Below are 72,089 nucleotides of genomic sequence, written 5' to 3' on the forward strand. Positions count from 1 at the left end.
CCCCTCTTTTAGTGGTTCTTTTCTCCCTGTTTTTATCTGATTTTGAATATGTGGGCTTTCTTTCCTTTTTCATGATTAGATGAGTTCACAGTTTTATTTGTATTGTTTTAAAATACTGCTTTATTCCTAAGAAATCTCTCTTTATTGTGTTCTAATTCATTGATATCTGCTTTAAAATGTATTATCTTTTTTCTCTTTTTATTCTGCTTACTTTGTTATTCTTAACTTTTTTCATATATGTAATATAATATATAAATATAAGTTAATGTACATAAACCATATATAATACATATTATATTTATATTAAGCGTTTAAGGCTTTAAATATATTCTTGGGTACTGAGTTATCTCTGTCACACATGCTTCAATATTATTATTTAAGAAAAATTATATAATTTGTTTTTACCCAAGGTTTATTTGACAGGGTTTCTGTTTTGTTTCGTCCTGTGCGTGTGTGTGTGTGTGTTCTGTTCTTAACCCAAGGTAGTCATAGAATGCTGTTCATATTTTTTTTCTAATTTAATAAGCTTAGTAAATCGCTCTTTTTTTCCTTTTTAATATATGGAAAATCCCCATGATTTTCCACTGCTACTTGCCAAAAATGTTTATTATTTAATGAGGATTACAAGTTTTAATACATGTATTTTTCAGATCTATTTCTTTTACCTCACTGTTTAGATTGCCCATTTTTCATCACTTCATTTCCCTTGAATTTAGAAAACGTTTTAAAAATTAGCATATACTAGGTCATATTTTCTTATATATCCTATTGATGTCATTATATTCAAAATATTAATGATATTTGGTGCATAGATATCTCTAAATTTCAAAGTGTTTTTGTAAATTGTATCCATGAGCCATAATTTTTCTTTGTCATAGGCACCAGTAAAATTGATAAAATCTTTTTTTTTTCCTTTGGTAAAATTTTGGAAGACTGATTAAATGAAATATATGAGAAAAGAGAAAAAAAACACACAGATATTGGAAACAAAAAAGAATCCTAAGATAATAATTCAAGCAACTCTATGGAAAAATCAGAAATCCTGGAAGCAATGGTAAATTTTGACCAAAATAGAAATATTGATAAATAAAAACCCAAGATTATAATTTTTCTTAAAGAAACAGTTTCAAGTTTTATAAAGTCAGGTTAGTTATTTCTCCCATCCAATCCTCCCTGTTTTTTATTTGAAAAATAATGAGGACATCTGGGTGGCTCAGTCTGTTAAGCGTCTGCCTTCAGCTCAGGTCATGATCCCAGAGTCCTGGGATCAAGTCCCGCATCGGGCTCCCTGCTCGGCGGGGAGCCTGCTTCTCCCTCTGCCTCTGCCTCTCTCTCTGTCTCTCATGAATAAATAAATAAATAAATCTTTAAAAAAAATAATGATTATTATGGCATTAACTTCACAGGATTTTTGTAATAATTAAATGAGCTAGTATATGGAACTTCTTAAAACAGATTAGCATATTTTAAGTGGCATATACACATATGCTATTATTATTATTACATTTATTAATACCAAATAGCTACTGTATTTTGAACATAGAAACCACTGACAGTATATATGGACTATATTATATTTTCCAATATTTTATTTCTATTTACTTATTTGTTCTTATTTATGACCTTGTAAATCCAGAAAATGATTCAAATCTGCATTATTTTTTATCTTTATGAGACCAGAAAAGAATTTTTCTTAAAATCTACTGTGGTTAGTGTCAAGAGGGAAACATTTTTCTTTTTTTAATGAGCATTTATGCAAAAATTAAATAAAATATTTGTAAATTAAATGCATTATAATATACAATAATGTACTGTATTTTAACATAATTAAAATATAATTATACACTGTATGAAAAAATAAACACAACTCTCTAAGTAGATTCCAGTCCAACTATACAAAGATAGCTCAATACAAAGTCAAATTTTTTTTTAATTCCTAAAAAATGGAATGGGAATACTTAATTGCACAAAATTTATTATTCATGAATTGGAAGCCTCTAATTGGATTAAATAATTTAGAATGCCAAAGGGATAGAAATGATTTGAGGATAGATAGCCTAGAGACTTCTGAAAATCAGCACCATAGTAGAATGGTTAGGATGACAAATTCTGGAATCAACATTCTGGGTTTAAATTCTGAAAACATAACCTGGCACTATTTCCCTTATCTACAAAATAGAGATGATGATAATCATATGATGATGATGACAGTGGTGGTGGTGGTGATGACATAAAATGGGATCTTATGAAAATTAGTTGGGTAAATGAATTGCAAAAGTCTCAGAACAGTGCTTGGCACATAGTAAGTACAGACTGCTGAGTAAATAAAAATTTAAAACTTGTGTCATGTAGGCCCTGGACTTAAAATGTATTAGTATGATTAAACAATGATTTTAATGGCATAGAAGCCAACAAAATTATTGGTGAAAGAGATCAGAAACACTCCAAAGTAGTTCACTTCATATGCCAGTAAATCAGTAAATCACTTGCTTATATTTAGACCTATCCTCCCCCATCGCCATTCCTACTCCTCATGACTTCTTTGGCTAGTGACCACCCAAGGATCTTTCTCCCACTCGTGTTCAACAACACTACTTTTTGAACTATTATTTGATAATATGTTAAATTAGCATTTGATACTATACCATATGATTGAGAAATATTATAGTCTACTACCATTCCTATCCATTGTGAATGAAATTATTGGTATTACATGTATATATTAATTTTTATTAATGAACAATGGCAAAAATTATCTTACTCCCTGGTCTTAATTATTAGTTATTATTTTGAAAGAAAATGAAAATTTTATTCCCACATCCTACAGTTCAGTACAGGAAGAACATCTATATGCTACAAAAATTACTCCATTTTAAGGATTAATAAATTGGTATTACTATTATTGGTATTGCTGTCAAAAACAATTACTATTCTTCTCTTTAGAAAGATCCAGCTCTTTGTATCAAAAAAAAAAAAAGCTTGAAACACACAAAATAAAATGTAATAAAATTCTCTAGGGGCTTGTGATAAGGCAGTGGCAAGGTAGCAGAAAAAATGATATTCCTCAACTCCATTTTGGTTAGATTAGGATCCTTTGACTGAATTCTAGCTAATAGAGATAAGAGTAGAAGAGATGTATAGAACTCTTCAGGCCATGAAACCATGATACCATCTTAAACCATTATACCACCACCACACTCTCTTTCCCCATTCTTCAATGACTATAGTGGCTGTGTACCTACCATAAGATAGAAGAGTCCATAATTATCTAAATAATTTTGGAGAAGTTAAATACACTAACTGGAGGAGTGCCACCAAGGATAGTGGTTCAACTTGCCCTGGAAAGGGATGTGAAGCAGAAATAAAATTTTTCTGAGATATATTACCGAGGCTGAGGGGTATATGCTACAAAGAGCTACTGTTAATTATGCTACGCAATACCAAGACATCTAACTTAATATGATGGACACAAGTTTTTGTTTTTAAGATTTTATTTATTTGAGAGAGAGACAGAGAAAGCATGAGCAGGGGGAAGGTCAGATGGAGAGAGAGAAGCAGACTTCCTGCTGAGTGCAGTGCCCATGAGCTGGATTCCAGGACCCTGACGTCAGGACCTGAGCCAAAGTCAGATACCAGGTGCCCCGATGGACACAAGTATTTATCAGTATCCACCAAAAATGTTTAAAGAGAAAAAACATTTAAAAATTGAATTATTTTACATTAACTAAAACATAAATAAATGTATCTATTTATTGGAAGATATAGGCCCAGCTTCTTTTCTTAAAAAATGGGCATTTTAGTTAGAATTCCTTTTTTTCTTGCATAGATTACCTTGACAGTGTAAAACTGACACTTAAAATTTGACATCTTTAAAGTGAAACAAGAAATCAAAGATAAAAAGGAATGGTTTGAGTACATAGGCAGGTTTATATGAACTGTTTTCTTTTATTTTTATATTGTCTCACTCTAACCTAAACAGGTACCATTTTTTTAGCATCTTGTTTTCAAAGAGACTTTCCATAAATAAATCTTTTCACACACATTTCATTAGATTACCTAATGTTTAAAAATGAACAACTTTCTATATACAGTTCCTTCTACTACACTGCTTTTCTTAAACGGGAATTTGCTCCAACAGGATTGATGGTATTAGGCAATATTTTGAGCACAAGGCTAATTTCAAATTTGTTTATGTGTGATTTTATCTGCAAGAATCACTAGGTGATCAGATAAAATTCCACCCAGAAGAATCGAGCCTTCTAGGAATATAAAAGCATACACACAAACAAGCGCACATACACAAACATCTACTAGTTACCACAGTTCATTACATACAATGTATAAGCACATAACGCTTATAAGCCCTACCCATGGGCACTGGGTGCTACAACTTTCTTCTGATTTCAGATAACCCTTCCATCACCTCTTCAGAACAACTAACAAGTTGCAACTCTTCTGATCCTTATAAATTTCAAGGGCCTTTTCAAGGTGAAGTGCCATATCTATCATATTTATGCAATTAACTAACATGTATAAATCTGCGCTATCATTTTTATTAGGTTACTCTCAATTTTGTATCACTGAAAATGTTTCTGATGGTTTTGCCCCTAACCCTATTTTCCCCTATGCACAATTGTGCATAGTGGGATAACCTTTAGGAGCACATATATGATAATATAGTATAATTGATTATAAATATAACTGATTCCATCTGTCTTAATATCAAGGAGAAAATGGAAAGCATCAGTTAGCCTGGCAAGACAGATAACTGGGTTTTGGTTAAGAGAATTCTAATGTAAAACAAAACACGATGATAAGAATAAGATACCACTCCTTACTTTGTAATATTTATCCATAATATCTGTGGTTCCAAATCTGTGTTGTCATGTATTTTTCCTCAGCTATTCTCAAATCCTGAAATTTTTGATCATTTCAAGAAGCCATAGAAAACCTTTTTCAGATGTTCCTGTTTTAAGAAGGTGGCCTGGGGCGCCTGGGTGGCTCAGTAGGTCAAGCATCTGCCTTTGGCTCAGGTCATGATCCTAGGGTCCTGGGATTAAGCCACACATCGGGCTCCCTGCTCAGCCAGAAGCCTGCCCTTCCCTCTCCCTCTGCTGCTCCCTCTGCTTGTGCTCTCTCCCTCTCTCTCTGCTGTCAAACAAATAAATAAAATCTTTAAAAAAAAAAAAAGCTTTTAAAAATTACATCTTAAACTACTTTTATATATTATGTAACGTTATTCTATTTTTTTAGGAATACCAATTATGCTTATGTGGAATGCCCATTTGTCTGAATTCAATTATTTTCTAATAATTTTCATCATTTTGTTCCTTTTTCATTTTATGTCAAGTTGTGGAACATATTCTTTCTGTCCATGAATTTTTTTCTAGCCAAGTCTGTTCTCTTTCTTTCTATAACATGTGGCTTTAATTTTGTTAAACTTCCATTCCTTTTATGAATCCTTTCAGTGCATTTTTTAACTTTTCTTTATTAATTAATTATTCCTCCTTATATATTTTATTTAGATACTTCTAAAATTATTCCATTTTCTTTATAATGAGTTGTTATGTGCTTGAAATTTTGTTCAGAATTATGAAAATTTTCTTTTGTTATATATTCTTCATCTAGCATTTTTTATAAAATTTTGTAGTTTATTCCATTTTCTTTGTAACATCTATGTATGGATGTACTTTTTGCTTAATAGTAATATTAGTACGGGTACAGATTTGTCTACATCTCTACTTACTCAATGAAAATATTTGTATTTGAGGCAGTACCTGGGAGGTAGGAGAGAAGGTAGATGGCAGGTTTAATTTTTGTACATTTTTTAGAATAGATTATCTCTCATCATTCAGCTCTTCCTTCATTGGAGCCATATGATGTCTCTGCACTTTAAGAACTCCTTTTGGGATGAACATATGCTCTAGGTGGGAGATCATCATGATGACAAACTGTAGTCAGAGTGCTCTCTTCGGTGATGTAGAGTGCATTCATTACTCTTCAACTGACTTGAGGAAGTAAATAAAGAGGCCACTGAAACTGATCTCTTTTCTCCCATGATCTCATCTCCAGGCTATTTTTCTTGGTTACTCTTGTCCATGATGTGGTAATGGGTCAAACTGGAAGAGTTTCTCCTGTTTTCCATGTCCCAACCACATCTTTGAACCTAGAGAGCATCACTGTCATTTTCTTTTTTTTCCCTTTTCAGGACCATTGCCCTGGGATTTATTCTAATTCTATCCAAATTTTAGTTATTTGATAGCTATCATTAAGTTTTGTTCTTTACAGTTGTTATCACTTATAATTTAACTTAATATGGAAGATTTTTCCAATTTTGTAATTCTGTTTTCAGAAAAATACAGAAAAAGAATAAAAATGGCTATATTTTGCTATCTTTATTAAAATATTGCATATTTTAATTTCAAGGTCTTATTTTATTTTATTTATTTATTTTTTTAAAGATTTTATTTATTTATTTGACAGAGAGATAGAGAGCACAAGTAGGCAGAGTGGCAGGCAGAGGGAGAGGGAGAAGCAGGCTCTCTGCTGAGCAGGGAGCCGGACATGGGGCTCGATCCCAGGACCCTGGGATCATGACCTGAGCCGAAGGCAGCCGCTTAACCGACTGAGCCACCCAGGCGCCCCACAAGGTCTTATTTTAAATAACTATGAACTGTATTTGTATTCATACCCATCAGTTACATTTTATGAATATGACTGTATCTATCTTTGTAAAATATAAAGGAAGAAGTATGTAATATTAATCCACATGTATAAGAAAAATCTACATATTTTTTCATAAATGTCTTCTAATCTTCCCATTTACTCTTTAAAATGCAATAGAGTTGTGTGCATATTTTTTTAAAGAAAGATTTCCAAGTCACTTTATTTCTGACAGGCCATATATTCCACCTAACTTCTTCCCTCCTGTACTTTGTTATGGTGAAAAGAAACTATGAAAGTTAGCTCTTTAGAAATTAAGACTGCGCAGAAATGCTTTCCTTTATTATATCCAGTAATATAAGTAAGCAAGCTCTAAAATAATAATTTTCAATAGTGCCAGAAACCAATAACTTAGTTAATTCAAGATGTTTTTATTTACTTAATTATAGGATATTACTGAGATATATAGCAACCGTTTGATTAATAAGCACACATTCTCCTGGGTCCTCGATTCCTTGAAACATTATTTATGTAATCAGGGAAAGACAATTATCTGAAAGTTTTACAAGTCTGAATCTTACAAACTGAAAGTTGCTGTAACTGTGGTTGGAAAATCCGCTCACTCTCAATTCCTCCTAGCTTTCTTCCTCTGAGGAGCAACCCCCCCCCCCCCGCCCCCACTATAGGCAGCAGAGTCACCTCAGCAGCTTTCCTTCCTGCCTTCAGGCCCACTGCAGGCCATGTTCCCTTTGAAAGCTGGCATACTCAGTTACGAAGTGTGCAGAGAAACCCGAGTAATTGTGCTGTCATTACATGGCAGAAAAATCATTCTTTCTACATATTGCTGCTATTACTACCAAGACATGACATAAATACCCTCACTTTTTTTCTATACATTTATAGTTTTGGGGGTGTTTTCCCCACTGTTTTTAATGTTTTAAATAGAAATTTAAAAGCACAGAGAAAAATGGAGAGATAGTTTACTGACCATCTATATGCTTGCCATTCAATCAAGAATTATCAACATTTTGACCATCTTGTTTGTTCTACTTTCTGTGGTTTGTAATTGTGCGGGCATATTTTAAAGCAAGCCCATGACTTTTTTTTTTCATATAAATGCCTCAGTATGAGTTATCTACCTGATAAGGAATTTATCATGTACCAATGGCTAAATCATGTAATTTCTCCCACAGTGTTCTCTCTGACTTCTATTTTTCACCAAGTTTGGACCACCATTATTCTACCAATTTCCTTGAACAGATGTCTAGCTAATTTTTTTTTTTTCTCTAGCAATGTTTTTCTGTAATCTCCTACTTAAAGGGCACCTGCTGTGGTCTTTTGAAAAGCAAATCAGATCATGTCACTCCCAAGTTTAATAATTTTTAAGAGCTATTACTTTCTGAATAGTCTAGATTCCTTAATATGCCTCATACTGGTGCCTGATAACTTCACCAGCCTTATAACGGATTCATTTTAATGCAGTATAATCAGTATTTTCTCTGTTAGCCACCAGGTGTTTATATATACTATTTGTTGGCTGAAATAACTGATGCCCACTATTGTTAGCCTTTTTGGTGTAGCTCAGATGCCCCTTCCTTCAGGATGTATTAATTGGTCTCTCAATTCCTGGTTATCTGTCCTTTCCAAATGCTCACATAGCACACTATAATTACCTCATCACTTATTATACTGCAAAGCAAGGTCCTAAGCCCTTGTCTCTATCATTCTTGATTTATCTTTTAACCCTATAGCTATTGTTAGTAAACTTGCTTGATCTTAACTGCAAACAATTTCAACGTTTTCACTTTTCCACATATCCACTGCTTCTAACTTAACCAAGTCACCACATGATATTACTTAATTACTTGTCTCTCTACTCCATTTCTTACTTTAATTCTACAAATATTATCTACAATTTTTTTAAAAACTTTATTTTATTTATCTATCTATCTATCTATCGAGAGAGAGAGAGAGAGAGAGAGAGAGAGCCCACACAAGCAGCAGGAGTGGCAGGCAGAGGGAGGAGCAGGCTCCCCGCTGAGCAGGGAGCCTGATGCGGGGCTCAATCCCAGGACCCTGGGATCATGACCTGAGCCGAAGGCAGACACTTAACTGACTGAGCCCCCAGGCGTCCCTATGATTTTTTTTAAATATCAAGGGAATCTTGCTATCAGATCATTAAAAAAATTCCCAAGATAATAATTAATCTTGGAATAATTTATTTTCCAATATTATCTTTATAGTATGGCCCTTGCTGAATCCTCCTACATTATCATTCTATATCATTGTCTCTTTTTTCATACTTTTCAAGCCACACAATCTTTCTTTGTTACTGGAAAAAGTTGAGATTTTCTTTCTCTCAAAAGAAGTTTTAATTCTACTTCTTCTCTAGAGTGTTTTTCCAACAACTTTTACAAAGATGGCTCCTTCCTATTCTTCGTGTAAACGTTGTAATGAGAGAAACCTTTGAATTCCCCCATTTTCTCAATATCACTTTATATGTATGGCCTATTAAATTTGTGGACTAAAGCATAACCAGTTTCTCTTTGTCGTTTGTGAGCATTCTGCAGATCCTTAGAAAGAAGGAGTATTCTCCTTTACTGGAGGTCAGCATCAGTCAGAGTTCTTCAGAGAAACAGAAGAGGATGTGTATAAATACAGAAATCTACTTATTATAAGGAATTGACTAACAGTTACAGAAGCTGGCCTATACAAAATCTGCTGTGTGGTCCAGCAAACTGGTGACCCAGAATGGCTGATGTTCCAATCCAAACATAAAGGTTGTCTGCTAAAGAACCCTCTCTTAATCAGGGGAGGGTCAATCATTTTATTCTCTTAGGCCTTCAAGTGATTGGATGAAACCTACTGACATTCGGAGAACAATCTGTGTTACTCAAAATCCACCAATTTAAATGTTAATCTCATTCATAAATACCCTCACAAAAACACCTGAAATAATGTTTGACCAACTATTTGGGTACCATGGTCCAACCAGGTTGACATGTAAAATTAACTAACCATCACAGAGTCCGTGTGCCATAGTTATACGTAAGATCTCCCTTAACAATTACGATTTTGTGGTGCAGGTCTACTAGACCCATACAGTTTTTCCCTTACTTTTCATATTCAGATTGGGAGAGGTGTAACGGAAGTTGTCTATTGTTACTGTGTAATTTTTTTTCCCTTGCATCTCCTATAGTTTCAGATTTATGACAACTGGGAATGTACTGGTTTTTAGATGAATAATTATTAATATTCTCTGTATAAACTTCACTGTGTGTAGCTTATACTATAAAAAAAGTCCTCTCTTATCTCATGTAATGATACTTTAACTCTGTTGTGTCAAATATGAAGAGTATAATCGCTATTTTTTGCATTTTCCTGGTATACCTTTGACTTAGTTTAGTTTTCAGCTTTTAAACATCTCTACATGTGTTACTTCTGTACAGAACGGTTTTAGAATTCTTTGACAGTCAATGTGAAATCTTTTTTTTTTTGGATCAATAAGTACTATGTTCTTGTTTGTGCTATCTTTTTAATTTTTTTTGAAAGATTTATTTATTTATTTTGGGGGGAGGGGCAAAGGGAGAGGGAGAGAATCATAAGCAGACTCCATGCCAAGTGCAGAGCCAGACCACAGGGCTCAATCTCCCAACCCTGAGATCACGACCTGAGCTGAAACCAAGAGTCAGACGCTCAACCAACTGCACCACCCGGGTGCCCCGATGCGGGTTTTTTTTTGGGGGGGTTTTTTTAGTATATTTTGTTTTTAGGGAAGCTTTGTATATTTTCCTGCTATGTTTATACTAACACTTCTATAAAATATCTTTAGTCCCTCTTGTTTGGTGTTTTTGGTTTGTTTTTCTACTCTAAGCAATGTTTATCTAGTAACTGTTTCCCTACCCCCTCTTGTTTATACTGAGTTAATATTAATTATAAGGTTTTCAGAAAGAATAATCCATCTTTTATATACTCTATCCAGTCTCCTCACACAGGTTTTAATAGTTGTACAGGGTCTACCTTTGTCAGACAAAGCATCTATTGCATATAATCTTTTAATTATACTGAACAAGGCACTGATAAAAATATTTCCTGACAACTTATTTTATTACTCCTGACAACTTTTCTTCTTGTCCTGGGATGGGGTTCAACTCTGATCCACTAAAGCCTCTAAGTCTTCAAATATTTCTTTTTCCAATATTCCTTTCAAACCCTTGCACTTACTTTCATACTTTGAAGCAACATTGCAGAGCTCACTGAGAGTAAGTTTTTCTTACTGAATGCTTACAAGGGAGATGTCCATTCATTTCTCCAACTTACACACAATCCAACCAAATATGTGTGTGTGTGTGTGTGTATAGATATGCAAATATACCCGTGTGTATATGTGGTTGTGTGCGTATGAATATGAGAGAGAGAAACTCCCTACCTGTTAACCAATAAAAATGTCATTGTTTCTCTTTGGCTTACAATGAACGATGCATCTTATAAGAGAAGTGTCCTTGTATGTAAATGAGGTATGCACTACAAAAGTTTGAAGTATCATCAGGGAATCTACCAGAAAAAGATGAAAATGCTGCAATTAGCCAATGAAGAGAAAACTCTGGCATTTATACTTAGGCAACAGAAAGGAGAGTAATCAAGTAAGTCAAGACATAGGGAGGCAGAGGAGAACCAGTACATTACAGCACACTAGAAGCCATGGCAAATTTTCCAAGGCCATCTTGTGTAAGAGTTTTCCATATGACAGAGAGTTTTGCCTCTTCTCCTCACTAACTTATTTTACACACAAGACCGAGAGGGTTCCTTTCATAATTTATGTCAGATTAGAGGTCTATTGTGTTTAACCTACAAATGACTTATCTCACTCAAAATAGAATCAAAAATTCTTCCTTTGTTCTCTTCTTCCCTTGAGTCCAAGTAATCTGGCTTCATCCCCTAACACTCTCCTCTTAACACTTTAATTCTCTGAAAAGTCCTTGAACAGACCAAGCTTGCTTGTGCCTTAGACACATCGTCTCCAACTTCCTTTGGTAGAACTTTCTCCTTTCCCACAGATTTTGGCTGAAAAGTTGCCACAAGAGAAGGGCCTTCCTGATCTACTTCCAAGAGCACCATCCATTCTTCTACTCACTGGCCAGGTTTTATTTATCTATAGGGCTTATTATCAGCTGAAAGATAGTTTCTTTCTATTTGTTGAAGTTCTACCCAGCTTATTTGAATGTAAATTTTCTAAGGTCAGAACAATCAACAAATATTTACTGAATGCATGAAAGAATAATGGTGCCATTCTGGTGCCTTTCGTCTATATAATAATAACATTTAGAATTACTTTAATATAGTGATATGCAATAAGACATTCTGAATAGTTTGTGTAAGTGGTTGACTTGAATCAATACTACCTGTTTCATAACTATAACTCATTAGCAAGAAGGAGGAATGTTAATTAGCAAATAATCATATATAAAAGCCTGTTTACATTCAAGTCAGGAAGAGTCTGATTCACTGCAAATTAAAATTTGATGGGTCAAGAACAAGATATCAATGACTAATTGGTCAAATAAGATACTTATGAAGGCTAGAAAAGAAAGTGAGTGAAATAAGAGGACTTAATATAGGCAAAAAATACAGGTATTTTGCAGTGGAGAGACAAGAGCTGAGGGAAGATCCTCAAATAACCTAAAAATTCTCAGTAAGGTAAGTAAAGTTTCTTCTACTGACATACAGAAAGAACACATTTAGAACTGACACCTATGGGGAACATTAAGAAAAGACTGTAGACAAGAAAAGCTTATCTATAAACAATAAACATGCCTTAAGACCAATCATATTTTGCTAACCACTGCAGGAAAATGGAAAGCAGCCTGGCAGGAGAGCCAGACAAAGTGGATAGTGTAATTTAATTGTTAAATGTTGGCCTGGTGGCACCAATGGAAGGGTGAAAGATAAGCACCTTGACTGAAAGTTTTTGATGGGAATAGAAGGATTAATTATACCAAGACCACATACATTATCTGACCCATTATTAGGAGACCTAATTTTGAATTAATCAATCATAAACAGTTCTTACATTTTTACAGAAGTGAAATAAACTAGGAAGTGCCTCTCAAAAAAACTTTTGAATTACCTTTTATTTTTTTTATTTTTAAAGATTTTATTTATTTATTTGACAGAGAGAGACACAGTGAGAGGGAACACAAGCAGGGGGAGTGGGAAAGGGAGAAGCAGGCTTCCCGCTGAGCAGGGAGCCCGATGCAGGGCTCGATCCCAGGACCCTGGGATCATGACCTGAGCCGAAGGCAGTCGCTTAACCAACTGAGCCACCCAGGCGCCCCGAATTACCTTTTATATTTATCATGAGGATTTCACATTGTCTGGAATTAACTTTCTTCTCTTGTACTGACTGTTAGGCTGAGAGTGTTCTGCAACTTTTTCCTCCCCACACACAGAGCTTCACAAGCACACACACACCATAATCTATCTCCAACATTTTTTACTGTTTGCTTCTCAGAAACTTAACTTGCTTCAGCCTTTGTGCACCCAAGCTCCCTCTCATTCTCATACATGTGTGTAAATGTTAATTAACCCACAATGTTTTCATATTAAAGGCTGAATTTGACACTGGTTGTGTTAGGATATGCTGAGATGATATCATGAGATGGAGTTAGATGACAGAAAATGAACACAGGATCAATTCACTTATCCGTTCTGATCCCCCTTGTTAACAGCCTATTGCTTAAAAGGCGGAAGAAGAGAGGTCAGTTTCACATGAACTATCGAAATATCTGTTTTTGAATACATATAAGTCTTATGCCCTAAGAACTCTTGGCTTCTCTCAGTAAAGTCTTTACCGTTTTAAGAAAAATAATGCTAAAATTAATGAAAAATCACAGATGGTTCTAGAAACATTTGATACACTAATAGGGTAGAACTCTCCTAAACCAAAGATTATTCTTTATTTACAGTGAGAATTATAACTAATAGAGTCCATTACATTCTATTAATTTGTCCTGAAAATGAGTAATTAAGTTGATCTGTAAAATCAATCTGAAACAGTTTTTCACCTTTATTCTTATTCTTTTGAAAATATTATGATTATTTAGCTCGTATTTAGTCGAACATCAAATATACGTTCATGAGCTGTATTTCCTAAAAAAAAAATTCTTCTAGTGCCCTATTTTTAATATTTGAACTAACATAGTTTCTAAAGGTTCCATTTTTTTAAGCGTGGGTGTTACCTAAAATGGGATAATCAATGATGATATTATCATCCATGCAGTTCCAATTGTAATTTATTAACAAGTTCTGGAAATTAGACATTATTCTCTCAAACAAGTAAGAAACACCGATAATATGTAAGACAAAGTGTTGTTTGTTTTCAGAGAATAAATGCTAAATAAAAATATTCTCAGGTATGGCAGAGAATTAGCAATGGATAACGAATGAACAAACCAACAAACTGCGAAAGTAACAGACATGCTGTATTTAAAAGTTGAAGATTTTTAGTGATTTTCCATGTCTGGATATATCTTAGAGTTATTACAAATAATAAGAGCATGCAATCATATTTGAGCAGCTTAGATAAGAACATGAAATGTATTGACCAGAGTAATTCCTGTGAAACTCCACACCCTGTCACTTCACGTGTATCAAGCCTGATCCCGAGGCTCACCGGCAAAGATGTCTGAGAAAACAGCTTGGGGGTAGTATAGCAACAAAGCTACACCAGTCTATATCTTCAAGAACTTTCGAGCATTCCTATCATCTTCACTTGAGTGTGTTCCTGCTTAGACTCCACTAATAATGTCTAAGAAGCTCAAGTCCACTCAAGTATAGTATGGTTTGTGGTTTCCTTGCTAAATGTCAGACCAGTGGAAGTCAGGTCACACATGTTTTCTCATTTCAGGAGAGAACTCAGTTCTTTTTACAATGACACAACATTCCAAAAGACTTTTGCAGGGCTTCACACAGGGTATGGATCATATTATACATATGTAGGCATGGCTTTACATGACAAGTATACAATAAATGTGTTGTATTAATATATTATCTTTTCATGAATTTGTATCAATTTAGTGCATGCTGTAAAAGTTACATTACATGTTCAAAAGCTTTCTCAACTTCTAATATGCTAGTCTACGCTCTCAGGACAAATAGAAAGGATCAAGGTCCTCAAAGTAGTTTTTGTATTCAATTGGGGGATTATTTTTCTTAAGTATCATATGACTAAAATTATTTTTAGAAAATTACCATATGCCTTTAGGTTTCAAAAGAACTCATGTATTTCTGTTTTCAGTTCATTTTTTTTAACCTCTAAGTTTTTCAAGTTAGAGGGTATTTTTTAAAGTATATTTATTTTCTAGAGACTCAGCCATTTTCTTAATCCCCCCAATACTACATGGATTCACAGGCATTTTTACATAATTTGCTAGTTTCTTCTGTGTTGATTAGTCCTTATTATTCCCTATTGTGGTAATTAAATTTTGGCGAGTATGTTAGCTATCTACAATTTTAAAATTATGTGGGTTTTTATATTAGTTTCATAATAGATTTGCTTATTTATAGCCTAAAGATATAATCTACTCTTGTGATTGGCATTCAGCTAAATTTGTTTCTGATAACCTTCACCTGTCTATCAAGTTTTTTTCATTTCTTTTTTCATTGTACCTGTTTTATTAGTTTTATGTTTTTCCTTGCAAATGCCTCATCAATTTTTGAAAACACTTTCTTTATAAGTTAAAGAAAATTGCCAATTTTAGAGAATCTCTTAACCCAGTATAACCCACTTGACCAATTATCCTTTTATATGTTTTTGACTATAATCTTCTTGTGATCATTACACACTGCCATAGAGAACATTTTTTGAGTTCCTTCTTCAAAAAACAACAAAAGAGCAATGACAAGCATAAGGCAATAACTTCAAACATACAGCAAAGTGAAATAAAGACACTGGAGTTTAAAAGCAAAGTCAGAGAAAACAGAATATAAAAAAATGAATATATGGAGATTAAAGATGATGAAAAGGTACTTTTAAACTCCTCAAAGGGAAATATCAAAATATTCATACTTGCTATCTTACTAATCAGTGTGTGCCTGCCTATGGAAGAGACTAATGTATTCAGAGCTGAAGTTATTTGAAAGTTTAGTTTTTATCTTATTATTTGTAGGCAATTATAAAAAACTCTACAGAATTAGTTATTTACAAAAAGAAACTGTACACACAAATACACACACACAATGATGGACCTAAAAATAATAGAGCAAATCGTAAATATTTTTCTCTTATTCTCAGGGAAGAGCTACTGGTAATGAAACTAAGAATGTCAACACCTACTTCTACTCTCCTAGAATTAAATTTTACCTCAATTGAGTATCTTCAACATATTACTTAAGGCTATTCACATTTACTTCTATACTTAATCTACAGCAATACATTGGTTAAATTCTTATATAAAAGGCACATATATTGCATGATATTTGAGTCCATTTCTTTACCTTGAAATCCATACGCTGATTTATCCCCATTTATATGAGTCTAAAAATTATATTTGACAGAAAAATTAAACACCATTAAATACTGTCCTCATATTCTAGGAAAAGCCTGACTAAGCTAATGTGAGGTCATGTTAAATTATAAATGCATGTTGTATTTCAGGATTATCAAGAAAAGAAAGGCACTTCTCAGCCAATGATGCAACATCAGTGATGAATACTGTCAGCTAATTACTAGGGAAATATATTAAAATCCCTACAGAATATACAGTGAAAGCAAAGATAAGCATATTATAATAATGAAGTGTGTACAGTCTTACTCACTCTATAAAATAGAGTGATCCAGAAAAGCAGCTTCTCTGCTATTTCCCTTTAGTGATTTGGCCTTATTTTCCCCCAGGTGATTCTCCCACTGATTATCTCTTCCACTAGATGTCAGGCAAGAGGAGGGAGTGGTAGTGAATCTGGAACCATGACCACAATTACCTTCTAAGGTGTTAAAATTGATGACTAAACGCAACCAAACTGAATAGTGATCAGGCATATGGAAGATAAAATGCTCTGATAATTAGTTTGAACTAGATATTAATAATAGCAGCTACAGGAGGAACCATATTCTCTTATGGCTACATCAGTCTTTATTTTACCTTTCTCTGCGAAATATTCCCTATTTAGAAAGCTTAGCTTCACTTACGTTTTCCTAAAACAAAATGTACATCCCCTTGTAGTACTCAACACAATTTTAACTGAATAATTTTTCAAGGTTGATTTAACGCACGCCTCCCTACCAGCTCCCAAATATAAATCCTGTAAGATAAAACTAAGTTGGTTTTGTTAATTTCTTCATCCACTGACTCAGCATAAAGCACTGGGAGATAGTATACTTCTAAAAATTATGTACTGAACACTGAGTAATGTATAGAATTATTGAATCACCATACTGTACACCTGAAACTAATATACTACTGTGTGTTAAGTGTACTGGAATTAAAATTAAACATATGTATGTGTGTGTGTTTAAGGAGTAATTTTTTAAAAAGGAATATAATTAATGGCATTATAGAGCTATCCATATCCATTTCAAATAGGAACACAGTCTAGATTCATTGTTTGGGCTCAATTTATACATTTCTCTTAACCAGTAAGACTCATGAGAATGAAAGCTATATGGAGACTTTATGGTCTCTTTATTAGACCAGTTATAACATTTTGGTAAGGTATCCTCAGAAGGATGCACTAATGATAACATTGATACCTAATGGAAGATACCCACCAAAAGAAGATAGGAATTAGGAAGATGTACTCTACCTCAGAACACAGATATATAGGCTCTCTGAGCATATGTTTCATATTTTACATGTTACAGTTCATTATGTAGCATGCCGATTTCTCTGATGAGAATTTTAAAATTGCATATTAAATGATAATTCTGCCCTTGCTGCTCCTTGCTCGGTTCATTCAGCCTCTATTCGGTCTCTGTTCCCACTGCACATTTTGTAACCTCTTCAATTACATTTAACAAATTTTATTGCAGCTTAGCAGTTTACATGCATGTTTCCTCCTCGCTATTGGATCTCCACATAAAATGGGCTTTTTATCTACAGTACTTTTCAGAGTTCTTGACATGTTAGACTCTTAGCAAATTTGTCAAATAAAGTAGTAAAGCACATTTAGGTTGAGGGAGAGCTAAAGAGCTTCATCATTGAGAGTAGGTGCTGAAACAGTATAATCAATTAAAGATTTAGTTCCATTAAATAATATAAGACAAAAACCAGGTTTTAAAAGTTATATCCTTGTTTTACTTCTACGATCTGATATTTAGCTATTTACCTTCATTACATATCTTAGTTTGCTGGTTTCCAGGAATAATGTTCCTTCACTTTACAACCTTCTATTCCATTTTCCTTCAATGCCTTTACCACTCTACACCTAACATTTCTTCTTTAGGACTTTTTAATTCTTCTTTAGAGTTCCCAACATTTAGATTGTAATAAACATGGTTGTCAATCATCAACAATGAACTCAACATTAATGAACTATTTTCATCACACTGCATTTCATATACAAAAAAAGAGGGCTATAATTCATTATAAAATATGAGGTTTATTTGTTTTTCAAAATATGAAGTTTAAAGTGATTATTTCTGCTTACAATAATCTAGCATTTCCTACTCTGAGAAAATTCTACTATGGTATCAACTGTATGAAAGCAGAATCAAGAATGGAAGAACCAACTTCTGTGCAGAAAAAAGTAATAATTTTGTACAGTTTTTCTCAGTGAACTGATTAAATGAGACTGTAACTCTCCATAGAATGAGCATATGTTATAGAGTCAGCCATACCTACTATCTCTCTGAAATGTCTTTTCAACATCTTGCTTTCACAGTTCAACTACATCCACATACTGAAGTGGATGCTAGTCCTTCCCATTAAATAAACAAAACAAAACACACACACACAGAGCAATAACAAAGTATCTCTTTTGCCACATACTTCTCTATTCTGCTCCTAGTCCATTTCTTTCCTCTAAAGTTCTATATTCACAATTTCTCTTTCATAACACTTAACAACCTATCATAATACATCACTGAACCTAAATTTCACCCCCAAAGTCACTGACTTTCACACTGATAAATTCAAAGGGCATATCAGTTTTCATGTTTATATTATTTCAACATTGTTCTCTTGCTTTTGATGGTTCTGCATTGTGTGTGTATGTGTACACATAAAAGTTTTTAGGAACTGTCTGTTCTGTTTTTAACTCTATACAAAAAGCATAACTTTTGCCTTAAAAACTGCTCAATAAATGCTTATTGAGTGAATAAATAAAACTGTAAATTAATAAGTTAATGAACTGGAGTTAAAAAGTTGCCTAGAGGAATAATCTTAGGTAAATTAATCTCAAATTTATATTCTCAAATGTAGTAAAGGGACAGATGTCTTCTATATTGAAGAATTTTTATAAAAATTACATTTGACTATTAAAGTAATACTTAAAATATACAATTATTTCAATCTGCAGACCTTAAGGTACTTACAAAAGATTAAAGTGAAAGTCCAAAAATATTTGTAAATTATTCAAGAGAAAGCATTACTTAAATAATCAGAGAGAGAAGTTTGTATATTCACTGTCTTAGACAGCCGTTCCCCATTGTATAGTGGCGGGGAGGGGAGGTATGCAGTGTGCACATGCATGTTTTGGGTATGTTTCAATTACTGAGGCTATATATTATTTAAAGTAAAAATGCTTATGCATAGTCCTGGATGTAGTTTTTGCTTACCTACATCAGAGAATCTCAATGAACTTAAGTGGCTAAAAAGAAAAAAACCCTATGAATTATTAGCACCATACTCTATCCTAATGAGCTTACTGACCCAAAACATTCTGTTCTTATTCTTGCACAGAAAATGGGGAAAAGAGATTAGAGATAGCCAACATTCCATGACTATTCAAATTTTACTTTAACTTTTATGGGAAAACTTTAGGGTGTTTGAAACAGAAAAGTAAGTTGAATTCATTTATACTTTACAAAACATCCAGGAAGATTTTTCTCTAAGATTGGCATTATTCACCACTGCACCATTGGCTTTAGCCAGTACAATAGGTAAATAAGAAAAAAAAGATGGTATAAGAAATTTTAAAAGGAATTATTACCCGAAGATAGTATGTTCTATTCTCTGTAATAAAAAAAAAAAAGTCCTGAAGTGTCATTCAATTTAAATGAATCCAAAAACTTTCCTGTTTGCAAGGCCACTGACTATAATCAATGCATTTCAATATTTCAATGATACAAAACATTTTTAGAAATGATATAATGCATATGAATGAAAAATATCAAATGTCTGGGTAAAAATTCTAAAAGCAGATATGGCAGACTCTGTGCAGAAAATTATAGGACATTATTGCAAGACATTAATGAAAACCTAAATCAGTGGATGGTTGCTAAAAGTATTATAAGTCTTATCATTGTAAAGATGTAAGTTTTTCTCAAATCTGTCTATTGATTCAACTGCATCCCAAACATAACCTCATCAAAAATACTTGGTAGATTTTGAACATCTGGTTCTAAAATTTATACGGACTACATTCCTCCCAGAAAAGCCAAAATATTCTTGAAAATGAAAAAAAAACTGGGAATTTACTCTGCAAGATTTTATAAACGCTATAACAATGAAATAATGTGGGTTTGTCATAAGGATATACTTATAGCCCAACACATAAAGAGACCAAAAGGACACCAATATTTATAAAAATGTCATTTCAGAGCAGAATAAGAAAGCCAGTCTTTTTAATAAATGGTAATTATTAAATTGGAACATCCATATAAAAATATAAATAAAACACTTGATGCATACCTTAACTGTTCACAGTAATCAGATATAGGGAAAATTTATATGTAAAAGAGAATGTTAAAAAAATGAAGATAACATCAGATGATATATGAGAATGTTTTCACTAATTTGATGAAGTATACTTTATTATTAACCCAATCTTTTGGCATATGATTTTGCATTTCTCCCCTAAAGACATGAAGTAGATTGACCTCCTGTCCCCTCTTAACTTTGGATTTGATAATTTGACTTGTTTTGTTAATTAAAATAAACTAGAGAAGTGCCTAGAGGTGGCTCAGTCAGTTGAGTGTCTGCCTTCAGCTGGGGTCATGATCCCAGAGTCCTGGATCCAGTCCTGTGTCAGGCTCCCTGCTCAGCGGGGAGTCTGCTTCTCTGCCCCTCCCCTGGTTCATTCCCTCTGTCTCTCTGTCTACGCACCCCCTCTTGCTCACTGTCTCTCTCAAATAATAAATAAAATTTTAAAACATAAAATAAACTCGAAATAACGGTACCGTTTGCAAGCTCTGGACTCAGGAGGCTTTGAGTGTTTCCTCTTCCACTTTGCTCTTGCCTAGAGAAGAAGGTGCACCAGCAAGCCCTCTGGTCCTGGGAGGAAGATGAGAGGCACTTGGAGGGCCATTCCATCTGAGCTGAAGCCTGAAGCAGAGGCAACACAGCTGTACCGCGTATGTTTGGTGAGAAAGAGAGTCACCCTACCAACACTAACCCTCCTGCATACTTGTTAGGAAAAACTTTGTCGTTTGAGGCCATTAAATACTGGGATGCTTTCATATGGAGCACTACTTTCAGAATAGCTAACCTATGAATTTGGGGGAAAAACTCTTTTTAAACAGAAATCAACACTAACATGAAAAATATTAGTAACTGAGCTACATTAAAATTAACAACTTTCGTTATCAAAAATCATCTTTAGGAGAGTAAAATTTAAAGGGATCTTGTTTTCCAGGAAACATGAAGAACTTCCATAAATCAACAGAAAAAAGACATTAAAATAGAAAAATATGTAAGAAATTTTCAGACACTTCATTAAACACTATATCCGAATGACCAATAAACATTTTAAAAGATGCCTCATTTTATTATCAATTGCACTTATATAAATTAAAAACAAATTCATGGAAATTCATGATTCATGAATGAAAATTAAAAGAAACACAAGATACCATTACACACCCAATAGTAACAAAATATAAAGGCCCAAAAACAACAGATGTTGGATGTGAAGCAACTTAAACTCTCCTATGTTGCTTGTGGTACTATAGATCAGTAGGGCAACTTTGAAAAACCATCTGACACTTCCTAGTAAATTTATGAATACATGAACTCACTCACAACTGATCATTCTACTCAAAGGTATACGTGAGTGTTCATGGATACTGAGAAATCACAAGGACATTCAGGGCAGCATGATTTATAAAGACAGATAGCTGGAAACAGACCGAATGTTTACCAAAGTGTAATGATAGAAAATAAAAGAAATATACTCAGCAAGGATGACTCTTATGAGTTAATATTGGAGAAAAAAGCCACACAAAGTATACATATTTTATAATTCATTTTATACTAATTTAAAACCAGACAAAAGTACTGTAGTGTTAGAAGGCAAGATGGTAGCTATCATTGGTAGGGAATATACAGTTCATTGAAAAACAAGAATAGCTTCTGCAATATGGGTAACAGTCTATTTCTTGACTTGCAATATGATAATAGAGGTCCACAAACTGTGAAGTTTGTTCAACTGCTCATTTAAAAACCATATATTTTTGAGATAATTATGCTTTGGTGAAAACTGACTTGTAACGCTCTGTAGAGGAGAGACTATAGTCAGTCTCAGGTAGAGTCAGAAATGCCAGTCAAGTGCTGGTTGGGATTAGGTTATTAGTAGTGAGGATGTTGAGTAAGCCACGAGCTGCAGTAGGAAGCTTTGGATGCAATTAACCCTAGGTTGGCTTATGATTATGGAAAACATGAACCTTATTTAATGATTTTGTTGCAGCCCATGAAAACTCCATCAAAATGCCTTTTTTCCTCCTATATTTGGGACCATTTTTGGTTTAAGATTTAACAGAAAATACTTGTTCTGAGCATTGTAAGTACAGACACTGCTACAAAACAAGAGTTCTTTTGATTTTAGAAATATTCACTTTATAGCCATTGATTATGGAATTGATTAGCTGGCTTTTTGACTACTCCACATTTTTTTGGATAATCTGGCACACTATAAACCCATAAAAAATAAATTTATTTATAATAGGCTACCTTGACAGACCATGTATATACTGCTAAAAGCTTTTCATAAATCAAGACCCTCCATTAACATTCCACTAGTAAAAACCATTAGACTGTTTTATCAGGAATTCTGATATATTACATTTTTCCCCAAGATTTGACTTAAATTTCTTCTTCTGAGACATCTGTGGTAGAGTACAAATAAAAATCAATCAATAGAAAATTCCACCCACTTGGAACAGAACACTTCTATGTAACCTATGATTTATAAGAAGTAGTAAAACAAAATTAAATGAAGGATAATGAAGAAACAACATATGAAACTTGTAAGATGCAGTTATACTTAGCTCAGAGGATACTTCATAGCCTTTAGTGCATACATTTATATCAAAACACAGTAGAAATTCATTGACTAAATATACCATCTCAAGATGCCAGAAAAAAATAACAAAATGTAAAAATTGAGAATGGAGGAAATAAAAAAGAACATAACTTAATAAGAACAAACCGCATAATATAGTAAAACTGAAACAAAGATAATAGTTCTTTGAAAATATTATTAATTTTGGTAATTCTTCCATAAAAATGATGAATTAATTTAAAAAATATAAAGTACAGGGATGCCTGGGTGGCTCAGTCATTAAGCATCTGCCTTCGGTTCAGGGCATGATCCCAGGGTCCTGGGATCCAGCCCCACATCAGGCTCCCTGCTCAGTAGGGAGCCTGCTTCTCCCTCTCCCACTCCCCCTGCTTGTGTTCCTGCTCTCGCTATCTTTCTCTGTCAAATAAATAAATAAAATATTTAAAAAAAATATTGACTCAAGACATCTGATTCTGACAAGGTAATGCACATATCCTAGAAAACTTTCTTTTTTGGAAATGTGTAAAAATACTTATAAACAATATAAAACAGGGACACCTGGGTGGTTCAGTCAGTCAAGTATCTGTCTTTGGCTCAGGTCACGATCCCAGGGTCCTGGGATCAAGCCCCGCATCGGGGTCCCTGCTCGGCGGGAAGCCTGCTTCTCCCTCTCCCACCCCCCTGCTTGTGTTCCCTCTCTCGCTGTGTCTCTATCAAATAAATAAAATCTTTAAAAAAATTTTTTTTTAAATAAAAAATATAAGGTACCAGTAAGAGCAATTAAAAAGGAAACTTCCTCATGCATTTAATAAGAGACTACTTAAACAATTTACAGTCGATAAAGTTGATGATTCTTAGTAAATGGAAAATTATTTTAATAAAATTATAAAATTATTAAAAAATAAAATTATAAAAACCGATAGAGCTATGGAAATCTAAGTGGAACAATGTTGCACTTTCAACATACATATATGTGGAAGAAAGATAGCAATAAAGAGATCTGTAAAAAGAGCACAGCAATACATAAACTTTTTCTACCAGAAATGTTATGAAATGATTGTTTCAATCTGGTTGAAATGATTAAGTTTAATATCTTTTAAAATGGAAATGAAAGAGATTTTAAAGATGTGATAGTTTTTTCTGGAAGAAAAAACAAAAAACAAAAACCTATCCTCTCTCATGGCTTAGTATAACTTCTGTTTCTATATTAAGAAATGCAAAAGTTCTTAAGTGACACACACTCATTTTTAATACATTTTTATGAACCTCCACAAGGTGCTCAGCCTCCAATTACTATTTTTATTGCTATACAGGGAAAGTGTTATTTTCCGAAATACACAGGCCTGTATTAAACTGCATTTTGTGTTTTGCAAGGGAAATTAATCCCCAAGTAGTACAAGATGATTATTATGACTTAAATGACACCGATTTTGAGAAACACAGCTTTGTCACTGTGCACAGAAGGACACTCTTTTTACCAGCTAAGATACAAAAGATAATAAAATTAAATAATATCTTGGTGGCAAATTCTTTTCCAAACATTAATATATTACTTCAAAACTTTGAATCCGGCCACACAGAGTTGGCCAAGTCCAACAATTACCATTCAAAATAATTCTAGCTCTACTAATTTTGAAGTAGTTAAATATAGGATTTTTTTTAGTACTTACAGAAAAGTCAACACTATCTTGACCAAATAAATTCACAAGATATATAATTTATACCATGTAGGAGATATTATTTGAAATGTACCTTATCATTATATGGTATGTGTTTTACATCAGACACTAGAAAAAATAAAATATTACAAAACTTTTTCATTGTAAAGCTCGGTTTCAAAATAGAAAAAGAATATATCTAGAAACAAAATTTATGTTTTTCAAAATAATTTAATGACAAATATGCCATCTATTTCTGTATAGTGATCAAAGAAAAGATGCTTAACTTTATATTAATATATTGTAGACACTTATCATTTCCTAGTACACATGTTTAGATTAATTATCAAACACTGCTAAAATAGAGAAAAGTTCTAACAAATTACAAAAGTAATTCTGTGTCTCCCAAACATTAATATCAAGTAGAAAAACATCAAGCAATGATTAGCTATGTTCATACACTATTTTAATAACCCAAGAGGTAACTTTGAATACAACTATTTGATTTTTTTTCACATGACTTTGCTAATGACATTATCTGAACATCATTTTAAAGTATGAATTTTATCATGTCTCTATGAAGGTTTCTGCATGGTTACATTCTGATTGATCCCACAGTGTATTTTTGTAATTGGCAAAACAAAACAAAAAAAAAATCAGAAATAAGAGTCAATAGGCTGGGTTGTGAAAACAGTAAGTGGAATTATATGTATATGTGCGTGTACACACCCAAGCACAGTTATGGCTAATGAATTAAAATGAACGACATTGGTTTGGGTATCAAAATGAAGTTGTAGGTGTTCATTCATTTTTCCCCCTCAATTAAATTTTAGTTGATTTTTCTACCTACTTATTTCCTTTAAGGCTTTGGTAGCTACTTGACCCTTGTACTTTATCACAATGAATTTTCTTCCCCACCATGAGCTCTCGGCAAACATCCAATAATGACAGGAAAGTTGGATAAATGTGTATGAACCAGTGAAAGCACAGGCTGTGGAACTAGTCAGAACATAGGTCTCTCCTCCTTGCCTAGATACCCACTTTAATAACAGGAACCATCTGTTATTAATTATGTTTGTTTTTCTTTTATTAAACATATTTCCTGATATTTTTAAAAGCATTTGTTGAATATATATTCATACATGAAGGAGAAAGTAGAACAAAAATGTGTATGTTCACTAACACAGACTTTTACAACTTACTTATATTTTTGTTTTTGTTGATGCTAATGCTGTTTAAAAATAACTGCATGTATTCACTGACCCTATCTTAATATTTAATGATTTATTTATTTTTCAGGGCCTGTTTGAGAGGATGCAGGTGATGCCTTACAATAATAGCAATGATGATAATAATGAAATAAGATCACATATTACCTTTCTATTCAATGAAATTATTACTACACAACTTAAAACAAAGAAAGAAAAGACTGATGTGCAGTATAGCCTGAGAAATGTCATGGTAATATACAGGAGTAGTTGTATTCCCTCTCTCTCCTGGTATCAGCAAATGTTAGGAAAGTCTGCGGAAATGAAGTAATTAACCATCTTACTCTTAAAAACAAGTAGTATTTAGTTCTTCAGTGGTTGGGGGATGAGTAATGAGTAGGAGATGAAACTGAAAAAGGAGACAAGAGTCAGTCGTGGAAGGTTTTATGTCAAATTAATTAGCTTAGATTGTACTTCATTGCTGGTGATTGATTTTAAATAGAGCAGTGGCAGTGGAGATGAATATTTTTGACTGACAAATTACTTGACTAACATTGATAAAATTAAAGAATATATTAATTTTAGTTGATCAACATTCCATGGTAATTTTAAAAACTAACCAGTGATATAATACATAAATACAAAAGTGAAGCTATATTTACCCTAAGTTTGCCATTGTTATACCATGCTGTTATACCTAAATTGTCTTTAAAGAAAGGTAATTCTTCCTTCCTTGAGTTTCTTTTTTCCCAGCTTATTAAGATATAACTGATATATAACACTGTATAAGTTTAATGTGTACAGCATGAAATGACTTGACGTGCATATATACTGCAAAATAATTACAGGAAGTTTAGTTACCATCCATCACCTCATAGAGTTGCAGTTTTTTTTTTCTTTGTGATGAAAACTTTTAGGATCTACCCTTCTTTTCTTAAAGATTTTATTTATTTGACAGAGAGAGACACAGCAAGAGAGGGAACACAAGCAAGGGGGATGGGAGAGGGAAAAGCAGGCTCCCCGCCCAGCAGGGAACCCGATGCGGGGCTTGATCCCAGGACCCTGGGATCATGACCTGAGCCGAAGGCAGACACTTAAAGACTGAGCCACCCAGGCACCTGAGGATCTACTCTTTTACCAACTTTCAAATATACCATACGGCACTGTTAGCTATAATCATCATGTTGTACATTACGTCCCATTATATCTTATAACTGGAAGTTTGTACTCTTTGACCACTTTTACCTAATTCTCCCATCTCCAACATCTGGCAACAACAAATCTGATACCTTTTTCCATAAGTTTGGTTTCATTTTAGATTCCACATATAACTGAAATCATACAATATTTGTCTCACTTACTTCACTTAGCATAATGCCCTCAAGATCCACCCGTGTTTTCCCAAACGGCAAGATTTCTTTCTTTTTTATGGCTTAATGGTATTCCTATACATTGCTATATATGTGATAGATAGACAGGTAGATAGGTAGACAGACAGACAGACGAATAGTACATTGTCTTCATCCACTCATCTGTTGATTCACACTTAGGTTGTTTCCATGTCCTGGCTATTACAAATAATGCTGCAAGGAACATCGGGGTGCAGATACCTCTTCAATATAGTGATTTCATTCCCTTTGGATAAATTCCAAAAAGTGAAATTGCTGGATCATATGGTATTTCTCTTTCAATTTTTTGAGGAATCTCCATACTGTTTTCCATAGTGGCCGCATCAATTTACATTCCCACCAACAGTGCAAAAACCATCCTCACCAGCATGTGTTATCTCTTGTCTTTTTGATGGTAGCCACTCTAACAGGTGTGAGGTGCTATCTCATGGTGGTTTTGATCTGCATTCTCCTAATTATTAGTGACGTTGAGCACCTTTTCCTATACTTTTTGGCCATTTAAATATCTTCTTTAGAAAAATGACTATTCAGGTCCTTTGCCCATTTTTTAAATTGCTTTATTGAGGTTTTTTTGCAATTGACTTTTATGGGTTCTTTATATATTTTGGATATTAACCCTTTATCAGATATATAGGATCTACAAATATTTTCTCCCATTCTATAGATGTCTTTTCACCTTGCTGATTATTTCTTTTGCTGTACATGAACTTTTTAGTTTGTTTTAATCCTTGACTTCAGATTTTGTTGCTGTGTCTTAGGTGTTATTTCTAAAAAATCATTGCCAAGACCCATGTCATGAGGCTTTTTCCCTATGTTTTTTTCTCTGAGTTTCACAGTGTAAGGCCTTACATTTATGCCTTTAATCGATTTGGAGTGAATTTTTATGAGTGATGTAAGATAGGGGTCTGGTTTCATTCTTTACATGTAAATATACACTTTCCCCAGCACCATTTATTGAAGAGACTGGCTTTTTTTCAATGAATATTTTAGGCTCCCTTTTCAAATATTAGTTGACCATATATACATGGGTTTATTGAGTTTGTTTTCTAAAATTTTACATGGTAAAAAAACTAGATAAAAGAAAACTCAGATAATAGAAATTGGGACAAATACATGTATGGCTTATAGCTGATGATAATATTTCTTGTGTGAATTAGAAAATTGCTGCTTTTTTTGGATTATGATGTGGCAAACTAATTTTATACCTATGAACAATGGACAATAAGCAATATATTATCAAAAAAATGGTATCTCTAGGGGCGCCTGGATGGCTCAGTCATTAACTGTCTGCCTTCAGCTCAGGTCATGGTCCCCGAGTCCTGGGATCAAGCCCCGCATAGGGCTCTCTTTTCAGCGGGAAGCCTGCTTCTCCCTCTCCTACTCCCCCTGCTTGTGTTCCCTCTCTCGCTGTGTCTCTCTCTGTCAAATAAATAAATAAAAATCTTTAATAAAAAATTTTAAAAAATGGTATCTCTTTTAATTCCCATAAGAGATACCCACCTCTTTTTCACATAGGTATGTATTTGCTGAATGAATGAAAAACTGCCATTAATAATTCTACTGATAATCTAAATCTTCTGAATTGAGGGAGGCATTGACCTCAATTGTCTGTTTTTAGGAGGTAAGGAACACCATTTACTGATACCAAAAGGGGATTTCACTATCGCAGATTTATTTCAGAAAGACCTTTGGCAACACTCCTCTTTAGAAACTGCATTTGATTATGTGATGAAATTATATTTTTCTGTAAATTCATGAAGACCTTATCTTATACTTTTATAATCTATTCTTAAAATATACTGTCTTTCTTTAAAACAGTTAAAGATATTTTAAAAATTGGGTTATAGTCTCAAATTTATTTTTCCAAAGATGCTGAGAAGAGCACATTATAATTTACCATTGTTTTATCTAAAATCAAGGAATTATGGTAACAAAGGTAGCAGGAACTTATAAATCTCCCCAAGGAATCAAAACATTTTAACATTATATTATATTCAATTTTACAGATTTTGTCTGAATTCCTAAAGCAAGTAATGTTTCTTTTTATTTTTACAAAATCCTCTAACTATATAGATCTACCCAAAACATTATAAATTTGTTTCAAACTATGTTGTTACTGTCTTAAGAACCAGATACTTATATAAGCCACGATGATGATTTAGAACTGGAAAGGTAGAAAGGTTAAGATACAGAATTGTGACATTACTAATTTAAGTCTTTAAAAAAATCTATTTATGGTAGCATATAAATTGAAGAAATGCTAATCTCAAGATAATAATTCTATAACAAATTTGTTCAATATCCGTTTTGGACTGGTTGAGTAGAAAATAAAATTGAAGAAGGTATTTTCTCTGACCTTCAAAGACACATGAATTAATATTAACATAAATTTTAGCAGTTAAATTAGGAGTGCCCACAGAAAAGCCTTGTGGTATCTATTATAAAGTTGTGTTTCCATTAAGTTTGAGGATTTCAGTGGGTCCTTGTCTTATTTAGAAAAAATAAAATAAATTATATATGAGTAATGAACATATTACAAGATAATTTGTACAGCTATATCATCATAATAAAATACATGAAAATGCAATTTCTTCTCTAAAGTCCATAACTGAAGTAAATTACCATAACTTGTGTATGCTTATCTGTGTTATGATATGCATGTAGGAAAAGTATTATCTACTGGATAAATTACCATTACTACGAATAGGTGATGATTTCTATATATTTTCAAGCACAAAAATATCATGTTAAATTTAAATTTATTGCATTTTTTAGCACCTAAAAATAATGTTTCTGTTTTATTAAATCTTGCCAAGGGTAAAATTTTTTTAAAAATCCAGTACTGAAGACTGTGATTTGGGATTTCAATGAAGACAGAAAAGAAGTGATGTTTTTGCCCATTCCCCCAGGCTAAAATACACTGTGAATAAAGGAATGAAGGCTAATATATCTAATATTAAATAAAGCTAATATATCCTATAAAGCAAGAAAACACACAATTCTAACAGATTATATATGAAGAAGAACTGTTAAGAGATGTAAAATAAAAAACCAGAAACAGGGAGATCATGCAGTGAGGAAGTATGTATGTGGAAATCTGGGCAAAAACAAAAACAGTAAAAGACGGATACAAATTAAAACCCACAAAAATTATACTATGAAACGGCTTTATGATGGTTATAGATATTAATGATTTATATTACATATTATATATAAATATGGTATATATGATTATTATCTGTCATATTCTATAACAGATATAAATTATAAACAATTTGGTGGAGTAGGAAGCTCTAAGAATCAGTTCCTCCACTGAAATAACTATTGAGCTAGCAAGAGCTGTCAGTATAAACTATTTCAGAAATTTGTTGTCTTGTCAGACACTTGCAGTGTCTAGGGGAGTGCTTATTGAAAAAAGAAACTGGTATATTTTGAATTTTGGTGTTTCACATAGCACCTACCATGCCCTAATTCCTAGCCTATGGCACACCGTACTGGGGAGGGTAGTTTGCATTCTTCATGTGGTATGCTCGTGCCACAGTGAATATAAAGACCTTGTCCTCCAAAAATTTGGGTTGTGTGTTTTGGCCAGTCTGAAGGTTCACAGGTAAAAAGGCTGGACATTGTTTCAACCACACTGGGCTGAAATGACTTCTTGGAAGGCATCTATCAAAATAACTTAAAAAGGAAGAACACTTTTTTATTTAGCTTTTCTTATTGAATCCAGACATTTAAGGAGATCTCTCTGAGGTCACTGAATGACCACCAAGTTAATGAAACAGAGATTTGAGTGACCACACAGAACAAGGAATACAGTCATTGCAAAAAATAGTTTGGAAAGGTCGCTAAACCAAGATGAGCTGGATGACTGTAACTCTCAAAAAAAAAACAACAGCAAACACTAGGGACAGAGAAAATCTGATTTCTAACATTACCAAATATAATTTTCAGTATGTTCAGTTATCAACAAAAATAAAAAATTACAAAGCACACAAAGAAATGCAAAAGAAAAAAAGAATGAAGAAAAATGACCAGAGCTGGGACCCATTGGACACCATCAAAGGTACCAACATACACATTATGTGAATTTCAGAAGAAGGCGGGGGAGAGGGGCAAGACATTTGAAACTCTCTGTTGACCATCAAAGCCAAAGAGTGTGTCTTGAAAGTAGCAAGAGAGAAGTGATTCAATAAACACAGGATATTTTAGTCAAGTTTATCCAGAAATAATAAAAAAAAAAAATTGGGATACAGGAGATGATATAGATATGGATATAGATATATGGTATCTATCTCTCTATATATATTGAGACCTTCTGGACATTTTTTTGCAAGATGGGGGTGGGGGGTGCTGGCACATATGCAGGGCATGCTGGCAGGCTGGAAATTCAGGTAGAAGTTGATACTGCAGTCTTGAGTCACAATTCCAGAATGTAAAGATAAGATAAACAAGTATAGTCAACTGAATTTTTCAAAGGGGACCAAGTTATTCAATGGGAAAGAATAGTCTCTTAAATAAATAGTGCCAAAACTTGGTAACTACATGCAAAATAATGAAATTAGATTCCTACCTAAATGCATATACAAAGATTAACTCAAAACTGATTAACAGCCTAAATATAAGTTGTAAAACTATAAAACTCTTAGAAGAATACATAGGGGTAAATCTTCATGACCTCTGATTTGGCAATGGATTCTTATATTTGACACCAAATTACAAAAAAAAAAAAAATAGATAAGTTGGATGGCATAAAAATTTCCAGTTTTTGTACATCAAAGAGTATTATCAAGGAACAGAAAAGATAACATAGGGAATGGGAAAATACTTATAAATTATATATCTCATAAAAGTTTAACATAAAGATATAAAGTATTATAAATTAACAAAAAGACAACCCAAATTAAAAAGGTGCAAAAGACCTGAATAGACATTTCTTGAAGAAGATATACAAAAGACCAACAAGTACATGAAAAGATGTTCAACGTCACTGGTCAAAAAGAAAATGCAAATCAAAACCACAATGAGATGCCACTTCACACCCACTGGAATGGCTAAAATACGAATAAAGAAAAATAGCAAATGGTGGTTTGTCTCCTCCCTTCAACCTCTCATTTGATTAATTAGACCAATCGTTTTCAATCCTCATTCTGTTCCTATCCAGTTCTTACTCAAACCACAGATTTTCAGGCTCCAGTGAACTCCACAGTCACCTGGTTGAAAAATGATGGGTCTAACTTTGGCCTTTATGGTCCTTGGATCTATGACCTCCATATCTGCTCAAGGCAACCTGTAGTCTGTATATAATCCAGCCACCCAACCACAAGAACTGTTAGCTCTCACTAATGTGCCCTCTCAAAAACATTAATCCCCCACTGACAAAGTACCCATTTCATTACTGGCTTTTCTGAACAAATATTTCATCATCATGGGAGCCCATTCAATTCCTTCAATCATACAATGGCATAGAAACCTACTTCATATGAGCAGCCACTGAGTGTTTCCTATGAATACCATCAAGTATCTCATGAAAGAATTAGGCTGTTACTCAGCAGCAGAAGAGTTAGCAGGTACATGGACACCATTCTCAACATCCTGTGAATATGCTTTGACTTCACAAGTGTGTGTACTATGGTTCTAGAGTCCAGAAGAGAACCATCTCTTTGTGGCTCTTTCACTTTATAAACATGCTTGAGAGACGGTAGTCAGGTTGTGAGAGATACTTGTTTGGGGTAAACACATCAAACAGTCTAAGCTTGGGAATGGCATGTTTAGGGAGTTCTTAGAAGTACCCAGGAAAAGCAAATTTAATTTTGGTGCCATAGGAAGTTGAGTCTAGGTAGGAATTGTGAGGAATTGGAAGATTTTGTTATCAGGCAAAGAAAAGGATGCAGCAATCATATTTTTCTTCAAAACATTCCACAGTAGTATGTGAATTTGATTTATCATTATTGTATATAAACAAATGTGTATTTTAAAAATTAGAATAAATCAAAATTTTAGTTATTTTTTAAACTTAAAACTTTTTATAGAGTTTGAGTTGCCTCTAAATTGTATTAAATATCTACAATCATTTGATAATTCAGTAAAGGATTATAGACACTAGGAAGGTACATTTAAAATAAGGGAGAGTGTATACTTTTTGGATACTAAACTTAGAGTATAATTGAATGCACTTACGTATTACCAACTTAGTTCTGAGGCCTGATTGTTCACAGGGCCTCCAACTTTCCACTTTATTTCAGGCAGTGAATGGAAAAACAGCATGGAAACGCATGACTCTACGTTCTTTCATGTGGAACCATTTAAATAAGTGAAGGGATATTTACTCTAGCTATTTCTAGTACTGTATAAGGCAGTGCTTTTGACAGGGCATTGCAATTCACTCAACTTAACTATAGAAACCATAAAATAAAGCTACCTTAGAAGCCAGGAGGAAAAGAACTAAATCCTCTTCAAACTATCCTCCAGAGACAATGTTGAAAAGAGACCTAAGTTTAAACTGTGACACTAACACTTACTTTTTTTAGAAAAATTTCCTACATCTCTAAATTTTGTCTTTAAACTGGCAGTAGGACTCTGCTGTACTGTATTATTCAGAGTTCTCCAGAGAAACAGAACCAACAGGATATGTATACATACAGAGAGAAAAATGTATTTTAAGGAATTGGCTAACATGACTGTAAAGGCTAACAAGTCCAAAATCTGCCAGGTGGGCTGGCAGGTTAGCGATGCAGGGAAAAGTTGATGCTGTAGTTTGATTACAAGGGCAGTCTGGAAGCAGAAGTCTCTCTTCTTTGGGGAATCTCAATCTGTTTTCTGTTAAGGCTTTCAACTGATTGGATGAGGCCCACTCACATTACAGAGGGTAATCTGCTTTACTCAAAGTTGGCTGATTTAAACGCTAATCTCATGTAAAAAATACCTTCACAGAAACATCCAGACTGTATCTGACCAAATGTCTGGAATGCCATGACCCAATCAAGCTGACACATAAAATTAACTGTCACATATACCTAATAATAAAGTAAGGTGGACTAATGAATAACTGATTTTCTTCTCTGGACCTTTAGTTTGCAGAGCTTAAGGGATATACACAAACCTACAGGTGAACCAGCTAGTGTTGAGAGTGCCTTCAGTTGTATATGCTAAAAATAAGTCAGAGAACAACACAAGACACCAATGGCAAGCATTTCTGTTGTAAAGCTAAAGAAAAAGGGGAAAAATAAATTACTGGAAAGAAAGAATTTCAAAGTATGGGAGGAAATATACCTATATTAGCGAATCAAATTAAGTCAAAAACTTTTGGTCTTGTTAGAGAAAGTATGCATTATCAGCTTCTATCTATCTTCCTTTTCATACTTTTATGTTATTTACATTTTCAAAGCATACAAATAACTTTCAAGCATTTTTTTCTATATATATGAAGGATTGATATCAACTGAATTAAAACTTCAGTGGTTAAGTACTTCTCTACTTTAATAACCATATCAGCTGTAAGCAGATGCTACCATCTGTTTTAAAGCCTCTAGGAAAATTTTAACTAAGTTTAAACTATAAACAGAGGACGACTTATTTCTCATTAAAGAGAGGGAGAAGCTGATGATGTAGGTAAAATCATTTAGAACAATTTGCAATGTTCCTCCAATTAAAATACTGTCAATCAAAATTGGTTACAGAGATTCCACAATGTGAAAAATTTTACTTCATTTTATGCTCACTCATTTGCAACCCTTTGCCTTTAGATCTGAATGTTCTCAAAATCTTTCCTTTCCACATATTTATGTGCTATACAAAAGTGGGGCAGGGGGAAAGAGATAAAGATATGATATCCAATAAAAAGGAAATACAATCTGGAAAAGAAATGAGGGAAATAGCTTAGAAAAATGTTAAGAGTATCTGGGAGAAATACATAGAGATCAACCCATGCAGATAGACACAGAAATCTAGTAGAAACCAAAAAATTGAATATTTGATATAGACTATTTCATAGATGTTTCAAAATTCTGTCAAAGAACTAGAGATAAATTAGTGGAAAAATATATGTATATGATGACATAGGGGAATGATTCATCCAAATCATTGTACAAGAAAATGAATGTGGTATTACTTCAGTTGGCAGTAAATAATGTTTAAACTTAAAATAAATAATAAATACTTAAAATAAATAATAAACAACCAAAAGCTGTTACTAAATTATATTGTGAAGATAGGAGAAAGTAAAATGTTTTTGTTTTTATTGAAACATGTAGAAGAGAGTAAAATTCAAATTGACTATTGGAGAGATTCAACATATAATGTATATAATAAAAGAAAAAATCAAGAAATAATTGTGTTAGTTAAAAGGTAAATAGCAGAAGAGAAAGAGGTAGTGATATTAAAGGAAATGGACATCTCCATTTCCTAAGTTTAGTATAAGAGCTGTGAATTTCCTCTAATAAGTTCTAATATTTAATTTTAGTGGGAGGGACCCAGCAGTTCCTGTTTGGAATGACAAATGGTGACTGCTCTTCACTGAAGTCTTTTATTACCTGCAAATCTATCTAACCTGGCTTTGTTCTTCACGTTTATCCCACAATCTTAATGGCTATGATTATATAAATTCTCCAGAATTTTGTCTGTATGTTACAGATAGATCATGGTCTTACAGGTGAGTTACAATTGAAGCTTTTCCAGTAATTTGTCTTTTAATTAGGTTTTTGGTAATTAGAGGAACAGCCTGAGATTATTTCCAGAGGGGCTGCAAATCATTCTTCTTTACAGCAGATGTCCAGAGAAGAGGAAAGGAGGAACTTCAGATTGGAAAATTGTAGCCTTCCCTTCTCTATCTTATCTGGTAATTTTATCTGGCTTCTTGTACTGAAAATTGATGATCTCTTCATATCGGATTTTGAACTCTATATTTTTCTGCAAATATATGTATTAAATATAAAAACTATTATAAATTTATACACATAAATATTAACTTATTTATATATAACATATAAAATACCCTTGAGTTATTATTGTAGAAGTTCATCTTTTTGAAGATATGACATTTCTTTTTAAAATGTTTAACATTTAATAATCAATCCTTCCCTGAAAATTATATAGAAGTTTTTTCTACAACAAAAGGTAAGGTACTCAACATTAGTCATCATCAGGGAAATACAAATCAAAACTACAATGAGGTATGACCTCACACCTGTCAGAATGGCTGAAATTAACACAGGAAACAGGTGTTGGTGAGGATGTGGAGAAAGGGAAACCCTCGTGCATTGTAGGTGGGAATGCAAACTGGTGCAGCCACTGTGGAAAATCGTATAGAGGTTTCTCAGAAAGTTAAAAGTAGAGCTACCCTATAACCCAGCAGTTGCACTTCTAGGTACTTACCCAAAGAATACAAAAATATTGATTTAAAGGCACACATGTACGCCAATATTTATAGCAGCATTATCAACAATAGCCAAATTATGGAAAGAACCCAAATGTCCACCGACTGATGAATGGATAAAGAAGTGGTACATATGTATGTATACACAATGGAATAGTACTTGGCCATAAAAAAAGAATGAAATCTTACTATTTGCAATGACATGGATAGAGCTAGGGAGTATTATGCTAAATGAAATAAGTCAGTCAGTGAAGGATAAATACCATATGATTTCACTCATAGGTAGAATTTAAGAAACAAATGAACATGGGGGTAAAAAAAAAAAAGTGAGAGAGAGGCAAACCAAGAAACAGACTCTTAACTATAGAGAACAAACTGATGGTTACCAGAGGGGAAGTAGGCAGGGGGATCGATTAAATGGGTGATGGGTATTAAGGAGAGCACTTGCTGTGATAAGCACTGGTTATTATATGTAAGTGATGAATCACTAAATTCTACACCTGAAACTAATATTACACTGTATGTTAATGAACCGGAATTTAAATAAAAACTTGGAAAGAGAAAAACAAGTAAGGTAGTTACTGATTTAAAACAACTTTAAGAATGGTAGCCAACAATCAACTGTTGGCAGCATGTCCATTTCACTATGATGAATTTGAGCCATTGCCTTCCTTAGGGTTAGTATTATTTTTATACAATTTAAGTTAAGAACGATAGACTATTTTCAACTTGACAAGTATCAGATTTTATTACCTGATACAATGGTTGTCTCCTGGATGGAGACAGAATTTTATCTTATTTATTTTAATGGAAACTCTTGGCTCATCCTATTTGGAACGCAAAATTTCTTTTTTCTTCAAATTTCAGTGTGCCATAATAAACCACAGCATATTTCAAAATTACATATAGGTCAGCAAGTGTAACAAGGGAAAATGGGAATGGGAAGAATGACCAAATGTTTTGCCCACCATGTTTCAATAAAATAATTATGTTCTCAAAAAGGAAGCCTCACATTTTTACGTAATAACCTATTAGAGTGCTGAATTTACTCACAATCTTATCAGGCTGACCATGCTAGAATTTTTATAAAATTCTTGGCTAAACAGCAGAAGAGAGTTCTTTCTCCATGCCAGGCACTATATTCAATGATTCATTTTATGATTCAAAGATTCAGACATCAACAAGACAGACACAATTTTTATGATTTGTATTAGAAATTATTTTCCCTTTTATTGTTTTACTCAAGATAGTGCTTCCTGGGATTTCTGGTCATTATATTTCCTTCAATTCTTTACATATCTGAGCAGTGATGATCCCTCCCATTAAGAGTTGCAGACAAACAGGGATTCATTCCTTGTGATATTCCATGGACAAGTCCTCTCTACTTTGGTTGGTAAAAGCAAAACAACCACTGAGATTAATATTTTTAAGAAAAAAAAATGGGTTTATTAGATTGACATAAAATGGTAACATTCAATTAGAATACCATGTATGTAGTAGGTATTAAATAGTGTATTTTCCCATCTAGCTATTTTTTCCTCCTATTCTTGTCTGACACTCATTTGTTCAGTCTGCTTCTGCTTTCCAGTATGTCTCTCTCTCTGAAAACAGGCTGAGTCAAAAGAAAACTAGTTAATCTAAGCAACCCCTAACATAGCCTTTTTGTAACTCAGTGTTGAAATAAATGCAAATTACAGTGAAATAAATGTGAATCATTTAACTAAAAATTATTATAAACCTGTAGGAAGTATCTTCTTGATTGGCAAGAAAGACATGTTAAGAACTGTCAAGGGTATATGGAATACATATAGAAAAAATATATAATGATATAATTTATAGATAAATATATACTTAACCAGAACAGGCCTGCACAAGCCATGTCTTAAGTAAATGAAGTTTGGACTCCATAAAGGACATCTCAATGACATAGGCATATATGCTGAGAGTAATGAAAGAAGTATAGCCCTATTTTTGCTAAGTGTATATATAAAAACACTCTATGTATTAATCAAGGACTTGCTTCTAGCTGCTTGATATATGCCTAGACCAGTTTGACTGGATAATGGAGATAGCATCATGAAAAACTCTTGGTAGAACTATATTCCAGAACTCTTAACATATCCCAATAAGTACTAGTATGTTTGAAAATACATCTTACTGCTTGCAGTTTAATCACTGTACAGATATCTGGCTTACTACTTTGGACACTCACAGTTTTTATCCACGGACACATTCTTCAAGAATTTCTTCCTTCCATAAAACTGGAAACTCAAACATTCTTGAGCTAACTACCAGAAACATTTAACCGAGAATTGTAAGCTCTTATGAAAAGGCACACTATCGGGCTTTTACATTTTTCAGGTTTATTGAGATATAATGTAAGTTTAAGGTGTAAAATGAGTTGATTTGATGTGTTTTATATTATCAACTGCTTTTTAAAAATTGGTTTTGGAACACTTCTGGATTTTAAAAATTTAGGCAGTGTTAAATGCACAAAACATGCATAATTCAGTGAAAGTAACACAGCTGAGTCATGAGATTTTTCTTTTTTGGCTTAAAAGTAAAATTTTCATTGGGAAGTGGTCACATAAAGATAAGAAATATTGGAGTAAAAACTGCCAAATAAGAACTATAAACTCTATCACCACTAACAAACTATTCTGAAAATTGAGCAGTATCTGGAAAATCAAATTGTAATTAGGTTAAGGTTAGCTTGATACATGAGTACTGCATATTCCTAATTATTCAATATATAAGAATTTATTAATTCCTAAGTAACTGATTAATCAAACCTTAATTAATCAATTTATTTTTTTAAGATTTTTATTTATATATTTGAGAAAGAGAGAGAGAAATCACGAGCAGGGGGAGGGGCAGAGGGAGAAGGAGAAGCAGGTTCCCTGTTCAGCAGGGAGCCCAACATGGGGCTCCATCCCAGGACCCAGGGATCATGACCTGAGCTGAAGGTAGACGCTTAACTGACTGAGCCACGCAGGCACCCCTAATTAATCAATTTATTGATATGGCATCAATAAATTAAACTTTAAACTTTCTCAACTCTTTCTTGTTTTAGAGAGGTGGGAGGAGAGAGAATCCCAAGCAGGCTCCATGCCCAGTACAGTGCCCCACATGGGGCTCTATCTCACAACCCTAAGATCATGACCTGAGCTGAAATAGAGTTGGACACTTAACTGACTGAGCCACCCAGGAGCCCTGAAAGTTTCTGAACTCTTGAATTCTTTTTTTCCTTGCAGTCATGTAATTTAAGAAATTTTAAAATGTGATGTTGAATTTAAGTATCTTGAATTACAATTGATAATTGACTTCCTAACTGTCATGCAAGATAAGTCCATTCTACGTCACTACTTATATGCGGTTGCACTATTGGTAAATTCCACATTGTCGCATATCATATGTTAAGAAACTGGTTCACTTAGGGAAGGAGAAAAATCACAGAGCCAGTTCAGAAAGTAAAAGACGCAGATTCCCAACTTTCCCATTGTTTGCATAAAGATAAGTCACGGTTGAGGTAATTTGTTATATAGTAAGCGTATACACATGATTTAGTAAATGAACTGTCTTCCACATTGCTACAATTGTATATTCTACTAGCACAAGTATAAAAGTGACTTTATCCATGAAAGGTTCTCCTAGATGACCTAGTACCAGCTTCTTCTAGATTCAGGTACCAGCAATTCACAAGAGTTATCTGGCATCAGCTGTTGCCCACATCCTGGAAGTCTTGGGGGCCATTGGATATTGTAGCACCCCTACCAAAATGTGGAAGGCACATGACACAGGGGAAACAGAGGTTACAGCCATGCTCTTTGACTGCGAGAAGTGAAAGGCAAGTTCCCTTCAACTAATATTGGCCAGACAACCCAGAGCAAGCGCACAGAGCTACTTTTGGAGAACCTGCTTTCTGAAATCAAGTAACATCACTGTTAATGGTGACATATCTAAAATACAACGTTCTGTTAGGAAAGCACTCCAGTTACTGGTACATGTAACAAACCACCCCAAACTTAGCATCATAAACTGACATTTGATTATTCATGAATTCTATGGCCAGGAATTTAGAGTAATGTGTTTCTACACTATGATTTATCACCATGGCACTAGAATCATCTGAAATTGCCTTTAATCAAATGTCTGAAATCGTCTATGTGTTGGAATCTGCAACCTAAATTAAGCTGTCAACCCTAAGAACCACCTAGCTATTCCACGTGAGCTCTGTGCACAGGATAGTTTAAGTTTTCTCACACAACTGCATCTAGGTTCAAAGAATACGCATCCTAAGAAAGAAAGGTGAAAATTTCATGACATTTTTATAATATAGTCTCAGAATTCAAAAACATCACTTTTGCCATATTCTATTGATCAAAACAGACCCACCTGGCTCGTGGGAGGGTGAAATCAAGGTGATTTTCATGACAGAAGAATGTGGAAGTTCTAGAAGAGCTAAAGGATTTGGGGATATTGTTTTGGCATCTTTGGGAAATATAATATGCCACAGAGAGTTAGATGCCTTTATATCATACAATTATGCTCAAATTATCATAAAGACATTTGGGAATTTACCAGCTCCATTTCCAACCCTTAATCAAGTTTATTTTGTTTTTGCCCGGAAAGCATTACTGTCACACAGGTAATAGAAACTTAAAAGAGACCACTGCAGTAAAGCAAAATGACTGGATTCTGAAAGTGCTAAGCAGAGTATATTTTTTATTTGTCCATTGACCAACAAATACTGAAACAAACCTAAAACAGATATTAACCCCAGGTTAAGAGAAACTTCCTTCCCTTCCTAATTTTCTTTTTTTTTTTTTTTTTTCTGTTTCATTTTGTGCATATATATTCATCAGCCTTTGACTTTGGAGTTGTTTTTGGACCTCTAGAAAAACTCACAAGAAACTTTATAAGGAACAGATATTCTACCATCTGGGATTTTGTGTTATGTGTGTTTTTTTCTTAGCACTTAATCTTTAGTTCTTCAGTTATGAAGGAAACAAAGCCATCAGAATCTTTCTTATGGGAGTTAATTACGTAAGATTTGTTCTATTTAGTAAGAAGTTAACAAATAAATATGTGTCTGATGAATGTGTTCTCTAGATTTTCTTTCATATTGTTTGACACAAATCAATTGGGAGGAGGGCAGACAATGATTGATTCTATTTGTCCAGATCACAGAATTTAGTACATAAAGGTAGAGAAGCATAACAAAGTCTAATAATATTTAAACATAATATGTAAACATTATTAAATATTATTATTGAATTTATTAACAGATCACTTTACATGATAGTTATACTGTAGAGGTTTGGTGTAGCATTCTAAATGTTGTTTATACTTTTAATCAAAATAAATTATCAGATTTTAGTTGTTTGAGTCAACAATATAATTCCACTTTACAGATTCTTGGTATTTAAAATTGAAAAGAATTGAGGATTGAATGGCAAATGATCAAGTGCATCAAAATAGGAGTAGCAAAAAATGAAGATTTGAAAAGGTGTTATTTTTACTTCTAAATAATCTGTATAGTTTATCCTCCAGTTGTTTAAATTTCCTTTAACATAAATGGTAATATGTAACCTCTGTAATCCATATATATTTTAAGAGAAAGGGGAACCCTCTTACACTGTTGGTGGGAATGCAAGTTGGTACAACCACTTTGGAAAACAGTGTGGAGGTGCCTCAAAAAATTAAAAATAGAGCTACACTATGACCCAGCAATTGCACTACTAGGTATTTACCCCAAAGACACAGATGTAGTGACAAGAAGCGCTATATGCACCCCGATGTTCATAGCAGCAATGTCCGCAATAGCCAAACTGTGGAAAGAGCTGAGATGCCCTTCAACAGACAAATGGATAAAGAAGATGTGGTCCATATATACAATGGAGTATTACTCAGCCATCAGGAAGGATGAATACCCAACTTTTACATCAACATGGATGGGGCTGGAGGGGATTATGCTAAGGGAAATAAGACAAGCACAGAGAGTCAATTATCATATGGTTTCACTTATTTGTGGAACATAAGGAATAGCACGGAGGACATTAGGAGAAGGAAGGGAAAAAAAATGAAGGGGGGGAATCGGAGGGAGAGATGAACCATGAGAGACTATGGACTCTGAGAAACAAACAGGGATTTAGAGGGGAGGGGGGTGGGGGGATGGGTCAGCCCGGTGATGGGTATCAAGGAGGGCACTTGCTACATGGAGCACTGGGTGTTATATGCAAACAATAAATCATGGATCACTACATCAAAAACTAATGACGTATTATATGGTGACTAACATAACATAATAAAATTAAATTAAATTAAAAAAAAAAAAAAGACCTAAACCCATGCCAATGGATGCAACCTGACCTCCTGGTTTTAACTTCCTGTTGTTATGCCAGAGTCTACTTTCAGATGGCATGCATCCATTATTGTGTAATTGTAGCTTAATTAAGATTGATTTATGACTCTACTGCTCTAATTAGATATTTTGATATCACTGTTATCTCACTATGGATTATGACAGAGATATATCTTATTAATAAAGTATGCTCTATTTTGATCCCAATTTAGCCCACAGTTAACTCTGGTTTGAATCAAAATATATTTTGAACACCCTAATAGTACATATAATTCCATATGAAAAAGGCTCTTCCATTTAGCAAAAAAAAATTCTCTCACTATTTCGATTCCCCCAATATCTTTCAAGGAATAGGTATAATTCCTATAAGGGCTTTGGGAAATGAGGCATTCCTATGTGCCAAGATTTGACTACTGTTCACCAAAATTAAAAGAAATACACAAAACTAACTAGGAAGAAATGAAATACTGAATAGATTTTATAATGTTGCCTAAAGTTACCAAAGAATAATAACTATTTTGTGTAAACTTGTAGTTGTAATGTGGTACATAGCTTACCTAGATTATGAAAGATAAAGCCAAACTATTCGGTTAGAAAATTTAAATCATCATCAGAAAAAAGAAATGTAGTTTAAACAAGACATTATTATTACAACCTTCTGAAGCTCTTTTATTAAAAGCAAGATTCCATAAGCTGTCTGACATCTACACAACCCCAAAGGATTTAACTATATAACCCATTGCTGAAATGAATGAATAAACCAACATAAGGGTCAACATTTTTCAGATATGTGAATTTAAGTGTTCTCATTCATATTCATAGTTACTCATGGTGATATGGAAGAACACATAGACAATGCAGCTCTGATCCTTAAATCATTCCTATTAAGTATTGATTTTTTTCCTGTTTCTAAATCAAACCTTTTATTGTACCATAATCCTAGTCCATTAATATACTGACATATGTTTAGATTACATGACATATCTCACCCTAATTGCTATAAACTGTATCACTTACCTCTTATTTCCCTTCCATGTCCAATGGAACCATGTAGTTTACGTTTTACCTTATGCTAACTCCCTCTTGCTGATTTCTCAGGATCCCATCTTCCCTAACTTCAACCAATTCTGTTGTCTCCAGTGATCATTTCTAAGGACTTAATGATTGTATTGAATTATTTCACCTCTCAGAAACATTTAGTGGGCTTTTTATACTATGTTAAAGAAAAAAATCCTACTCTCCTCACCAACTCAGTGCAAAACAGAGTCGCATATAAAAGATACAGCCTTTGTATTACCTACGCCTCCATAATCCTTTCAGCCAAATCTGCTTCTCAAAAACCAACAGGCACATGAAAAAGTGCTCAACATCGCTCGGCATCAGGGAAATCCAAATCAAAACCTCCATGAGATACCACCTCACACCCGTTAGAATGGCTAAAATTAACAAGTCAGGGAACGAAGATGTTGGCGGGGATGTGGAGAAAGGGGAACCCTCCTACACTGTTGGTGGGAATGCAAGCTGGTGCAACCCCTCTGGAAAACAGTATGGAGGTTCCTCAAACAGTTGAAATTAGAGCTACCCTTCGATCCAGCAATTGCACTACTGGGTATTTACCACAAAGACACAAATGTAGGGACCCGAAGGGGTACGTGTACCCCAATGTTTATAGCGGCAATGTCCACAATAGCCAAACTATGGAAAGAGCCAAGATGCCCATCGACAGACGAATGGATAAAGAAGATGTGGTATATATACACAATGGAATATTATGTAGCCATCAAAAGGAATGAGATCTTGCCATTTGCAACGACGTGGATGGAACTGGAGGGTGTTATGCTGAGTGAAATAAGTCAATCAGAGAAAGACATGTATCACATGACCTCACTGATATGAGGAATTCTTAATCTCAGGAAACAAACTGAGTGTTACTGGAGTGGTTGGGGGTGGGAGGGATGGGGTGGCTGAGTGATAGACATTGGGGAGGGTATGTGCTACGGTGAGCGCTGTGAATTGTGCAAGACTGTTGAATCACAGTTCTGTACTTCTGAAACAAATAACGCAACATATTTTAAGAAAAAAGAAAAAGAAGAAGATAACAGGAGAGGAAGAAAAGGGGAGTATGTCAGAGGGGGAGACGAACCATGAGAGATGATGGACTCTGAAAAACAAACTGAGGGTTCTAGAGGGGAGGGGGGTAGGGGGATGGGTTAGCCTGGTGATGGGTATTGAGGGGGGCACGTTCTGCATGGAGCACTGGGTGCTATGAACAAACAATGAATCATGGAACACTGCACCAAAAACTAATGATGTAATATATGGTGATTAACATAACAATAAAAAATTAAAAAATAAATAAAAAAAATTTATAGATAGGAAAACTTAAGAATTTGGAACCATTTCTTCCTTGCTCTATAATTTTTTTCTCAATCTTTGTTGTTTTGTTTAAGATACTGTTTGTTGTTTAACATTTCTGAATTTTTTGCAGTCAAAATACAAAGCTTTCCTCCCGATGACAAACACACACTCTCATGCACATGGGCACGTGCACACGCACACACCCCATGATGCAGAATCTAGAGTATTGGAGTTGTTTTGTGAGTACCTGAAAATGTAAAACTAGAGTTGAAAATTTTAAAAATTGCATATAAATAAATTACTGAAAGGAAAAAAAAAAAAAAAAAACCTACTCAGACTTATGTTATTGAGTGAACACTGAACAAAGGGATTCCTACAGGGCTAGTGTTTCTCTACCAGTGATTAGTAATTTGGTCACAGCAATCCGAGTCTGTCTCATGAATATTCAACCTCAGAAGACATATAGAAACCTGGAGTAAGCACTTTCCATTTTTTTGTGTAGAGAAACACTGGACCATTAAACTATATTTACTGAGCAGCCAATATGTGCCAAACACCATATTAAATGGTATTAATACAGTAGTACCGTCAAAACAGTCTCTCCCTTTTTAATCTTGTGTCAACACCCAATCCTCAGTGAAAAGAATGTAGTAACCACTAAGAGAGAAGGAAGAATGACAATTTTGCAAAGCAGGTGAAAAATCGTAACTGGTTCTTTAGTTTCTGGTTGCTTTCCAGTTTCAGGTTCCAATCTGTCACTGAGTCTGACTAAGCTGTTTCCTTCATTTTTTTGGTGAAATGCCAGAATTCCACTTCACAGATGAGCCAACTGTCCAGTTATACGATACAGGATATGCAAGATGCTCCCAGTTTATCTTACAGTGATGTTTCCCTGCTGCTGTATACCAGTATTGCTATAGCCAGTGATGGGATATAACTGAATAGCTTTTTGACTTTGGGGCATTTGGATATCCACTCTATTATGATTATGTTATCTTGTAGCCAGATCTGATTTATGTCTCACAATGTGCTACCTAACCAGCCAGGCTCATGCCATAAACTCCAAGGCTTAAGAGCTACATTTTCCTCTTAAAATATTGGTTTTTTGGCAACCTGCCTCTTTTCAGATGCAAACATTTAAATGTAACTAATTAGTCACAAGAGAATGTTAGAGAGTTACAGTGATGAGACATAGAGACATGTAGGATGGAAGAGGGGAACACAGGGATACTGGACTTCGTGAAATTAAATACATCTTCATTAAAAGTGAGTAAAGCTTAGTCACCAGAGATCATCACCCTAACAAAAGATACTACTTTATTCAATTTTTTAAAATTTTCCTGTAACCAAGTGGCCCCTGACTACAATATTATTCAATATTATCAGATTACTGTTATAAATATATGCTTTCCATAAAACAAGTTAAGAACACCATACTACTTAGCTCCCTGACACTGTATCCCACAGAGACCCTCACTTACCACCTGTCCCTTTTCACTAGTGTGAATCCCACCTATGCTGAAATTAGCTCATCTTTCTAATCATTGATTTCACCTACAATACATATTTTGTCTGTTTCTTGACTAGCGCTTTAATGGGCTAACTTCTACTCTTCCTTCTTGTAAACTATGGGTCTTATGTTCTCTAGCTGATCTTTAACTGACCTTTTTTGACTACACACTCCTCCCCAATTTGCATTATAAATTTTTCTTAAATGTCTCTCTTATGTACAGCTATAACACCCTCTCCATACTGATACCAGAACAGTGATAAAATGCTATATACATTCCTTATTTTTTTGCCTATTTATGTCACTAAACTGAGATGGTATGAAAAATGAATGATACTAATTCTTACATTATCTGTGTAAAGCACCTTTGGCAGATAGGCATTTGGTAATTATTTGTTGAATGACAGAATATTCTGCCTCAATCACATTGGTCTAGACAAGTCATTGCACCCTTTTATCCCTAAATTCTATATTGCTACCTTTGGATTAACACTGCCTTGAATCTGAATTTCAGCATAGTAACTAACTGTAGGTCTTTGAGCATGGCTTTTACACCAATGAATCCTAGTTTCATCATCTATAAAAATAGACAGCCAGTTTTGATTCTTTCATATTTGAGGTGATCAAGCCACCAAAGATGAATGGAGAGTAGAGAGAAGGAACAATAAATATAAAGTATATAATGCAAAGCTGCAATGTAATTGAAGCATACCCTAACTTCTAAGCTATGTGAAAAGTCTTCATTTTATAAGGTATGTAGTTATAATGCAGTGATGTAGAAGATAAAGAATAATGATGGATGGAAAGAGATAATATAAGACAATGAACAACAGAACAATATCATCCTTACCTTTTTTCCCATCCCTATTCCACACTATCCTTATTACTGTCTTACATAACCTCTTATTCTTTATTGTATTCTTCATTTTACTAACTTCCTCTGAGTGTGACTAGTACTAGGTCTTTGTATAAAATGTTTTTCTTTTCATTTTCCTTTGTTGTATTGCATATTCAACTTCTTCTCAATTCCTTTCCTATTTTTCATGTAATTGAGAATCAACTTACGAGCTTTAGCATGCATAGTAATTTAAAAAGGAAAAGAATATTATGGTAAAACCATCTGTTTGTATACTGCAATTCCTCAAAGAATTTTCTTGTGTCCCTATGTATATGAAAAATCAAGTACTGCATTTGATCAGATTGGAATGATTTATAATTTATTAGCCTTATTTATACTAGAAGTATTTCAAAATAAAATCGACAAGAATATTTAACATCTTATGGTAGTATAAAATCTGGTTACACAAAAGTTGTTACAGCATTTTTTCTTATTTCCAAGAGTGAGAAGACCAAGAGTCCACAACGAAATAGTTTTGCTTATTTGCTATTAAAGAGTAAACATCATTTTACATGATTATTTAACATACAAGAGGACATTTAACTTTATTAATAATCAGGAAAACCAAATTAAATTCACAATGAGAGTCTGCAGTACTGATCCTGCCTGAAAATATGCCAGCACTAAATATATGGTAGCTAAGCTTTCATTTGGAGTCCATACTGTTTTCTAGTTCTTCACCGCCAAAGAAGCCATACCATTAACTGCTATTTCTATGAGGCCTCCAGATTACCCTCACATTTATATTCATACCTTTCACTATTAATTAATTTTAGATGATTATGTCATATTGCCCTCCCTAGCTTGTAAAAGACTCAGATATTTAGTAGAAGCTAGCTTATTTCCTTATACTAAACAAATATTGGTTGAACAACTAACTATCCATCTATTTTAGTTAGCATGATTAAAATATTCAGTTAATTATTCCTCTTTCCTCAAGAGCTAATCTCCATTCCTGTCTATGGCATTCCCAGCCTACCATACATTATTTAATTTCCTCCAAAGTTACATAAATAAACCTTTAATAAACCTTTTGGGTTCCACTTCTCACTCCCCCACTAACATGCACTGTAGCTAAGCAATACGGGAGATACTTCCAGGCAGACAATCCAAAGGTCATATCATTCTTACCTTACAGCTTTCAACCTTCTTTTCACATTATCATTTTGTTTAATCTTCACAGAAATGAAAATTATTGCTAACTATTCTGCAAAAGAAAAAAAAAAACTTACTTTTTTAAAGTACCTACTTCAAAACACATACTTATTTTTAAGGCATTCCTTTACTCCTATAGTATATGTGACCCTACCTAATACATTAACTCATGTATTCCTTTGAATATTGTGGTCACCTATTTAGCTAAATCTTCTTGTCAAGATAGTAAGTACGAATAATGGCTTCTCTGTTTTCTTTTAAATGATAACTATTTTTGGTAATCTCTGTCAACATGAAAAGTATAACTAGGTTTAAAGTCCAATTCAAGTAATTAAGAGACATCACTTCGGACAAGATAACTCATGCTAATTCTGAAACCAAACTACTGAAGTCTGTAACTTAATAACAGTGTCTACCTTTTAGCTAGATAAGGTGCTAATTATTTAGAGATTTAACAAACTCGTCATGTCAAATTCCTCAATGGTTACAGAATCTTATAAATAACTAGTTAAATCCTTTCACTTTAGTATACAGTATGTGCTCTAAATAAATATACCAAGAGTCAAATTGGAGTCTAGAAACCAATGAGTTAGTGTAATGCCAAATGCACATAAAGATAGGTTCTATAAATTTTCCATGAGAGATGATTCATTACTTTGAAGATGTCGATCAGACAGATGTTATATTTAGTTATTTCCTCTATTTTCTCTCATTTATCCCTCACTTGCCAGTATGTGAGAAATAAGTTTTTCTAGACTGATATTCCTCCCTAATGTTCATCTTTTGCTCTCAGTTCCTGGGCTTTGAACATGCATGCATCTATTTTTGCAAGGAAATGATGGCATAATTAATCTTTAAATAGTAATATACTCTGAATAATTATTCAGTAAATAATCATCTAACATTATTCACAACTGTATATATTTGCAAGAGAAAGAGTTATAGTTTGAAATCTTGTCTGAGGTACATCAACATATTAAAAGTGAATTATTTTATGTGTTAAGTCTGTATTTGTTTACAATTTCAGTTTTTATTTCATTGTTTTAAGGATATTTATTGTGTTCATTATCATCCCTGCCTAGGATTTTTTTTTTCTGTTTCTGTCAAAAATACCTTTGGGTTTTTGATAGGGATAGCACTGAATCTGTAGATAATTTTTGGTAGTATGGATGTTTTAACAATATTAAGGCCTCCAATCTATGAACATGGATATCCTATTTATTTGTGTCCTCTTCAATTTCTTTCATCAAAATTTTGCAGTTTTCAGTGTACAAGTCTTTCAGTTCCTTGATTAAGTTTATTCCTGAGTATTTTATTTTTTTGGATGCTATTGTAATGGGATTATTTACTTAATGATTTTTAGGTTAGTTCATAGTGTATGGAAATGCAACTGATTTCTATATGTTGATTTTTGCATCTTGCAACTTTCCTGAATTTATTAGTTCAAGCTATTTTTGTGGAATCTTTAGGGTTTTCTACATGTAATGTTATCTGCAAACATGTAATTTTACTTCTTCCTTCCTAATATGGATGCTTTTTATTTCTTTTTCTTATCTAGTTGCTCTGGCCAAGACTTCCAGGACTCCACTGAATAGAAGTGGTGAGAGTGGGCATTCCTGCCTTGTTCTTGATCTTAGAGAACAAGCTTTCAGTTTTCCAGCAATTGAGTATGATGTCAGGTATGGACTTTTCACATATGGTTATGTTGACAGTTTTTCTCACAAACAGGTGCTAAATTTTGTCAAATGCTTTTTCTACATCTATTGAGATGACTGTGTCACTTTTATCCTACATTCTATTGATGTGGTATATTGCATTATTTGATTTGCCTATGTTGAACCATCCTTGCATCCCAGGGATAAATCCCACTTTGTCATGATGTGTGATGATCCTTTAATGTGCTGGTGAATTTGATTTGCTAATTTGGAACCACAAAAGATACCAAAGTCAAAGCAATCTTGAGTAAAAAAGAGCAAAGCTGGAGGCATCACATTTTCTGATTTCAAAATATATTACAAAGCTACAGTAATTAAAACAGTATGGCACTGGAATAAAAACAGACATATAAACTAAAGGAACAGAACAGAATATAGAAATGAACTCATGAATATGTGGCCTACTAACTGTTGACAAGAGTACCAAGAATACACAATGCGGAAAAGGAGTGTCTTCTACAATGGTGTTGGGAAAACTGCATATCCACATGCAAAAGAATGAAATTGGGTCCTTATCTTTCACCATACACAGAAATCAACTGAAAATGGATTAAGGGTTAAGACCTGAAACTATAAAATTCCTATAAGAAAACAAAGAGGAAAACTTCATGACATGGGTCCTGGCAATGATTTCTTGGATACAACATCAAAAGCACAAGACCAAAAGCAAAAATATACAACTGAAAGTACATCAAACTAAATAGCTTCTGCAAAGCATAAAAAACAATCAAGAGGAAAAAAAAAAACCTACAAAATGGGAGAAAATATTAGCGAACTAGATATCTGACTAGAGAATCTCCAAAATATATAAGTAACTTCTACAATTTAATATCATAAAAAACAAATATCCCTATTTTAAAAATGTGCTAAGGACATGAAGAGACATTTAACCAAAGAATACATAAAAATGACCATAGTGTGTAAAAGATACTAAATGTGACTAGTCATCAGGGAAATGCAAATCAAAACAATGAAATAAATACCACTTCTCATCTGTTAAAATGGCAAGAGAAAGAAGAAAGAAAGAGAAGCAAGCAAGCATTGGTGAGGATGTGAAGAAAATGGGAACTTTTTACACTGTTGGTGGGAACGAAAAATGGTACAGCTACTGTGAAAATTACTATGGAGGTTCCTCAAAAATTAAAAATAGAACTATCATATTCCCTAGCAATCCCATTTCTGGGTATATATTCAAAAGAATTGCAATCAGAATCTCTAACAGTTATCTACATTCCCACATCATTGCAGTATTATTCACAGTAGCCAAAATACTGAAATACTAAATGTCCATCAGCAGATGAATGGATAAAGTAACTGTGGTACATACATAACATGGACTATAACTCAAACTTTAAAAAAGAACGAAATCCTGCCATATGTGATAACATGAATGAATCTGGAAACTATTATGCCAAGTGAAATAAGCCAGTCACAGGACAAATGCTGAAGAACTGCTCTTATATAAGTAATCTAAAATATTCAAAGTCACAAAAACAGAGAATAACGGTTTATGAGGGGTGGGGAAGGAGGAAATGGGCAGTTGCTGTTCAATGGGTATCTAGATACAGTTTACTGAAGACGAGTAAGTTCTAGGTATCTTCTGTACAACACTGTGTTTATAGTTAACAATACCGTATTGTACAGTTAAAAATTTGTCAAGAGAGTATATCTCATGTAAAGTGTTCTCTTCCTAATAATAATAAAAGTCATCCATGCCTAGCGCAGAACAAAGACAGAATGTTATCCATTAAAATGTATGAATGAATATGGTTTTAGCAGAAAGTTAGCGGTCTTTGATACCATCAAACATAAGTACACATCCTAAATTTCACATTTGCTCAAATATAAATCACACTGAAATACCAGTTAATCAATTAAGGTGTGTTTCAGAAAGGAGCAACAGCGTGGAAATTAGGCCAATCCTGAGGTAGCTAAAGTTAAAGAATAAAAATTGAACTGTGAATCAAGGACACCTGTGTCCCAGAAATAGCTGAAGCTAATTTCTGAAGAAGGAGTGCCCCATGTTCTCACTTATACTTTTATATTTGAGGCTGTTGACCCAACTTATCTCCAGTAATCTTACCCATGTGATGGTTTTAGTTTTCTGGAAAACTGTTTGTATAATTCACCCTCATGTATTTTTCATCAGTATAAAAGTCATTTTTAAAAAATATATACTGAATTGAGTATGCTGAACTGCACACTGATCATATGAGCAGATCTCTGTCATAATGGAATGTATTCAGAAACTTTTAAATATTTCTTTTCAACAAGTCCCCACTGAAAGGGCATGCACCTGGGATCATGGAAATGTGTGTTTAAACCATGGCTTTGCTACACGTCTGTCACTAAATTACACTTAACAACTTACCCTTCTGAGACTTAGGATTTTAACTCTAAACTAGATTTAAAAAAGGAATACATTTTGGAGGTACTGGGAAGACTAGCAGTATTGCATATGAAATATCATAATAGAATTTATGATGTTATAAATGATTACAAAAATTAATAATCAGGGGTGAATGTATAGAGGTGCCTTGAAGATTGAACCCTTATAAAACAAAATTGGCTTGGATTAAGAAACTCTATCTTAATAATCTTAATAGCTATAAGAATATCCATGCCAAAAAAAAAGAATATCCATGCCAGATAATTTTATCTATGTTAGTCATACTATCTTATGGGTAGCTATTTGGAGTAAAATCCGGAAAAACAACAAATCACCAAATACAGCTCATCTCCTCACAGCATGCACTCCCCACTAGAATCTGTGTTTATTCACTATCCAGTGCCTTGAGGGAGCTTGCTTTTTATGCTATGTTTGGAATTTATAGTTGTTATCTGCAAGGTCTGTCTGGTAAGACCTTACGCAGCCCTCACTGGGAGTAGAAGTTCCACAGATCTCTTCTGAAGATGTAAATGTGATCATTCGTAAAAGACACATCGTTCTTAGACTAAAGCTCCAAGTATTAGATTTGCCTGATTCTTAATAATTCTACTACAGCAGAGGCTTCTGCTTTCCCCCCTGAATTTCTCAACATGATTCATTTATGCTGGCCTTCTATCATCTTGTAATCTCCTTTTGTCTCTCTGTCTAAGGCTTTTGTTTATGTAGTTCCCCTTATGCCTTCCCCTTTCTTCTCCACCTAACTGCTTTGCTGAAATGTGTTTTCCTCAGAAAAGTCAACATTATTCTCCCATCAAAATTAGGATCCACTCAAAACTTCTCATAGCATTTTCAATTTTTCCTCAGTCTTGTATGGTTACTTAGGTAATCCCTTATTTACAAGTTCAGGTATTAAGGTTAATCACTGCAAGGAATGTACTTATTATATGCACTTTTTCTCACATAGTAAAAGCATAATAAATATTTGTAAAATGAAATGAACAAATGATTGAATCCTAAATGAGACCACATGATTTTACCTCATGCGTTTGTTTGCTTCATCATTAGGTATGGTCTGGTTTTCTATTTCAACATTACTTTCAATGCATTAACACACTCAAAGAACTTTGGATAAAATGACTTATCAAAGCTATCCTTCTGGCTACCTTCCCCCTGCAAGTGACTGAAAAAAAAAAGGGTTTGGGTGTTCTATAATCTCACATTTTAACATTCTACTTGTGTGGAAACTTAGGGCAAAATTAAATAATTATTATTAATATAATTTAAGTAAAATAATGTTGGTTTAATTAACTTTATCAGTAAATTGGGGGAATAAGATCATTTTTATTTCAGTATCACATTTTTTTTAAAAGTTACCAAATTTTCCAGTATGCTACAGGAAATTAATTTTCAATTCATTAATTCCACTTAAGACTAGAGAAGATTTATCCAAAAGAAATGAAAATATAAGGGGTGCCTGGGTGGCTCAGTCTTTAAGCATCTGCCTTCAGCTCAGGTCATGATCCCGCATTGGGCTCCCTTACTCAGCAGGAAGCCTGCTTCTCCCTCTCCCACTCCCCCTGCTTGTGTTCCCTCTCTCGCTGTCTCTGTCAAATAAATAAATAAAATCTTTAAAAAAACGAAAATATAGTATGTAAATAGTATATTACCTTGTTATAAACTTCTGAAATACTAATAAAATCTTGTTTTCAGATTTATTAATTGATCTTTATATGTATTTCCTACAAAGTAGCTTAGATAGATCTTAGCAACAGCTTCTCTGTGTATCAACATAGAGTATACATAAAATATATAAAGTGAATTCTCCATCCTGTTCTTTGATAAAGCCATCTCCCTAGAACTTCGCATTATGTGGAATTGGGAGTTTTGTGTAAGATTCCTCTGTTCCCACAGTACTCTGTGCTTCAACCTCTCATTAAAATTCTCCACTTCATTCTATTAAGTTCCTGTCCTGACTCCTTTCCTTGTAGAGCGTGCTCTACTTGAGAATAAGAAAGGACTTTCAGGGGCGCTTGGGTGGCTCAGTCGTTAAGCATCTGCCTTCAGCTCAGGTCATGATCCCAGGGTCCTGGGATCGAGCCCTGCATTGGGATCTCTGCTCTGTGGGGAGCCTGCTTCTCCCTCTCCCACTCCCCCTGCTTGTGTTCCCCCCCCCTCGCTGCGTCTCTCTCTGTCAAATAAATAAATAAAATCTTAAAAAAAAAAAAAGGACTTTCACTTCACTTATCTTAAAACCTAATACTTTCATTGTTATAATAACTGAAATCAGGCTTTATATGCAAAATGACAAAAGAAGATGAGAGTTATAAAAAGGTTTACAGAGTTAGAATGCCCTCCAGACATCTATGAAAGCATGCGACTGGAGGCTCTATTGAATGTGGGTAACAAGAAAACACAAAAATCTGAGAGCAATTTGGCAGGCAACCAGGAAAACACTAAAGCAAATACAGTTCTTTAATGATGTGAGATGATATGAAATCTAACAATGGATGGACTTTCTCTATCACAACACTCCACTCTGCTTATTGATTTTCGTTAATGACACTGTGAGGAAGTACACCTCAATCTGATTTGCAAGTAGGTGATCACTACAAAGAAATAAAAGACAATAAATTTTGTGTTTTAAGCCAGATGATATCCATGATTATGACAGAAATTATCTAAAAGGACATGGAAGTCAGCAGAACGAGTTTCCTTACTTGTTTCCAGATGGAAAACTTTGGAGGAGGAAAGTCTAAGATAAATGTAAAGGCAGAAACTAAGAGTTGCTAGAGGGGAATTTGGGAAAGATGACATGGACAGCAGACACAGCATGTTTTTTTTTCAAACAGTGAATTTTTACATAACAAAAAGAGCAAAATCCAAAACTCCTGTACACCATTTACAACAAACTAAGTGAAAATTTATTCCAACACCCCCAAAATATGAGCAGATGTTGATAAACTGTCAACACATACAAGCTGTGCATGGTATCAACATCTGTGGACTGAAGAAGAAAACATACAGACAGAATCTGGTGCGCTTGAGAAAAAGAAAATAGTACGATAGTCAATAGGTAGTCACTAAAAAGCAGGTTAAAATGAGGGGTGTATACCTTCTCCACCGGCAGGTGAATGCAAAAGGACCAATAAGAACCGAGGCAGCTAGAGACATGTGGTGCCTTAGCAGTCTTAAAACTGACCCCACTAAGCTCCTTTCTATACAGAAGGAAAGAGGACATCCAAATCAAAACGGGGTTAAGTAGCCCCAGAAAAATCCGAGGACAGAAAGCAAAAATATTTTTGGAAACTACAGAAAATATAAGGGGGAAAGCTGTGACATCAGAAAAATGTCCTGAACCTTGCTACATTCTAAAAGTTGGAAAACCTAATTTCAAATGTAAATGAGGAACATAATAGTATCAATGGAAAATCTTTTTTTTAACGATTTTATTTATTTATTTACTTATTTGACAGAGAGAGAGATAGCGAGAGCAGGAACACAAGCAGGGGGAGTGGGAGAGGGAGAAGCAGGCTTCCCGCCGAGCAGGGAGCCCGGTGTGGGACTCGATCCCAGGACCCTGGGACCATGACCTGAGCCGCAGGCTGACGCTTAACGACTGAGCCACCCAGGCGCCCTCAATGGAAAATCTGAAAGAAAAGTACTAGGAGAAAGAGAGTAAAAGAATTACCTCCCTACAAACAATAAAAGTATGCCAGAAATATGTTCACACAAAAATGATTTAAAAGATTAACATATTCTCTCAAAATGAGTTAAAACAAGAAAACAGCAAAAAACATTAAAGTACAACATAAATCAGAATTAGATAAACTCAGAATTAGATGACGAGAAGTAGATACAAAAGAAAATCATGAGCTACTTTTAGACGAACTAAAAGTAACACAAGAGCAAATAAGCCTAGCAAATAAGAGAAATAAGAAGAGGAAAAGAAGAAGAAAATTAAAAATTCAAAATAAATAAAGAGGCTCCCAGCAAGTAGATAATATTGACTGGATATTCCCTCCTACTTGAAACAAACAAACAAAAGCAGAAGAAATATATACAAACTTATGTTTTTCAAAGCATTGGACAACAGGCAAAGGACATTCCTGAGAGATGAGCGAGGCATGAGATAAGCCCTACAAGTGGTCCAGCCTCATGCCTTGAGGGCTTCTAGGATGCAGTACAGAGGGGAACAGACACAGACAACAGCAGACTCCCACAACTGAAGAGATGAAATTAAGAATGGCACTGTGTTGCACAGCAGATCTCTATAACTTATTCATTCCGTACTGCATTCCCCTTCCTCCATCCCCCAGCAACCACCATTATGTTATCTGCCTCTGTAAGTTTGACTATTTGATATACCTCACCTAAGAATGACAGCTGTATACATATATCCATCTCATCAAAACATATACACTATATATGTGCAATTTTCTGTATTATCAATAATACCTCAATAAAGGTAGAACAAAGAGAAACTTTGCCAATTTATAGAATAAAAAAAAAGAGAGAGAGAGAGAGAGAGAGTCTTGGAACACCAAGGAGGCTAGTCTCAAAAATAAGAGAAACAAAGGTGCACAAAGAAAACCCTAAAGATGTGTGCAGGGTGTGCAGCAGAGTTCTGATCAGCACATGTGGAAATGACTTAAGGCTGGGTAAATAACTTATCTGAAAGGATTGGAACTATACAGGAGGATTGGAATGGGGCTAAGGATAGTACCTATCCCCCTCAACCTTACTGGCAAACCTCAAAATTCGTATTATACTGAGTATTCATAGTGGTCTTGCCCCAGTATTAAGGAATAGCCTGACTCAGTGCTTAACCTTACGTCCCATCTAACATACCCAAAATATGTATGTATTTAATGACAGAATTTCAAAATGAACCAGAGAAGCAAAAACTGCACAAACTGGAAAAAAAAAAAAAAGACAAATCAACAATCATACTCAGGGATTTCAACATCCTTCTCAGTACTTTACAGAACAACAGATATTGCATTAAATGAGCAAGGTTACAGTAGACCTGAACAGCACCATCAACCAACATAACCCAACAGGCATTTATAAAACACTCCACAACAGAATACATATTCTTTCAAAGGGCTCACTGAATATTAATCAAGACTGACCATGTTCTGAGCTACACAGCATGTCTCAATGAATTTAACAGATTTCATGTAATATAAGATATGATCCTTGAGACTAATGGAATTAACTTAGAAATCAGTAACATAAACATATCTCAAAATGCCCTAACATGTGGATAGTAAATATACACTTTTAACCAATCAATGGGTGAAAAACCAATCAAAAGAGAAGGATGCTTTTTGAAATTAAAATAAAAGCACAACCTACCAAAATGTGTGGGATGCCATTAAAACAGCACTTGCGGTGTCTTATATTCAAATACTTATATTCAAAATAAAGTTCTAAAATCATTGTCTAAATACTTATAAATACTTATATTCAAAATAAAATTCTCAAATCATTGTCAGGATATCAGTAAAGAAATAGAAGATTTAAACAAATCTATCAGCCAAGTTAATCTAATAGACATTTGTAAATACACCCCCCCAAAGGAGTATAGAATTTATACCCTTTCAAATTCACACGGAGCATTTACCAAGACAGACCATATTGTGACCCATAAAATAGATCCTGATAAATTTAAAATAATTTAAGGCAGATAAACTATGTTTTCTGATCCCAATGGAATTACATTAAACATCAATAACAGGTGGTAGGAATGCAAACTGGGGCAACCACTGTGGAAAACAGTATGGAGATTCCTCACAAAGTTAAAAACATACTATCTATGATCTAGGAATCACACTATTTTTTTACCCAAAGAATAGAAAGACATTAATTCAAAGGGATACATATATACACTTATGTTTATAGCAGCATCATTTATAATAGCCAAATTATGGAAGCAGCCCAAGTGTCCATCAATAAATGAATAAAGATGTGATGTGTATATATATACACACATATATATATACCATTAAATATACCATTAAATATACACATACCATATATATGTATATATACACCATATATATATATATACCAGCCATTAAAAAAGAATGAAATCTTGCCACTTACAATGACATGGAAGAGCTAGAGAGTATAATGCTGAGCAAAAGAAGTCCGAGAAAGACAAATACTGTATGATTTCACTCGTATATGGAATTTAAGAAACAAAACAAACAAGCAAGGGGAAAAAAAAAGAGACAAACCAAGAAACAGACTCTTAACTATAGAAAACAAACTGATAGCTCCCAGAGGCGAGGTGGGTGGGGAGATGATGGAAATAGGGGATGGGGATTAAAGAGTACACTTACCATGATAGAAAAAATAAATACATAAAAATAAAAAAAAATGATAAAATTTTTTAAAATCTCTATATGATGATTTCCCCATATGTTTTGGTTACCCATTTTTCCAAGCACTTACAACAATTTCATGGTCATTTTACTTGTAACACCACACAACTGGAAATAACCCAAATGTTCACCCACAGGCCAATGAATAAAACTGTGGTATATATATATATATATAGTAGAATCCTACTCCGTAATATAAATGAATGAAATATGTGCAAGGAAACATGGGGGAATGTCAAAATAATTATGCTGAGTTAAGGAGGCCAAACAGAAAGAGGATGTTCTCTGTAACTCCACTGATATAAAATTATAGGAAATGCAAACTAATGTATAATGACAGAAAACAGTGGCTAGCTAGGGAGAGAAGTTTGGGGCAGGGAGAAGTGAAAGAAAGGGAGTACAAAGGGGTTTGAGGAAACTTAGGGGAGCTAATGAATGTTTATAATTTTGATTTTGGTTATGGTTTCATAGGTGTTACATATGTCAAAACATTTCATATCAATTTTTGAAGAAATACTATGTGTTATATTCTTCAATAAGACACAACTTTCATATGAGGGATAAAGGTAATGACCTTTAGTTACAAATTCCTTTTAGATATAAAATACCAAAACTCATGAGTTTTCAAAAAAATCTATATTGAAGATGCAAAGGCTTAAATTAAACATTTAAGCATTCGTAAAGAGTTAACAAAACACACAATAAACTCACTGCAAAACAGTGACAGAACACCAAGCGAAACAAAATCTCTAAATGTGAAAAGGTACATATTGTGCATTGTCCTTTATAAAGAAGAGTCCACATTAAAATGGAGTATTTTGGGGTACCTGGGTGGCTCTGTCAGTTAAGCATCTGCCTTCAGCTCAGGTCATGATCTCCAGGTTCTGGAATCCAGCCCCAAATTGGGCTTCCTGCTCAGACGTAAGTCGGCTTCCCCCTCTGCCACTGCCCCTCCCCCCCAACCCCTGCCTGGTCATGATCCCACAAGCTCTCTGTCTCTATAAATAAATAAAAAATTTAAAAAAAAAATGGAATACCTTTCAGGTTCAGAGAAAAATTAGTTTTTAAGATATTGGGAATTTTGTGTTCTATAAAGAATTATATGATAGGGGCGCCTGGGTGGCTCAGTTGGTTAAGCGACTGCCTTCGGCTCAGGTCATGATCCTGGAGTCTCAGGATCGAGTCCCGCATCGGGCTCCCTGCTCAGCAGGGAGTCTGCTTCTCCCTCTGACCCTCTTCCCTCTCGCGCTCTCTCTCATTCTCTCTCTCTCAAATAAATAAATAAAATCTTAAAAAAAAAGAATTATATGATATATAATTCAAAAGTCCAGTGCATTAATCCAAAATATTCACTAAAACATTGAAAACAGATCTAATTAAAGCATTATGTGTAATCAAAATGATCTTACAGTAGATTGTGTTTTATTTTATCTTAGTTGCAAGTGCTTAAGGAAATTTAATTATGGGAACTGGTACATAAAAGCATTACAGAAAATCTGAGGAAAGTCAGAAGGTGTTAAGAGGATAACGCTACAGATTTAGTTGTTATCTAATTTCACTTGAAATATATGCCTTTCTTTTTCCTTGATAAACATACTGAGTTAAAGATATCTGTGCATCATAAAACTAAAACATTATAATACTACGACCTTATCTTTTTATTTCAGGATTAATAAGGCACCATAGTAACTGACACATATTCTACCTGATGCTCAAGTAAAAGCAAATGTTATTACTCTTGCAAATACCTAAACATGCACATATAATCAAATTGGGTATTAGTTCTGAACATTACATTATTTTTAGAGGGAAGGAAGGCATTTTCAGGTGTAGCCCCAAAAAGCAAGTCAGTAGAGTTTCTGACACATTTTGCCAAGTGGTCAGAAGAGAGGTACGCAAAAGTTAATCACCAGAACTCACTTATTTAATAGTTTGGTTTTTAAAAATGAGTTTTTGAAATGATTTTAAAATGATAGGCAACAGGACAAGCTGAAAAACAAAGGTATTAGAATTACAGCAATATGTAATAGAATATTATGAATGAAGGGCATTCTTCACATTTACTGTGCTAAAAAATACTCTGGTAAACTCCAAAACTATTAACATCCCAGATAAGTGAAAGTTTACATTCACTATTCAGTTTAACAGACTGAACAAATTATTGAGAATAGCACTCTCTTTATAAATGTCTATGTATCCATAAAGGGTACTTGGTAAAACTTTCAAACTCAATGAAGCCATATCCCCAGGCACCTTCTGAAACCACCTTGTTAGGATTCCAAGAAATATTAGTTTTGCTTTGGGAAAATAAAAACAAAGACATTCCAATTTTTATCCAGGATAATCCTAGTGACAATTTGTTCATTTCTATTTCAAAGATTCCATGGGATTAAACAAGTTGGCCATCCTAGTTATATATTCAAACACTCTTTTAAATGTTATTTTAGGAAGTACATTTACAGACAGTAAACAGCACAGTAAATTAAAGGAAATAAAACCAATATTTTAAAATACCTGAAGCTATTTTGTTTGGTTTTGTTTTACTGTTTGTTTCTTCTTTATTATTTCAGAGTGTACTTTCAATCTATTGTGAATATAGCATTTTGGCAGCATAGTGATTTTATGTTCTATTAAGAAGTGAGTACTTTTCAAAAAAAAAAAAATTACGTTATAGGAGTTTTACCCCTACAGTTAGCTGGACCCTAAGTCATATTTAACTTACTCCATCTTGCCTCTGGATGAATAGAGCAGGTCATACTTTAGAGAAAGGAGGGATGCTGGTTTAAACAGATGGCTTTGTGTCATCCCTGATTCATGAGGAACCATGGCAACGAGCAAAGAGGGGGTGTTGCTTAGCAACTGAAAACAATAATGAAGAGATTTCCAAACTGTATGTAGACAAAAAAGTGCTTTGGAAGCACTTCGGTACTTGGCATAAGGGTACACCAAAATTCATTTATGAAACATGCTGAGTACATAATCACAAATCTGGAAAGCATAATGCTTTATAAGAGAAAAAATATCAAATAAGTAGCTTATTAGAAAATTTCTCTAAAACATTTTTCTGTATTAATAAATAGCATTTATGACAAAATATAGCAAAACTACTAAAATAAGTGTTTTATTTTGAGATGTAATAAAAATTAGGTTAATTACAAAATCTATTACTATCAAATAATATAATACAACCTGAGATTGTAGGTAGGATCAGACATTCAAGTTGAGCTGCTGTGTAGTGCCAAATCTGCAAATATACATGACGTGGTCACCCGAACATTTCAGGGTGTTCTTTCCCAAGTTAGAATAGGCACTGCAGTTACAAACCTTTAATGTCTGTGTTAGCTAAAAATATATTTTCACCTTGAAAATGTCTTTCTTATTAGTATTCCCCCCTGCATTACACCTTAAAATTAATACCGAAAAAGTGGCTTTCACGCAATATTTTTTTCTTCTGGAGTTGTGAAAATAGAACCAAACTGGGTCTCTAAGATAAATATGTAACCATTTTATTATTGTTGTTTTTATGTGTTCCTGTATTTAAATATAAATTTTAATGGATAAGCCATGTCAGGTTTGACACAGAATGTGTATGTTTATATATATATATATATTTATTTATTTGAAATGTTTTTCAAGTGTCCACCAATGTATTAGCATTTGCTTTATAATAATTATTACAGCATGTACTTCATATCTTAAAATTTACTCAGTGACATATAGGAACTTATAATGCACCAATATTTTGCTAAGCACAATGGTAAATATTACACATATCATAGAGGAAAAATACCTTTCTGGGTTTCTCCTCCACTACCACCCTCAACGTTTCCAGGCTCTGGCCACCAAATGTGTGATTTTTCCTTAAACCAAGCAATTCTGCAACACCAGCTGGTTGTCCTATAACAATTTAACTCAATTCCAATACAATAGTTACCTCTTATCCCTGGGAAAACGTTCCAAGACCCAATTTAAGATGAGATGAAGACTAAGAAAGGTTAACCAGCAGGGACATGAGTTCAAAACTCACCTCCGTGCAGTCTTGTGCCACTTATTAAATCTCTCTGCTCCTCAGTTTCTCCATTTTTTTTAAGCTAATTAAACAAGACCATTAAATTGAGGCGACTCTAAGACTGCGGCTGACGTACACGTGCCAAATCTAAACCACAAACGCCTCGGAGTTACGAACCCGAAACCTAAAGGCAACCAATCACAAACCACTATCTAGTCTTTAAGCAGCTATAGCCAATCAATGATGTCCTTGCTTCGCTTGTGCCTTTTCTCTGTAATAGTCTTCTCCCAGCTCCAGCGGGTTGTTGAGTTCAGCCGCTGGAGGTTTGTCGGGCTAGGCGATTCAAATGGATGAAGGTGCAACATAAGTCTTTAAATGTTTACTGTGCCCCAGTTTACCTTTTAACACTACATAAAGCTGTGAGGGGTTAATATACAAAAAGCGCAAATGAGTGAACGGCAAGAATTGAATGAATTAACGCATAGGAAGTTCTCTTGCGCTGGCATATGCGTTGTTTTTGTTTCTTTTTGTTGCTTTATGTTGGTATTATTGTTTCTATTATTATTGTGTACACTATCCAAATAAGCGGCTCTTCTGGGATTTAGAAGCAGTCGGGATTACCACTATAAACTATAGGTTAAATAAAAGTAATTTGATAAATGTTATCTTAGTTTGGAAAAGAGTAGGAAATGTTTAGCATTAAAAAAAAAAAAAAGGAAATGTTGGGCGCCTGCGTGGCTCAGTTGGTTAAGCCTCTTGCTCTTGATTTTGGCTCAGTTCCTGATCTCAGGACCCTGAGATGAAGCCCCGTGTGGGGCTACCTGCTGAGCAGAGCCTGCTTAAGATTCTTTCCCTCTTGCTCTCTCTGTGCGCCCCCTGCCGCGCTATCAAAATATAAATAATAAAAATACTGTTAAAAAAGGAAATGTTTAGCATTAAAAAAAGGGTGAAGATTCATTAAAGATTTTCTTATGTATAATAAATGATTCATCAAAAGTAAAGGTCCATGTTTTCCTTCTTAGCTCCTTTTATTTATTGTTGGTTCCAGATATGCTATGCATTTCAACCATATTGTCCCCTCTCTGCATCCCCCATAATATATTAGCTAGATAGACATCATCAGTTCTCCTTTAGCTACCCTATTTGTACATTGAAGAAGGGGCAGAAGCTGGATTCATACCTTATCAGTTTTCTCTTGGTCTATATCACAAACTTAAAGGAGTAAAGCAATACCCATTTATTGTGTCACAGTGAGGTCAGAATTGAATCAGATGCACTGAGTTCTCTTACAGTCAGGCTAAAATCAATGTATTGGCAGTGCCAGGCACTTGCTTAGAAGCTCTGGAGAAGAATCTGCTTCCACATTTATTTAGATTGTGAACAGAATATAGTTGCTTGTGGCTTTAAATCTGCCGTATCCATTTTTTGGCCAGCTGTCAGCAGAGCCATTCTCCACCCCCAGAGGCTGCCTGTATTCCTTCTCACATGGCCCTTTTCACCTTCAAAGGCAGCAATGGACCATTCTTCTCATACCTATAATCTTTCTAATTTTCACTCTGCCACCAGCCAGAGAAAACTCTGTTTTTAAAGGGCTTTGTGATTTGATTAAGGCCAACCCAACTAATCTCACTATTTTAAGGTTAACTTACAATGTTTATTACAGCTGCACACTTTTGTCATGTAATGTAACATAATCATGGAGTAATATCTAGTCCTATTTGTAAATTCTGCCCACAAGTAATGGGGCGATTTTACAAGGGAAGGGCCATTGGGGGTTATTTTTAGAATTCTGCCTATCCCAGCACCCAAGTCTATGATATCAGAGAGCATTTCTTTTCTTTTCTTTTCTTTTTTTAAGATTTTATTTATTTAAGGGAGAGAGCATGAGAGAGAGCACAAGCAGGGGAGTGGCAGAGGGAGAGGCAGGCTCCTTGCTGAGCAGGGAGCCCAATGCAGGTCTCCATCCCAGGACCCCGAGATCATGACCTGAGCCGAAGGCAGACGCTTAACCGACTGAGCCACCCAGGAGCCCCTATCAGAGAACATCTCTTAAATACTATGTAATAATGTGGGACCATATCCACAGTGATCCTAATGTCTGTTTGAATACATAGGCATATATATTCATAACAGAAGAATCATAATAGGAAAATCTATTAAATTGGATATACAACTAGATTAAAATAGAATTACCCCTGATTTCTCAGGTTTCCTTGGCTCCAAATATCACTTTCTCTTATGTTTTGAGAATGCTATCAAGATATTCAAATTAGTTGGTTTTTGGAGATCCAAATATGTCATTGGAAACTGTAAGATTAGTCTCACAGAGCTCTCTTTTTCTGAGTTGTACAAAATTTATTCTATCATAAAAAACAATATATAATTTATACTGTGTTGGACATAAACAATGAACCCACTTTATTCTCTTCATTTCATATGCTGAATAAGATGTTTCTATTATTAAGCGAAAATTAACTTGTCATCATTTCTCTGTTCTTTCAAGTAATTATATCTTTTATTATGGTATCTTTCAAATAATTATCAGAATTGACCTCTGATAAAATGTTACTGAAACATAAACCCTAAAATTAGTAACACTGATTACAATTGTGTGGAATATTTATCATTACTTTTAGTATGTAAGTGTATGAGAGAAGTGTCAGTCTCAATTAAGTATGTACCCCCAGTACATAATACAGTGCCTGTAGTACATCAGTTGTCCAACAATAACAACAAAAAAGTTTCAAGAAAATTGAATAATTACAAATAATTATAAATAATAAATTAAATCAAATGATCATCAAAAGTTTTAAATGCAGGTATATATAATTTTTCAGAATAAATTGTATGCCAGTTTAACCATTATCCTTAGAGCAATTTTTCCCAACTAAAATCTGCAATATAATTAACATAGCACTATTGCTTATTTCATCATCTTCTCTAATAACTTTTTTCTGTATATTTGCTGTACTATTATTGTAAATAAAATCTAATTAATTTAAGTTCTCTTGCCTATTAAGTATTGTTCAAATTATGCTAATGTACCTGTGAAATAATCAGATAAATATTGGTCATGTGTATTAAAGATCATATGTAGACTTTTTGTATTTTTCTTGTTTTAATTTTTAATTCTATTTTTTATTGTTGTCTTAAAAAATTTTGCCCACTAGAATTACATGTCATGAACTAGACATACCTGAAAACAACTACATCAAAAACTCTGTAGTTGAGGACCGGGATTTCATAGTTTTTCTGTCTTTTCTCATGATTCTAATACATGGAGTTGACAACCAATGACCTACCAATACTCTCAACTATGATATTTAAGTATCCTTTAAAATACAGCAGAAAAAAGAATGTCATAATCAAAGAAGTTAAAAAGACTAACACTCCTAAATAAATGTAAAAAACAAAACAACACAAAACTTTCCCTCCTTTCCAACATTTATTCTAACTCCAAAATAGGAACTCCACCTATGGCATGACAGTTACTATAGTACTTACCGAGAATAAAAAGAAACAGGATTCAGAATATGTTCTCAAGAATTTCAGGCTACTAATAATACTTATTAATCACATATCAACACTTACTATATATGAAAGTTCATATGTTATCTTATTTAAATCATTTAAATCCATTTTCACAAGTTGATAGGTACATATTTCTGTTATAAAGATAAAGAAACTAAAACTCTGTTCCTTAACGTAACACCGAATATAACAAATGTTCATCATAGAATTTGGTTTAGGTCTATTTGAATCCTTGGAAGGAAGGACATACAATCCAGAACTGATGCAGGAGAAATTCTTCCCACCCACAAAATATATATATAAAATCAATGAATAATTAACATTAACATTCATCCAAGGAAGTTCTACTTCTACATATAAACAAATAGAAAATGTAATACCTGCAAAATGAGATAAACAACATTCACAAAGAAAATTGTAAAAATTCATGTATTTAAAATTCTTAGAGAGGGGTGCCTGGGTGGCTCACTCGGTAAAGTGACTGACTCTTGGTTTTGGCTCAGGTTGTGATCTGATGGGTCGTGAGATACAGCCTGCATCGGGGTCCACACTCAGCAGGGAGTCTGCTTGAAGAGAGCATGTGCCCTCTTTCCCTTTCTCTCAAATCAATAAATACATCTTTAAAATTCTTAGAGAAATTCAAAATGGAACTAAGTCATATAAAAGGATATGAGATATGTAAAATGAAAGTTCGTTATAAAACAGAAAAAGTCAGAAATCTGGGAAATTAAATACTAAATATTAAACTGACCAAAGCAGCAACAAATCATTAAGAGGAAGTGCAGAGATGACACAGTAGACAAAAATCCTGTTAAACTGTATCCTGGTATAGTCCAAAAGAAACAAGGATAGAGAATATGAAAACAGTTTACAGCAATAGTGTCAACCCAAAAGCTTCAAAATACCTTTAATTAGAATTTTAAAAGAAAAAGTACTGAGTATGGAAAGGAGGCAACCCGTAAAGAAATAAAGGTCTCAAGTTTTACATAATAAATATGATGAATCTTCAGAATTATGTACTACTTCAAACAACAGCTACAACACCAATACAAGAATCCATGTAAACAAATTCTAGCAACAACTAACATTTAGGCATTGTAATGAAACTTCAATATCTTAAGGATAAACAGAAAACCCTAAGATTTATGAGAGAAAGAGTGCACTACATACAATAAATGAGAATCAGTTTTGTTTGTTGCTAGCAAATGTTGACTCTTACAATGCCAGGCATCATTCTAAATGTGTGGGACATATAAATGATCTGAACAGAGATGGCTGCTCTCTGTCAATCTTTTAATCTAGGGGAAGGAGAAAGAGTACAGTCTATGGAGATAATAAATACATTATACTATGGAAACTGATCCTGGACTATGGACTGGATAAAATAGATAAGATTGTAAGGGTTAGGGGCAAGGTGGAAGTTAGGGCAATCTGTTTTCAGTAAGTGACATTGAAAAAAAAATCATGAAGGAAACAAGGAAGATATCTGTGCAGATGCCTCTGCGAAGATTATCTGAAGCAGAAGGAACAGGTGGTGTAAAGGCTCACTCTAGGAGTTTACCAAGCATGGCGGAAGAACAACAGGCCAGTATGTTTGGAACAAGTATAAGCGGGGAAAATGATAGTAGATAAGACTAGAACAGGATCATGTTTTAAGATCATGAAAGCCTTTTTAGGTGACTATAAATATTTGTGATTTTACTCTGAATGAAATGAGGATTTTGAGGAGTATTCTAAATACAGGCGTGAATGTCATCAGACTTAGATTTTTAAAAGGACCACTCTCAATACTATGTTAAGAATAGAATTTGGGAGTTGGGCAAAGATGAAAGCAGAAAGACCAGGTAGAAGACAACGGTAATTGTATATCTGAGAGATTATGGTGACAAACACTGGCAAGGTAGCAGGGAACATAGGAGGAAATGGCTAAATTCTGGGTTTTAAGAAATGAATTTAATATGTAAAAAAAAAGGATTCAAGGAGAATTCTAACTGGAAAAATAGAGTTGCCATCAAATGGAATAGGAAAGTCTATGAGTGGAAAAGATTTGGAGCAGAAAATCAGAGGTCTATGTTGGACATGTTATTTTTTTTTTAAGATTTATTTATGTATCTGAGAGACAGAGTACATGCGAGTGGTTGGGGTGGGTAGGGGCAGAGGGAGAGAGAGAATTTCAATCAGGCTCCACGCTGAGCGCAGAGCCCAACACAGAGCTCCATCCTAGGACCCCAAGATCATGACCCGGACCAAAATCAAGAGTTGGATGCTCAACTGAACTGAACGACTCAGGTGCCCTGTCTTGGACATGTTAAATTAGAAAAGCAATTATTTGATAACGTAAGAGGGGAATTCGGGTAAGAAGTTGTATACGCTTTGAGCTTGGGAGAGAGATTTGTGCTGAAGATATAAATTTGGAAGTTGTTCCGTAAAAACATGTTTCAGGTGTAAGAGCACATCAGTCACCTTATATATGGCCTCAGTGTAGATAAATAAGCAGAAGAACATCATGAAGTCGTAGGAAACTCCAAACTTAAGGTATCTGGAAGAAGAGGAATAACCAATGAAGCGGACTTTGAGGAGGCAGCCAGTGAAATAGGACAAAAACTCATGTGTTATCCTAATGATTAAATTTTATGAAGGAGTGTGATTAACTGTGACAACTATTGCTGTGAGGTTAGACATACTGAAAATTGAAAAGTGGTCTTTGGAAATAGCAATATAGATATCATTTTGGTACCCTTGACAAAACCAAGTTAGATTGCTTGGTAAGGAAAAAGTGTTCAAAGAGAGAATAGAAAAGAACCTGGAGACAATGTATATAGTTCATTGATTTGAGAAGTTCTGTTTGAAGGGAGGAAAACAAAATGTAACAGGTGGGGGTTAGGAAATTCTTCTTCCTCACTTCCTTCCTCCTTCATCGCTTCCTCTTCTTTCTCCTACTTCTCCTCCTCTTTTAATTTGGAAGAATAATATTTTATTTTATAGCAGTGAAAATGATTTGATAGAAAGAAAAACAGTCTGCATTAGCAATGCAGGAAATTACTGGAGCTATAGGCTGGAGTAGGCAAAAAGAGAAGCAAATTAATACCCAAGTTAGGACATTAACTGTAAAGAAGATCATGAATGGTTCGTATATAATAACAGGCAGTAAAATGGATTACATGAGTTGGGAGATGGGAAATATGCTAATATGCAGAGGAATCTGGAGAAATTCTCTTTCAAGTGCTTCACTTTCCTTAATAAAATTAAGTTTATCAATTTAGACAAAGGCAGAGGAGGTGGTATTGATCATTGGAGGAGAGAAAAAGAGTGGAATAGTTGTCTAAGATAGGAAAATTAATAGAATAAAAAATATAATCAAGATGCCTAGAAACATAAAGGCACACTTCAGGTTCCAGATTTTGAATTTAAAGTGTATTTTCTAGCATTCCAAAGAGCTGCACTAATGGAGGTTCAGAAAAAGTGGAGGTGATATTTAACATGGTGTGATTTTCCAAGCAAGTGGGATGGCATGAAAGAAGCAAGGGAGAATAATTATAATGATTGACCAAAGAATTTGATCTGGGTAAGGAGGGACAAGATGATCCCACAGAATTGTGGAAGAGGAAAAAGTTGGGTTTATCGATAAACTAGAGATTCCACGGGTAGAGAAAGTTCCTTAGGATTGTGGTACAAGAGAGAGTGAGCACCACCCCGGCTGAGCCCCTTTACTTCAGAATCCATTAGGTCTTTCTTTATTCATTAGCATTTGGCTAGCTTCATTGCTTTGTGTGTGTGGTTGGTGTTAGTAAGTTTTATTTTTCCTGAATCTAAAATTACTATATTACGTTATTTTTGGAGTAGGCAAAATCTGGGATGCGGGATCAATCTGCCATATTAACCCAACAATTTTTACCATTTTTTTGTTTCACCACTGTCTGTCTCCTCTCTCTCTCTTTTTCTCAGCTCCATCGCTCTTTTTTTTCTTCTCTCTCTCTCTCTCAAGCATACACATATATTTACAAAGAATGTACTTAAAAGAGAACTTTTCTTAGTTGATAAAATGTCTAAACCTATAATTTTGCTATGTCAACTTCTTGGTAATTTAATATAAAGAATTGAATCGAACTTTTAAAAACGTTTTGGTAAGATTGACATTGATTCAGCTTCCTTTAAGGCATATAACTAGTTTTTTCAGGTAGTATAGAGCATATAGTTATGAGGTACAAGAAAGCATATAGTTACTATTAGAGTCAGATTAAAATTGACACCTATTTATCCCACAAAATTTTAAGGCACAATATTCACGTACATCTTCCAGTAGTAGTTTCATTACAGTTGTAAAATTACTAGCCAGAAATTGAAGTGGAGAAATGATGACATCAAGCATAAGATATCCCAGGGAGAGAATTAATGTCAAAATAATTACATGGTTCACAGTCAAGGCTGTATGGTTATTAGCAACTCTAGAGAAGCTAATTAAGTAAGTCAAAAATTGTGGTTAAGCCAGTTAAATTGAAGTGTTTCTATGGCTTCTGAACAAATAGGTAACACCTCAGAGCTGAGAATGTACTCATTAATCAAAGGAACTGAAAATTGTATCACACTGATTAAAACCACATGTAGTAAAAATGCCTATTTAGTCTTCTTTTAAAAGAAGATCTTAGCAAAAGCTGAACTGCTACTACCTTTAATTTGATCCTACAATCAGACAAGTTTTTCATTTTGTTATCCTCTCACAAGTATTGATAATCACTTATTTTTAACACTTCAGCCCCCCTTTTTTTAATCAATACCCATTCCTAGTTTTCAAATTAGAAAAAAAAAAATCACTCTTCTTTAAAATACAGACCCAACTTCTTGTTTGGAGACTGAAAACAAGAAAAAAAATAGAATGTGCAGTGGGGTATCAAATTTAACAAAAGAGCTAACATGCAACAAGCACTCAGCGCTGAAATAAAGTTTGTTCTAGTTAGGTTTAAGTGAATTTGCCCGTAAGGATTCCAAAGATTTTAGTTAGCAAAGAAAAACAACAGAAATCTCTGTCTAT

Source organism: Eumetopias jubatus, unplaced genomic scaffold, assembly GCF_037043125.1.
Source record: "Eumetopias jubatus isolate StellerSeaLion01/CBP00866 unplaced genomic scaffold, mEumJub1_p1.0 scaffold_5, whole genome shotgun sequence".
Taxonomy (NCBI): domain Eukaryota; kingdom Metazoa; phylum Chordata; class Mammalia; order Carnivora; family Otariidae; genus Eumetopias; species Eumetopias jubatus.